This window comes from Salmo trutta, chromosome 31 (assembly GCF_901001165.1).
Source record: "Salmo trutta chromosome 31, fSalTru1.1, whole genome shotgun sequence".
NCBI lineage: Eukaryota > Metazoa > Chordata > Actinopteri > Salmoniformes > Salmonidae > Salmo > Salmo trutta.
In genome coordinates, this window is record NC_042987.1 from 5,924,256 (window position 1) to 5,996,344 (window position 72,089).

Here is a 72,089-nt window from a genome sequence, read left to right on the forward strand (position 1 = left end):
GAGACAATACACACCAAAATAAGTCATGGCTTATTGGAGCTATTTTCAACTAAATGTTGATTCAAACTGTATACTGGTAGCGGGGGGTAAATCATAGTTCTACACACTGCCTCTTATTGTACAACAGAGCGTGTTCTCAATCACCTACCTGGCTTATGAAATTATAGATAAATAAATAAAAGCAAATGCAGAGAGTCTGACCTCAGCGGTACCATAGCGTCATCTACCTGCGTCATCTACCTGCCTCCTGGAATAAGCTAAGAAGGTTTTAATGTGGGCCAGATACAGTGCATTCCCTGTGCGTTGTGAACACAGTATGTTTTCTCTGTGGCCAACCTGAAGGTTTGTGAACATAACCATCAGTCACAGCTCCAGGCCCAGTGCAGGAGGAGGATTGCATCAGTGGTGGAATGTGGAACAGGACCAGTCCTGGCCAGTAAACTGCTCTTTAATTGCTGTACAACTGAGAACACATTGGTCTGGAAAACAAGGGGCCCATTGTAAGAGCAAGTTCATCTCAACACACTTCATATTTTCATCACACCACTTCTCCCCGGCCCCGCTCTACGCACGCACCCACGCACGCGCGCACACACGCAGGCAGGCAGGCAGGCAGGCACGCACACACACACACACACACAGACACACACACACGCACACACACACCAGCAAGAGTCCAGTACATTCCCAAGCAAACACAAACAGAACAATTAGGATACAGGAACTCAGCAGTTAACCCTAAAAGCAGCAACATAAAAAATATCATCAGTTTGAAATCCTTTTTTTTATCCTACTGAAATTTTAGGACTTTGTCAAGCAAGTAAACCTGTCTTTCTAGGCCATGGTAAAGTCAAATGCTCTCAAAACTGATTTGCACTCATCTGTCAGAGACCTCACAGACTCACATGCTGCTTCTTATCATTCGACCACCACCTTGCTTCTGTATATCGCAAATCAGTTAAGGGAAACAGATAGCTAAAGGGACTCATTGGGACTCACCTGGATAAATAAACAGTAACTAGATGGTCACCTGTTCCTGGTTTAGGGCACTAAGCTTCACTTCCCTCCTCTCTGACTGATTGTTGACTGTGAGAAGAGAGGAGCCATCCTCAAATATACACACGCACTCATACACACACACAGCAAGAGTCCAGCAGGAGTCCAGTGCATTTCCAAGCTAACACAAACAGAACAATTAGGATACATGAACACAACAATTAACCCTAAAAGTGCCAACAACAAATTTGCATCAGTTTGAAACTCTTTTTTTATCCTGCTGAAATTTAAGACTTTGTCAAGCAAGTATTTCCCAGCATCACCCCCCAAAACACACATACACAATTTACGATAAATTCTGTGTTCATTTGGAGGAATTAAAAATAAACCATCTTTTGTTTAATAGTGGTTAGCGGTTTAGCTGAATATGTTGACTAAATAGTCCACTTTGTGATAAAAGCATCAAATGTAACATAGAGGTAACAGCCAGAATAAAAGAAACACCAACATAAAGTGTCTTATGACTTTGGGCCACCTCTAGGAATGTGGCGGTCATGACATTTTGTCATGCAAAAGACTGCTGGTCTCACGGTAATTCCGTTAGTTAACATAAACACGTTTAGAAACTCCAGTCCTCCACGCATACAAGCCGCATACAAGCCACATACAAGCCTCTTATGCGTGCCTTTGGAACATCTACATTTAAAAAAGTCTAATAAATCTAAACTCAGCAAAAAAAAGAAACATCCCTTTTTCAGGACCCTGTCTTTCAAAGATAATTCGTAAAAATCACAGATCTTCATTGTAAAGGGTTTAAACACTGTTTCCCATGGTTGTTCAATGAACCATAAACAATTAATGAACATTCACCTGTGAAACAGTCATTAAGACATTAACAGCTTACAGACGGTAGGCAATTAAGGCCACGGTTATGAAAACTTAGGACACTAAAGAGGCCTTTCTACTGACTTTAAAAAACACAAAATGAAAGATGCCCAGGTTCCCGGCTCATCTGCGTGAACGTGCCTTAGGCATGCTGGAAGGAGGCATGAGGACTGCAGATGTGGCCAGGGCAATAAATTGCAATGTCTGTGCTGTGAGACGCCTAAGACAGCGCTACAGGGAGACAGGAAGGACAGCAGATCGTCCTCGCAGTGGCAGACCATGTGTAACAACACCTGCACCGGATCAGTACATCCGAACATCACACCTGCGGGACAGGTACAGGATGGCAACAACAACAGCCCAAGTTACACCAGGAATGCACAATCCCTCCATCAGTGCTCAGACTGTCCGCAATAGGCTGAGAGAGGCTGGACTGAGGGCTTGTAGGCCTGTTGTAAGGCAGGTCCTCACCAGACATAACTGGCAACAATCTCGCCTATGGGCACAAACCCACCGTCGCTGAACCAGACAGAACTGGCAAAAACTGCTCTTTCATTGAGGGGTGATGGTCAGATTCGCATTTATCGTCAAAGGAATGAGCGTTACACCGAGGCCTGTACTCTGGAGCGGGATCAATTTGGAGATGGAGGGTCCGTCATGGTCTGGGGTGGTGTGTCACAGCATCATCGGACTGAGCTTGTTGTCATTGCAGGCAATCTCAACGCTGTGCATTACAGGGAAGACATCCTCCTCCCTCATGTGATACCCTTCCTGCAGGCTCATCCTGACATGACCCTCCAACATGGCAATGCCACCAGCCATACTGCTCGTTCTGTGCGTGATTTCCTGCAAGACAGGAATGTCAGTGTTCTGCCATGCCAGCGAAGAACCCGCATCTCAATCACATTGAGCACGTCTGGGACCTGTTGAATCGGAGGGTGAGTGCTAGGGCCATTCCCCCCAGTAATATCCGGGAACTTGCAGGTGCCTTGGTGGAAGAGTGGGGTAACATCTCACAGCAAGAACTGGCAAATCTGGTGCAGTCCATGAGGAGGAGATACACTGCAGTACTGAATGCAGCTGTTGGCCACACCAGATACTGACTGGAGCTGGTCCGATAACCTAGACACCGGACCAGCTCGGCGGCAGAGAGATAAGCTAGCTGCAATCAGGTCTGTGTGGGACAAGCGGGTGGACTTACTTCCCCTGTTTTACAACCCTGGGCCCAACGTTACTGTTGATGAGCAGCTTATGCCATTAAGGAGGCCGCTGCCCCTTCAGGTAGCATATACCGTCTAAACCCGCAAAATATGAAATCAAGATCTGGGCTGCCTGTGATGCTGTTTCATCATATGCGTTGAACTTGCAAGTGTATACAGAGAAGCCAGATGGAGGAGCCCCTGAGATGAACCAAGGGATGCGGGTTGTCCTGGATGTGACACAGGGACTCCGTGGCCACAACATCACATGCGATAACTTTTTTACTTCGCACAAGCTGGGACAGAAGCTCCTCAAGAGGAAGTTGACTATGGTAGGAACAGTAAGAAAAACAAGCCAGAGCTCCCACCTCAGCTGTTTAATACACGGAACAGGCATATAAATTCCTGAGTTTGTGTTCAGGGCCGACACCTACATTGTGTTCTACGAACCAAAGGAAGGCAAAAATGTGGTACTCATGAGTATGCTGCATAGGGATGGGAGAATCTGTGGCCAGGAACATGAAAAAACAGAAATCATCATGGATTAGAATGCCACAAAAGGAAGGGTGGACAATTTAGACAAGCTGGTGACTGGCTACAGTTGCAAAAGAAGGACCCTACTCTGGCCACTTGTGATATTCTTCAACATATTGTACATCTTGGAGTACAACACGTTTGTCATCTGGATGTCGTTGAACCCAGATTGGAACAGAGGGAAGCTCCAGACAAGACAGCTCATTCTAGAGGAGCTGGGCAAGGCATTGGTAAAATCTCAAATCCAGAGGAGGCAACATATCCCAAGGACCCCAGCTTCTGCAGCCATCGTGAGGAAGATTCAAGAGGAGGATGCTGGTGCCTCAACCGCCCGACCCACAGAACCAACAAAACCAATACCGGAAAGTAAGTCTGAGTGATGTTGTTGCGTGTGTGTGTCTGACTCTCCTACCTTGGCCTGTTTTAACTATATATGAGTGTTTTCGTCATTCTAGATTGCATCTGGGTAGCACAAGAAGAAGCGCTGCCATGTGTGTGGACCCAAAAAGGACAGGAAGACACAGTACACATGCATCAACTGCAAGAAATACATTTGCAACACACACACAGTAAAACTCTGTCACTCATGTGATGTGTAGACTGGCCTTAATTTGTGTCCAGTGGGGCTCATTTATCATTTCCATAAAATACTGTATGTAAAATGTGTCCTTCCAATTTGTTCAGTTCAAAGCAATAAACATCAATAGTGCTACATTTGTATTTGTTCAAGATGAACATAATTTACTCAACCCATGTCTTGATTAGAATTTTATTTTAAAAAAACCAATTTCCCTCGGCCTGGGGCTCCATGCCAGATCTCACCTCGTGGAGTTGCAATGATCATGAGAACGGTGAGGAATAGCCCAGAACTACACGGGAAGGTTTGAGGCTTTACTGCGAAAGCAAAACATTAGATTATGTCAGGAGAGTACACTGCCAAAAATAATCAGACACCCATTTTCAAAGCAAGCATATATGTCACAAAAACCAAAACCACAGCTAAATGCAGCACTAACCTTTGATGATTTTCATCAGATGACACTCCTAGGACATTATGTTATACAATAGATGCATGTTTTGTTCAATCAAGTTCATATTTATATAAAAAAACAACTTTTTAAATTAGCATGTGATGTTCAGAACTAGCATACCCTCCACAAACTTCCGGTGAATTTACTAAATTACTCATGATAAACGTTGACAAAATAGATAACAATTATTTTAAGTATTATAGATACAGAACTCCTTTATGCAAATGCTATGTCAGATTTTAAAATAGCTTTTTGGCAAAAGCACATTTTGCAATATTCTGAGTACATAGCTCGGCCATCACAGGCTAGCTAATTTGACACGCACCAAGTTTGGGGCTCACTAAACTCAGAATTACTATTAGAAAAATTGGATTACCTTTGCTGTTCTTCATCAGAATTCACTCCCAGGGCTTCTACTTCAACAACAAATGTTGTTTTGGTTCCAAATAATCCATAGTTATATCCAAATACCTTTGTTTTGTTCGTGTGTTCAGGTCACCATCCGAAGGGTAACGCGCGAGCTCATTTCGTGACAAAAAAATTCTAAATATTCCATTACCGTACTTAGAAGCATGTCAAACGCTGTTTAAAATAAATTTTTATGCAATTTTTCTTATAAAATAGCGATAATATTCCAACCGGGCAACGTTGTATTCATTCAAAGGCTGAAAGAAAAAAAATTGAGAAGTCTCATGAATGCGCCTCTCAGTCTCACTGTCCCCAGGCTGACCACTTACAAACTCTGCTGCTGTACTTTGCCCAGAGACAGCAGACACCCCATTCCACTTTCTGGCGGCTTTAGAGAGCCAATGGAAGCCATAGAAAGTGTCACGTTACAGCACAGATGCTGTATTTTCGATAGAGATGCAACAGAAGGACAACAAATTGTCAGACAGGGCACTTCCTGTATGGAATCTTCTCAGGTTTTGGCTTGCCATATGAGTTCTGTTATCATCACAGACACCATTCAAACAGTTTTAGAAACTTTAGAGTGTTTTCTATCCAAATCTACTAATTATATGCATATTCTCGTTTCTGGGCAAGAGTAGTAACCAGTTTAAATCGGGTACGTTTTTATCCGGCCGTGAAAATACTGCCCCTTAGCCCCAACAGGTTAATGGGATTAAGAAGATTCCCAGTCTGGCTCACCAGAGTACTTGTGCCTACTATAGAGATAGGTCTGTTAACTGGGCATATGGCTATAATGTCCTGCAGCCCCACAGAACATACAGCTGTTCGAACTCAGCCTATGTGAACGTTCCTTAGGCGATAATCTAGCTCTGCCCAGTTGCATAGGTTCCGGAGTATCTGACTCACCTGTCACTGATGATTCTCGAGGGAGCTCGGGTGGCTTCGGATTCTCTCGGAAAAATTGCCTTCGGGGACTTCCGGATTCGTTTGAAGAAGAGCGAGCCACTGCGGATGAACAAGTGTGACCCAGGCCAGACCTCCTCTCACTCCTGCGTTCCCTTAGCCGCCCATCAATTTTAATGGTGAGGGCAATGAGGGAATCGAGGTCCACCAGCAATTCCCGAGCGGCTAGCTCATCCTTTATCTCCTCAGATAGTCGTGAAGGAAGGTATCAAAAAGGGACTCCAGATTCCAGGCACTCTCGGCGGCCAGCGTGTGAAACTCAACAGTGTAGTCTGCCACGCTACGAGAATTTTGAAGTAAATCCAGCAGTTTATGGGTCTCATCTTTTAGATGCACTTGGAACTGAGTTGATTTCAAAGTTATAGCTAAAAGTGTGACGGCACCGGCTCCCATGTTGCCTTTAATGCCCTTATCGGTGGCTATCTTAGGTTGTACCAGTACGTCAGATTAGCTCAATCGCCAATTTCTCAACCTCTGAGTATCACAGCAACACAACACTTTGATTGAATAACAAAAACATTTTCATGACAAGTTTCTATGGATGAAATGTATCTAAATAACTGTTAAAAACATTTAAAAAAAGCTCAAAACTTCTATTTCTAATAATAAAATGTGGCTATAAATGTGTGAAAATGTTCTAATATATGTTTATTTGGGGAAAATAAAACCAATAACTTGTTTTACAAAAACGGAATTAAAGGAAAGGTCTTACAAATCACTACCAATTTGGGGTAAAAAATAATCCCTGTGGCGCTTTTAAGACAAAGTACAGTAGGTTGGCACTTTTAGGGTTAAAATACAGGCTCCCAATCCTACACACTCACACACAAACACGCACACTTCCTTACACACACACACACACACACACACACACACACACACACAGTCGTTTTGGTCCGATAGCTTACAGCCAGCTCTTTGCCCAGCATGGCGAGGGGATAGAGGTACATAGCTTGGCTCTGTCCTTGGATAATAGGAGACATTGCTTGGGTGTTTCAGCACACTGGGGAGCTGTATAATGAGGTATGGAATATGGATGAGATGATGGCTGTGTGTGAATGTTTTGCGGTTGGGGAGGGTGGTGGTGGTCTGGTAATCAAAGCCAGATGCTGAGTAGACTATCGTACCCCCGGAGAGAGAAGGGCTGTACGTGTCTCTGTGTCTCTGTGTGAGTGTGGAAGTGTGTGTGTGTCTAAAATCTAATCTAATCTCATATTTTTCCAAACCACAATGGCAGACCAGGGATGTCATGCAAGCTGGAATGAGCTCATGCCTCGTATGGTTTGATCCATAAATCATATGGATTACATAGAATAACTCTCCCGACAAGTACAGCTTCGCAAAACAACATACATCTATTGATCAATTCCTTGTTATTCAGACCTCATATATGCATTCAATCTATTTAGACATGTTAAATTAAAAAGTGACCGGGACTTATTTCATCTATTGGCCCATTTAGATGTAATTTAATTTAGAGCCGTCCATTTAGATTTTTGGAAAGGGCTTTTATTTTTGTACAAATGGTTATGTGTACCTTTCTTTGTTTACAATGCCACCAGTGTTGCATAGACTGACCTGGAAATCCCCATATCCTTTTGTTCGGTATTTAAACTACACTTTAAACCCCAAGGCATTTTTAACTCAAATATTTCAAGTAAGTTCAACTCAAAGTCAGTGAAACTGAACTGAAAATAAAAATAAAACTACATGGAAAAGTCATCAACATTTTTTTTTAAGTTGATTTTAAAAAAAATATGTTTTTAATATCAGTGTTTTTGCATTTACATTGAGTGATTGACTCATCGTTTTATGCTACACAATTATATTTATCATATACATAGATAGATAGATGTTTTTGCACCCATTACTGAAACAGACTTCTCATTTAGTTCTGAATAAATACTAGTTGTATTTGAGTTAAAAATGCCTGGGGTTTACAGTGTATAATGAATCTGAAAGTTCTGACAAAAAAAGTGAATACATTACTAAATGTAATCTAATAATAAATCTAATAAAATCTAATCAACCTATAAGTTCTCTCCGAAGAGGACATTGTGTTGATTTACAAAATGTAACAAAGTCCCTCCTGTGTGTGTGTGTGTGTGTGTGTGTGTGTGTGTGTGTGTGTGTGTGTGTGTGTGTGTGTGTGTGTGTGTGTGTGTGTGTGTGTGTGTGTGTGTGTGTGCCTGCCATGAGGCCGTCTGACATGGAACAACCTGGACAGTATCCCAAATCCAAGCAAAGTGATGTCAGTTCTACTAACACAATCACATGCACAGGTGGGAAAGATTAAATGTGAAGTAATCTAAGGATGGAAAGCTACTGCATGGTGCTACCAAGATCTCTTCAGCTATTAACAGAGACTCTTCACAACAGTTCTTTAAAACCAGATGCCTCTGGTGTAGCATACATACACACTTCAGAGAGAGATAGTGAGAGAGAGGGAGGAAGGGAGTGACAGACTGGAATCTGGGGATATCTCTGACATTCTGGAGCTCACACTAGAACTCTTGTCATTCTTTGCTTCTTCCCCCTTGGTTACAACTGGGTGCCTCTGTCTCACCTCACCCCTCTGTAACAATGTCCTCACCCTTCTCCTGTGCCCCCTCACCACTATTCCCTCCTCACCTTCTACCCCAAACCTGAGAGGGTGAGTAGTCATACATACCTGACAGAGGGACTCTAGAACCACACGAGGGAATGTGTAGGTTGAACTAACAAAAGAGGAGAAGAAAACGTGAGTATTGGGTATTGGGACTATATACTGTATAGTGAAATGTTCTTCCATTCCCACACCTATTTCTTTATGAGTTCATACTTCTGGTCTTAATGTGAGACAAGATACAGTAGCTGATTTAATCACGGGGAGCCAACCTGTGACCCGAATTAAGCGTCTTTGTCCCTATATCTCAGGGTGGTTATAGGGGTAGTCTATAGGGGTGATAGGTCCTCTGTGAGTTTGCATACTGTATGACACACACTCACACATGCACTTGTGTATGGGGGAAAATACTTAATGCCATTTTTTTAAATGGATCTGTAACAATGTGCTCTACTCATGGGGGACAATGGAAGTTTAGACTTGACTTTAGACTCAAGGTGCTTCTTCTCCACTCCATGTGAAAGCCCACTAACCCACCGCTCACCAACCAGCCATTACCATGTATTTCCCCTCTCTCTGTGGAGATCACCAGTGAGCCTCTACTACCAGTCGTGTGTATATCGGGGGTTAATTTATCGCTGTCCATTGTGTGAGTGTGTGTCAGATGTTAACGGCCAGGGTTTATAGTATAAGTGAGTGAGGGACCCTTCTTTTCAATTCCCGCCTAAAATGACATACCCAAATCTAAATGCCTGTAGCTCAGGACCTGAAGCAAGGATATGACTATTCTTGATACGATTTGAAAGAAAACACTTTGAAGTTTGTGGAAATGTGAAATTAATGTAGAATATAACACATTAGATCTGGTAAAAGATAAAACAAACAAAAAAACATGCCTTTTCTAATTTCATCTTTGAAATGCAAGAGAAAGGCTATACAGTGACCTAGGATTCTAGGTATAATTTAGATGTTGTCCACAAGATGGAAGCAGTGTGTGTGCAAAGTTTCAGACTGATCCATTGAAGAATGACATGCCTACATAATATTGTGTGTCAAGTCTCCCAGGTGTCCTTCACGAGTATGCCCACATGTACCCAAGTGGCTGAATTGTTCCATTGATACATTTTCAAGTACAGACATGCTCAAATTTGTTGGTACCCCTTCATAAAAAACAAAGAATGCACAATTTTCTCTGAAATATCTTGAAACTGACAAAAGTAATTGGCATCCACCATTGTTTATTCCATATTTAATAGAAATCATACTTTGCTTTAGATTTTTTATTCAACATAACCCATAACATAAATAATAAAACAAATAAATGGCATGGACAAAAATTATGGGACCCTTAACCTAATATTTTGTTGCACAACCTTTAGAGGCAATCACTGCAATCAACCATTTTCTGCAGCTCTCAATGAGACTTCTGCACCTGTTAACAGGTAGTTTGGCCCACTCTTCCTGAGCAAACTGCTCCAGCTGTCTCAGGGTACCTTCTGCACCTGTTAACAGGTAGTTTGGCCCACTCTTCCTGAGCTAACTGCTCCAGCTGTCTCAGGGTACCTTCTGCACCTGTTAATAGGTAGTTTGGCCCACTCTTCCTGAGCAAACTGCTCCAGCTGTCTCAGGTTTGATGGGCGCCTTCTCCAGACTGCAAGTTTCAGCTCTTTCCATAGATGTTCGATAGGATTCAGATCGGGACTCATAGAAGGCCACTTCAGAATAGTCCAATGTTTTGTTCTAATCCATTCTTGGGTGCTTTTAGCTGTGTGTTTTGGGTCATTATCCTGTTGGAGGACACATGACCTGAGACTGAGACAGAGCTTTCTGACACTGGACAGTACGTTTTGCTCCAGAATGCCTTGATAGTCTTGAGATTTCATTGTGCCCTGCACAGATTCAAGGCACCCTGTGCCAGGCGCAGCAAAGCAGCCCCAAAACATAACCGAGCCTCCTCCATATTTCACTGTAGGTATTTTTTCGTCTGTGAACATAGAGCTGATGTGACTTGCCAGAAAGCTCCACTTTTGACTCATCTGTCCAAAGGACATTCTCCCAGAAGGATTGTCAATATGCATTTTTGCAAATTCCAGTCTGGCTTTTTATGTTTTTCTTTCGAAAGTGGAGTCCTCCTGGGTCTTCTTCCATGGAGCCCACGTTCGCTCAAAAAGCGACCAATGATGCGATCAGAAACTGACATACCTTCACCTTGGAGTTCAGCTTGTATCTCTTTGGCAGTTATCCTGGGTTCTTTTTCTACCATTTGCACTATCCTTCTGTTCAATGTGGGGTCGATGTTCCTCTTGTGGCCGCGCCAAGGAAGGTTAGCTACAGTTCCATGGGCCTTAAACTTCTTAATAATTCTTGCAACTTTTGTCACAGGAACATCAAGCTGCTTGGAGTTGGTCTTGTAGCCTTTACCTTTACCATGCTTGTCTATTATTTTCTTCCTGATCTCCTCAGACAAATCTCTCCTTTGCTTTCTCTGGTCCATGTTCAGTGTTGTGCACACAATGATACCAAACAGCACAGTGACTACTTTACTCCATTTAAATAGGCTGAATGACTGATTACAAGATTGAAGACGTGTGATACTAATTAAATAAACTAATTAGTTTGAAATATCACTATAATCCAAGTATTTATTATATTTTCTAAGGGGTACCAACATGTGTGCATGCCATTTTAGAATCTCTTTGTAGAATAAGCAATAATTCATCTCTTTTCACAGCTTCTTTACTTTATTCTATGACCAAAGGCATGCAAGTATACATTATAAAATAGCTTTTAATTTCATCACTTTTCAGGAGGAATGAAGCATTATTTCAATGAGCTGTAAGGGTACCAACAAATTTGAGCATGTCTGTACATAACTACAGTATAGAGAACAAAATGCTATGGTAATAAAAATATAAGTTTACACACTCCCAGGAATCTCATATATGATGTATAATTAGCTTCCCTACAGAAAAGACATTAACCTTCACACATCTAGATGGCTGGGCGGGGTGGTTGTGGAGCCAGAGACTGCGGTGGGGTCAAACTGTAGAACCCAGTTCCTACATAAGAATGAGTGGGGGATGGAGGACTTAAATGTGGTGTTTTTGAAGTTGTCTCCCACAGCCACTATTGAGAATAAAAAAATATATATTACTATTACTTATTTTTATTGAACCTTTATTTTAGCAGGGGGTGAGCACTGCATCAATACATCAAATCCACAACACTTAAATATTATATATATAGAGTATGGGGAACACAATCACTATAATGAAATATGTGGATCAATAGGGAATAAGCCGAATAGACTATACTAATATATTGTATGCCTCAGGTCTATATATTATATATACATATATAGAAATGAAAGACAAATATCTTAAATTAATATGCAATCATGTAAACAACTGGATTAGCAAGAGAAGCAAAAACATATTTTACTTACTGATCTGAAAAAGTCACGTTACAATCTTCTCCTTCCTTGTGAGCAGAACTCCTCATGTCACTCTCAATTTCTGCATTAATCTCATTCAAATGTACTTGAAGTTCGATTTAGCGTTTATACTCTTAGTAGACATGTTATACTTCTTACATTTGCAGAAAACGTTGTATTACTGATCAAGCTGTGCGTAATGCAAGCTCTTCGTCTTTCTCTCGATTTTCAATAGACAATTAATCTTGTTGTGTGCGGGCTTAGTACAATGGCTTTTACTTATACAAAGGACCATCACATACTCATGCAAAGCTCTTTTGGCTATCTAGCTAGCTATGTTTCAAAATGATAGGTAGTCATTGGACCAAGATACAGTCAATAAAGTGAACGCCTCCCGTCTCATTGGTGCGTAATGATTTCTGTCCTTCGTGGGCTAAAAGAGGTGTTGTGTAGCCAGTACATAATGTAGAATGATGCAGCAAATTTTGGTTGCCTTCTAGTGTCTAAGGATTGCACAGAAACCAAACTTGACTGGGGGGAACAAGGTTTAGTGTTTATATTACATCGATTGTTTTGTTGCAAGTTGAATGTGATGGAATTCATGAGAAATACAACATGGATCATGTTAGGATATAAAAATTGATTTTATTAAACAACTCTATGCTACATTTTATCTCTGGGACCCTCAGGATGACATATCAGAGCAAGATTACTGAATATAAGTAAATTATTTACCTTCAGAGGTGAATGTATCATACCAGTTGCCATGATAAAAATGTTTTGTTGTTGTGCACTATCCTCAAACAATAGCATGGCATTTTTTTGCTGTAATACCTACTGTAAATTGGAATCTGCAATTAGATTAACAATAATTTAAGCTTTCTGCCCATATAAGACATGTCCATGTCCCGGAAAGTTGGCTTTTGTTTACAACGTCATTCTATTCACATTATCGCATATTGAGCAACAACCGTCCTGATTTCGGGACACCGATCCTTAATGCATTTATTGTGGTCGTTGATACAAGATGAATGAAAAATAACTTTAGGCTACCTGAAAACTAACAATCACATGTGCACACACACATACAGTATGAACGCAAGAACAAACACCCTCCTTCTCTTCCCTCACACACCATGAGGCATCAATGGCCCATGTCCATTGGCAAAGCATGGCGAAGGTAACTCAACATACTGTGTGTCCATCTAATAGAGCTGATTGTGTACACACGTGACCCAGGCCAATTGCTTTCCTCTGGCAGCAGCTGCTAAACGAGAGAAATCCACATGCATATGAAATCCACAATAACTGAAATAAATGCTTCCTTTTTCATTTCCCTCTATAGAGAGCGGGTAATTTCCTGGGTCACTACAGTGAGAATGGATCAGGTGTCTTAACTCTGGGATAAGTGGCTGATGTCACAACCCAGGAATCTAAACTAACTCTCTCTCTCTCTCTCTCTCTCTCTCTCTCTCTCTCTCTCTCTCTCTCTCTCTCTCTCTCTCTCTCTCTCTCTCTCTCTCTCTCTCTCTCGCTCTCTCGCTCTCTCTCTCTCTCTCTCTCTCGCTCTCTCGCTCTCTCTCTCTCTCTCTCTCTCTCTCTCTAGTAGCTTTATGGCTGCATCTAATAAGATAATGTCCAGTAAAAGTGACTTAGAAAGAGCCAGTGATGGGTCACAGCAGGGTTAAAGTAATGAAACTAACTGAGTGGGATGCTGTTTCGTTAAAGTGCTTTCATTAAGTCAGTCTCTGGTGGTTCTATCAGCAAAGGACTACAGTGTGGGTCACATAGCTTACTGTATTGTGGGACCATAGCTGACAGTTGGGCTCAGGGAGTTCTCTCGGCTGAGAAGTCTTAAGTCTGGAAAGCATTTCACATCTTCACATTAACAAAACAGTAGAAGGCAATACATGGATATAATCATTTTGTTTTTTTCTCTCCTCAGTTCTCTTGGATGTACAGTATGAAAACTCTTTGGCGAGATAGGGTGCTTTTCAGGAATCTAAGCACCATATTTAACAAAGAGAAGACACAACAAAGCAAGACAAAACGGATGCCTTGTTTATTACTATGGTGATTCATGTCACAGGTTATTTGTTTCTCTTTATGTCATTTTTTATAACAATTTACCAATTAGATGACTCAACATAGCTGAAGGAAATATTATAAAAATGTCCATCAAATACCTGAGAGTCCAAATCACCCCATATGCACAACTGCAATGATTAAAGAATAGAGCCCCCATTTAGTAGAAAGCTCTGATACAGAACACATTCACAAATATATTACTCTATTATTTTATCTACAATACCCCATAATGACAAAGCAAAAACACGTTTTTATAATTTTTTTGCAAGTGTATAAAAAAAACCTGAACTATCACTTATACATAAGTATTCAGACCCTTTACTCAGTACTTTGTTGAAGCACCTTTGGCAGTGATTACAGACTCAAGTCTTCTTGGGAATTATGCTACAAGCTTTGCACACATGTATTTGGGAAATTTCTCACATTCTTCTCTGCAAATTCTCTCAAACTCTGGCAGGGTGGATGGGGAGTGTCACTGCAGAGCTATTTTCAGGTCTCTCTAGAGATTGCATCTTGCCTATATATTCATATTCCATTCATTTACTTAGATTTGTGTGTATTAGGTAGTTGTTGTGGAATTTTTAGATTACATGTTAGATATTGCTGCACTGTCAGAAATAGAAGCACAAGCATTTCGCTACACTCGCAATAACTTCTGCTAACCATGTGCATGTGACCAATCAAATTTGATTTAAGTTGAAATGTTCGATAGGGTTCAAGTCCGGGCTCTGGCTGGGCCACTCAAGGACATTCAGAGACATGTCCCGAAGCTACTATTGCGTTGTCTTGGCTGTGTGCTTAGGGTCGTTGTCCTGGTGGAAGGGGAAACTTCGCCCCAGTCTGAGGTCCTAAGCGCTCTGGAGCAGGTTTTCATCAAGGATCTCTCTGTACTTTGCTCCTTTCATCTTTCCCTTGATCCTGACTAGTCTCCCAGTCCCTGCCGCTGAAAAACATCCCCACAGCATGATGCTGCCACCACCATGCTTCACTGTAGGGATGGTGCCAAGTTACCTCCAGACATGACAACTGGCTAAAGAGTTCAATCTTTGTTTCATCAGACCAGAGAATCTTGTTTCTCATGGTCTGAGAGTCTTTAGGTGCCGTTTGGCAAAATCCAAGCGGGCTGTCATGTGCCTTTTACTGAGGAGTGGCTTCAGTCTGGCCATTCTACCATAAAGGCCAGATTGGTGGAGTGCTGCAGAGATAGTTGTCCTTCTGGAAGGTTCTCCCATCTCCACAGAGGAACTCTAGATCTCTGTCAGAGTGATCATCGGGTTCTTGGTCAAGTCCCTGGCCAAGGCACTTCTCCCCCGCTTGCTCAGTGTGGCCGGGTGGCCAGTTCTAGCACGAGTCTTGGTGGTCCCAAACTCTTACCATTTAAGAATGATGGAGGCCACTGTGCTCTTGGGGACCTTCAATGGTGCAGAAATGTTTTGGTACCCTTCCCCAGATCTGTGCCTCGAAACAATCCTGTCTCGGAGCTCTACGGACAATTCCTTTGACTTCATGGCTTGGTTTTTGCTGTAGGACCTTATATAGACAGGTGTGTGCCTTTCCAAATCATGTCCAATCAATTGAATTTTCCACAGGTGGACTCCAATCAAGTTGTAGAAACATCTCAAGGATGATCATGGGAAACAGGATGCAACTGAGCAAAATTTTGAGTCTCTTAGCAAAGGGTCTGAATACTTATGTAAATACGGAATTTCTGTTTTCTGTTTAATACATTTGCAAACATCTCTAAAAACCTGTTTTGCTTTGCCATTATGGGGTTTTGTGTGTAGCTTGATGAGGGAAAATGTATTTAATCAATTTTAGATAAGGCTGTAACGTAACAAAATGTGGAAAAATGAAAGGGTCTGAATACTTTCCGAATGCATTGTACTTTCGATCTACGATCTCAGAATCATCAGAGACGTGAAAAATTATTTAGTGAGTTACAGACAGCTAGTTGCTCCCAACTGTGGAGGCTACACACTGGGCACACCACGTCATAATTTCTTTAAATAAAAATACTATTAAAATTAAATTAAAATCTTGTCACATGCTTCATAAACAACAGGTGTAGATTAACAGTACCGAGTTGATATGCAGGGATACAAAGCAATTGAGGTAGATATGTGCATATAAGTAAGGGTAAAGTGACTAGGCAATAGGATATATAATAAACAGTAGCAGCAATGCAGATAGTCCGGGTAGCTATTTGATTAACTATTTAGCAGTAAAAGCTGTTCAGGATCCTGTTGGATCCAGACTTAGTGCATCGATACCGCATGTCGTGTGGTAGCAGAGAGAACAGTCTATGACTTGGGTGGCTGTAATCTTTGACAATTTTTAGGGCCTTCCTCTTACACCGCCTGGTATAGAGATCCTGGATGGCAGGGAGTTTGACCCCAGTGATGTATTCGGCCATACACACTACGCTCTGTAGCGCCATGCGGGCGGACGCCGAGCAGTTGCCATACCAGGCAGTGATGCAGCCAGTCAAGATGCTCTCAATGAAGCAGCTGTATAACTTTTTGAGGATCTGAAGGCCCATGCCAAATCTTTTCAGGCATCTGAGGGGAACAAGCGTTGTTTTGCCCTCTTCACAACTGTGTTAGTGTGTTTGGAACATGATCGTTCCTTAGCGATGTGGATACCTAGGAACTTGAAGTTCTCAAACCGTTGATGTGAATGGGGACGTTTTCTGTAGTCCACGATAAGCTCTTTTGTCTTGCTCACATTAAGGGAGAGGTTGTTGTCCTGCATCACACTGCTAGGTCTCTGACCTCCTCCCTATAGGCTGTTTAATCGTCATTGGTGATCAGGCCCACCACTGTTGTGTCATTGGTAAACTTGATTATGGTGATGGAGTCGTGTGCGGCCACACAGTCATGGGTCACCAGGGAGTACAGGAGGGGACTAAGCACCCACCCCTAATGAGCCCACGTGTTGAGGGTCAACGTAACGGATGTGTCTTCACCACCCGGGGACGGCCCCCAGGAAGTCCAGGATCCAGTTGCAGAGGGAAGTGGTCAGTCCCAGAGACCTATGGTGTTGAACGCTGAGCTATAGTCTATGAACAGCATTCTCACGTAGATGTTCCTTTTGTCCAAGTGGAACAGGGCAGTGTGGAGTGCAATATATATTGTGTCATCTGTGGATCTGTTTGGGCGGCATGCGAATTGTGAAGACACTTGCCGCGTTGTTCAGTGTTGCTTACCTCGAAGCGAGCATAGAATACATTTAGCTTGACTGTTAGGGTAGCGTCACTGGGCAGGTCTCGGATGGGTTTCCCTTTGTAATCCATGATAGTTTGCAAGCCCTGCCACATCCGACAAGCGTCAGAGCCAGTGTAGTAGGATTCGAGCTTAGTCCTGTATTGAAGCTCTGCCTGTTTGATGGTTTGTCGGAGGAACCATAGTAGGCCACCAAAAGCGTTGTCGCACAAAGGCCAGGGTCTGAAGGGAGCCCGGGTGGCAGGCCAGCCTGGACAAATGGGCCCACTCCAGGACTGTGGACAGCGTCAGGCACAAACATCCTGTTATCTGGGCCCCCAGGGTTAGGGTTAGAAGATAAATAACTGCCTTAGTGGAGCAGGTAATAACACCTTTGATTGGGATCCGTTTCCCTGTTTGGTGGTGTTTGAAGGATATTTTAACTGACGTTCTGTTAGCTAATGTTTCATCCCCTTTCGACTGAGGTGAATGAATAAGATACACTAGTGAGTAGGTACCACAGCCAGGTCAGCTCTAGCATCTAGTTATCTGTCAGATAACGATATGAGGTGGCTATTTCTACTATCTAACAGCAGTTGTTTGATGGACATGTTTTGTAGTCTTTGTTTTGTCACGTTTCAAAAGTAAATGAACTTGGCAAGATTTCAGCAGCTGATGTACTGTTAGAAAGAGAAAGTTGGCTTACATTAGCTATTACTTTTAACTCAATCAAACTAGGCCTGAATCAAATGATGAAACCATCGGCCAAATGATTGAAGATTGATATTCTGATGTTTTTCAGTGCAATGTGAGTTGTATTAGTCAGTACGTCAATGTAACGATATTGATCTGTCAGTTTCCCTAGCTAATTCCCTACTTTTCACACTGACACAGTAATAAACAGCTCTAAAGTTACAGGCTTCACTACATTAGTGCACAGTAGAGGTCTGCAAGTGACATATTTCTTCATCCCGCTCCCGCCTGCACCCTGCTGGCTTTCTAGCAGACTCCCACCCGCTACCGCAGGCCTGCAATGTTATTGTAGGCGTATGTGATGCAGCTTACTTGGCAGCCATGGTCCAAGCAATTTTGCGCCATATAGGCAATATCAAATGCGCAAAACTAACTTAAGAAATACATTCAGTTGCCACAGATTCTCACATGACCCTAACATTGTATTACTGGACTGTATAGCCAATATGCTAGATGTAGTTTGAAGAGAGCATAGTTGGAGAGGCTTGTACTTTCTCTGGTTAGATTCTTGTTAAAGTCAGTTTGCGCTGTTCTGTGAAGGGTGTAGTACACAGCGTTGTACGAGATCTTCCGTTTCTTGGCAATTTCTCGCATGTAATCGCCTTCATTTCTCAGAACAAGAATATACTGACGAGTTTCGGAAGAAAGTTCTTTGTTTCTGGCCATTTTGAGCCTGTAATCGAACTCACAAATGCTGATGCTCCAGGTATTCAACTAGTCCAAAGAAGGCCAGTTTTATTGCTTCTTTATCAGAACAACAGTTTTCAGCTGTGCTAACATAATTGCAAAAGGGTTTTCTAATGATCAATTAGCCTTTTAAAATGATAAACTTGGATTAGCTAACACAACTTGCCATTGGAACACAGGAGTGATGGTTGCTGATAATGGGCCTCTAGTAATTTAATTTACAAAATGAACAATGTCTACACTGTATTTCTGATCAATTTGATGTTATTTAAATGGACATGCAATCAAATAACAAGTAATAACATGTAATACACTCATACACTTATCCACACACATCCTTACGCACACGCTCACGCGCACACTCACACATACACACACTACTGACAAATGCAGGCACGGATACGTTCCACATATAATCTCGTTGTATCTCATTGAACCTATTTAATGTTGTTCGATGTATACAATGCTTGATCTCACTGTACCGATATACGTCTTTTTTTTAATGTTTTGTTTACTTATCAAAGCAAAATGCTTTTTAGATCATCACATTATTATTAATAATAGATCATTTAAATTATTTTATTTATAGTCATAAAAAAATATACAGTACCAGTTAAAAGTTTGGACACACCTAGTCATTCAAGGGTTTTTCTTTATGTTTACTGTTTTTACATTGTAGAATAATAGTGAAGACATCAAAACTATGAAATAACACATATGGAATCATGTAGTAACCAAAGAAAAGTGTTAAACAAATCAAAATATATTTCATAGTTGATATTCTTCAAAGTAGCCACCCTTTGCCTTGACGACAGCTTTGCACACTCTTGGCATTCTCTCAACCAGCTTCATGAGGTAGTCACCTGGAATGCATTTCAATTAACAGGTGTGGCATGTTAAAAGTGAATTTCTGGAAATTCTTTACTTCCTAATTTGCTTGAGCCAATCAGTTGTGTTGTGACAAGGTACAGGTAGTATACAGAAGATAGCCCTATTTAGTAAAAGATCAAGTCCATATTATGGCAAGAACAGCTAAAATAAGCAAAGAGAAATGACAGTCCATCATTACTTTAAGACAGAAATGTCAGTCAATGCGGAAAGTGCAGTCGCATAAACCATCAAGCGTTGTGATGAAACTGGCTCTCATGAGGACCGCCACATGAAAGGAAGATGCAGAGTTACCTCTGCTGCAGAGGATAAGTTCATTAGAGTTAACTGCACCTCAGATTGCGGCACAATCCATCACAGACTTTAAAAACATTTTTTTACCTTTATTTAACTAGGCAGTCACCCGACCTCAACCCAATTGAGATGGTTTGGGATCATTTGGACCGCAGAGTGGATGAAAAGCAGCCACAAGTACTCAGCAAATGTGGGAACTCCTACAAGACAGTTGGAAAAGCATTCCTCATGAAGCAGGTTGAAAGAATACCAAGAGTGTGCAAAGCTGTCATCAAGTGTCACACCCTGATCTGTTTCACCTGTCCTTGTGCTTGTCTCCACCCCCCTCCAGGTGTCGCCCATCTTCCCCATTATCCCCTGGGTATTTATACCTGTGTTTTCTGTTTGTCTGTGCCACTTCATCTTGTTTGTTCAAGTCTACCAGCGGTTTGTCTCAGCTACTGCTTTTCCCCAGTCTCTCTTTTTCTCGTCCTCTTGGTTTTGACCCTTGCCTGTCCTTACTCCGAGCCTGCCTGCAGTCCTGTACCTTGGCCCCACTACTCTGGATTATCAACCCCTGCCTGCCTTGACCTGTCGTTTGCCTGCCCCTGTTGTTGAAACCTGATACAAAGATTGGCTACTTTGAAGAATCTCAAATATAAAATATATTTTGATTTGTTTAAAACTTATTTGGTTATTACATGATTCCATATGTGTTATTTCATAGTTTCTATGTCTTCACTATTGTTCTACAATGTACAAAAATTGAAAAATAAAGAAAAACCCTTGAATGAGTAGGTGGGTCCAAAATTTGGACTGGTACTGTATATTGTATTATTTATACGTATATATATATATATATATATATATATATATATATATATATATATATATTCCCCTTTCTCTAATCACCAATTGTATTATTCATTTTTTACTGTTATTGTTGATGTCATATTGATTTAGCAACAGTGGCCTTGTCATTCATGCTAATAAAGCTTATCTGAATCTGAGAGAAAGTATGGGGTTGTTCCCCTGTGTCTGGGCTGGGTAGCATTTCAGGGCAGGGCTAAGGGTAGGGGTAGTGGCTGGGGCTGGGGTTGGGGAGTGATAGGGGATATATAAATGGCTACTGCCTGTCAGCATGCCCCCTCATAGTCAGTAGTAGAGCACGCTGCTCCACACACACACCCTCACACACACACAGAGCACAGAAGACGGAAGAAGCTGAATCAGAAACGTCCACCCTTTCACACACACACTCGCATGTGTATATGGATATGTGGCATTCCTAGACATCCTCTCTATCTCTATCTCTCTCTCTCTCCGTTACTTTACCTTTGGTTGTGCTCTCTCCCTCCCTCTTTCCCTCTTCCCTTCTCCTTCTCTAGTTTTCCTTCTGCTCTGCCTGTCGCTGGCAGTTGTCTGAGAGAGTGTGTGTTGAAGAAAGCAGAAGAGAAGAGGTGCAGGACGGGTCAGGATGCTGTGGACTCTGCAGATGTATGCGTCTACAGGTTTCCCTCAGGGCTGACTGAAGACAAGACAAAAACACTCGAGGCACCAGGATCCTAACACACAACTTGTCTATTATTTTTGCATCTCCTTTGGTTCTCAATCGGTCCATCAGTTGTTCATCTTTGTCCTCCTTTTTGGTGCTTTTCCACGGGTGCTATTTTGGAAGCCACCCAGAAGAGAAAATGAGGTCCAGGTTGCCTCAAGCCGCTTTGCAGCCCTTTGTTCTAGGACTGTTGCTGTCACTGGTGGACACCAAAGGAACCTTCTATGGAACAGGCCATGGGAACCCGTTCTATGGAGGAGGCCATGGCAACAGATACAACCTGTACAAGTCTGGAGTCAACTCACACTACACCCCGGGCAAACCCATGGGCCGCCACAAGTAAGTGCACCTCCTGAAACTGTCTCTAGCCTCACCTGTACAAGGCATACTTTGTAATGACTTGGATTCATACAGCACCTCTCCAAGTGCTCAAAGTGATTTACATGGCAATAGGGAATTCCATTGCAAATAGAAATATGGACTTATAGATCTTATCCAAAACAATTTACAATTCTACAGGGGAACCCACCTTCAGCTGTATTTTCACTTGAGCAACACATTATGAATGGGTAATAATAGTATGGTTAGCGTATCACTTCAATAACACTGTCTGAATTGACTCGTGGTTTCTCTCTCTAACATACACACACTGTCAGCCTTTCTCTACGGTTCACATTTAAAACCGTCTGACTGAGGATAAACATTATGGAGAAACAATGACATGCTGCATTATGGAGACAAAGAGCTCATTATAAGGTTTATTGTACAGTGGTGGGGAGAGCTGAGCTGATGACAGGGGTATTGATCTTCTGAGCCCTGTGTGTGCCCGTGTGTGCGTGTGCGTGTATGCCTTTTTGTGTGTGTATGTGTATATATAGGGGGGGCTCAATTAGAGGCAGAACTAGGAAGGCTAAACTAGTACCAGGGCTTGTTGCTTTCTGATCCTGTTTTAGTCGTGTAGTAATTATCAATTCAATCAAACCCTTATTTTTTGGTGATCAAATGTTTTTATTGTCTATGTTTAGACAAGTACACGTGGACAAAGAAACAACCCCCTCCCCCCACAGGACTTCCTAACCCATAGTTAGATTCCTGGGTCTTACAGAGTCATACGCTGATGAAAGAACCATTACGTTTCTTTCACTTGCTCCATGCGTATGTGCTACAGATATTTCCATGTTTATTATGTCCATGAATTACAGCAGCCACTGCTGTCTGTTTAATTTCTATGGGCTAGGTGGGACGTTAGCGTCCCACTCTATTCAACAGCCAGTGGAATCGCATGGAAAAACAAATACCTCAAAAATGCTATAACTTCAATTTCTCAAACATATGACTATTTTACACAATTTTAAAGATAAGACTCTCGTTAATCCAACCACGTTGTCCGATTTCAAAAAGGCTTTACACCGAAAGCAAAACATTAGATTATGTCAGGAGAGTACCCTGCCAAAAATAATCACACAGCAATTTTCAAAGCAAGCATATATGTCACAAAAACCAAAACCACAGCTAAATGCAGCACTAACCTTTGATGATCTTCATCAGATGACACTCCTAGGACATTATGTTATACAATACATGCATGTTTTGTTCAATCAAGTTCATATTTGTATCAAAAAACTGCTTTTTACATTAGTATGTGATGTTCAGAACTAGCATACCCACCGAAAACTTCCGGTGAATTTACTAAATTACTCATGATAAACGTTCATAAAAAAAAATATTAGAAGCATGTCAAACGCTGTTTAAAATAAATTTTTATGCTATTTTTCTCGTAAAATAGCGATAATATTCCAACCGGACAACGTTGTATTCATTCAAAGAGTGAAAGAAAAAAATGGCGAAGCCTCGTGACCGCGCATCTCCAGACTCACTGTCCCCAGGCAGGCCACTTACAAACTCTGCTGCTGTACTTTGCCCAGAGACAGGAGACGCGTCATTCCGCTTTCTGAACGCTTTAGAGAGCCAATGGAAGCCTTAGAAAGTGTCACGTAACAGCACAGATGCTGTAATTTCGATAGAGATGCAACAGGACTACAAATTGTCAAACAGGCCACTTCCTGCAGGTTTTTGCCTGCCATATGAGTTCTGTTATACTCACAGACACCATTCAAACAGTTTTAGAAACGTTAGAGTGTTTTCTATCCAAATCTACTCATTATATGCATATTCTCGTTTCTGGGCAAGAGTAGTAACCAGTTTAAATCAGGTACGTTTTTTATCCGGTCGTGAAAATACTGCCCCTTAGCCCCAACAGGTTATAGAATGAGGAGCCTGCCAACACGAGGCTATCATTTTTCTGGCCCTTGAATGTTTTGGTACCTACTGGAGAGCTCTTCTTTGTCTACACCCATTCAGCATCGTTCACACCCTTTTAAGCCTTAGCCCCACCCAGCTCTTTAAGGGTTCACATGTCAAGACTAAGAGTGGTAAAAGTAGTAGCCTACAATAAGGAATAACTCCAGGTAAAACTACACTTTATCCAGTCATTGGCCTATATCCTAATCTGACAATGGTGCAGGTCATGTTGTTTTTCACATTACTGTCTGTTAAACACACACTATCAAAAAAAAGCTACATTGATTTGACTCATGCACAGGATACAGAAGGTGTACACGGTACAATGAAATGGTTACTTGCGTAGTACAAATTTCAAGGATATAAAGTGTCCAAATAAAAATATTGTATAAATATTTTATAATTATTAGATGGCACTTGTCTAAATTGATGTGAAGGAAACTCTATAACCACCCCTCACCCATTTCTAGCGTGAAGGAAATGCTATCTAGGGAAGTGGATGGGTCACTATTCTCTAGACATGTACACACTTTCATGAAATACAATCGTTTTTTCCCCTCATCAATCTACACACAATACCCCATAATGACAAAGCAAAACCAGGTTTTTAGACATTTTTGCCAATGTATTTATTTATTTATTTATTTTATTTAACCTTTATTTAACCAGGTAGGCAAGTTGAGAACAAGTTCTCATTTACAATTGCGACCTGGCCAAGATAAAGCAAAGCAGTTCGACAACATACAAAAACACAGAGTTACACATGGAGTAAAACAAATATACAGTCAATAATACAGTAGAAAAATAAGTCTATGTACAATGTGAGCAAATGAGGTGAGATAAGGGAGGTAAAGGAAAAAAAAAGTCCATGGTGGCAAAGTAAATACAATATAGCAAGTAAAACACTGGAATGGTAGATTTGTAGTAGAAGAAAGTGCAAAGTAGAAATAGAGATAATGGGGTGCAAAGGAGCAAAATAAAATAAATAAATACAGTAGGGGAAGAGGTAGTTGTTTGGGCTAAATTATAGATGGACTATGTACAGGTGCAGTGATCTGTGAGCTGCTCTGACAGCTGGTGCTTAAAACTAGTGAGGGAGATAAGTGTTTCCAGTTTCAGAGATTTTTGTAGTTCGTTCCAGTCATTGGCAGCAGAGAACTGGAAAGAGAGATGGCCAAAGGAGGAATTGGCTTTGGGGGTGACCAGAGAGATATACCTGCTGGAGCGCGTGCTACAGGTGGGTGCTGCTATGGTGACCAGTGAGCAGAGATAAGGGGGGACTTTACCTAGCAGGGTCTTGTAGTGGTGGGTAGTATATGGGGCTTTGGTGACAAATAAACAAATAAACAACTGAAATATCACATTTACATAAGTATTCAGACCCTTTACTCAGTACTTTGTTGAAGCACCTTTGGCAGCTATTACAGCCTTGAGTCTTCTTGGGTATGATGCTGCAAGCTTGGCACACCTATATTTGGGGAGTTTCTCCCATTCTTCTCTGCATATCCTCTCAAGCTCTGTCAGGTTGGATGGGGAGAGTCACTGCACAGCTATTTTCGAATGGGTTGAGGTCTGTCTCTGGCTGGGCCACTCAAGGACATTCAGAGACCTCTCCTGAAGCCACTCCTGTGTTGTCTTGGCTGTGTGCTTAGGGTCATTGTCCTGTTGGAAGGTGAACCTTAGTCCCAGTCTGAGGTCCTAAGTGCTCTGGAGCAGGTTTTCAGAATCTCTCTGTACTTTGCTCCTTTCATCTTTCCTTCGATCCTAACTGGTCTCCCAGTCCCTGCCACTGAAAAACATCCCCACAGCATGATGCTGCCATCACCATGCTTCATCGTAGGGATGGTGCCAGGTTTCCTCCAGATGTGACGAATGGCATTCAGACCAAAGAGTTCAATATTGGTTTCATCAGACCAGAGAATCATGTTTTGCATGGTCTGAGAGTCTTTAGGTGCCTTTTGGCAAACTCCAAGTGTGCTGTCATGTGCTTTTTACTGAGGAGTGGCTTCCGTCTACCATAATGGACAGATTGGTGGACTGCTGCAGAGATGGTTGTCCTTCTGGAAGGTTCTCCCATCTCCACAGTGAAACTCTGGTGCTCTGTCAGAGTGACCATCGTCTTCGCGGTCAACTTCCTGCCCAAAGCCCTTCTCTCCCGATTGCTCAGTGTGGCCGGGCGGCCAGCTCTAGGAAGACACTCTGTGGTTCAAAACTTCTTCCACTTAAGAATGATGGAGGCCACTGTGTTCTTGGGGACCTTCAATGCTTTTGGTAGTCTTCTCCAGATCTGTGCCTTGACAGAATCCTGTCTCGGCACTCTACGGACAATTCCTTCGACCTCATGGCTTGGTTTTTGCTCTGACATGCATTGTCAACTGTGGGATCTTATATAGACAGGTGTGTGCCTTTCCAAATCATGTCCAATCATCTGAATTTACCACAGGTGGACTCCAATCAAGTTGTAGAAACATCTCAAGGATGATCAATGGAAACAGGATGCACCTGAGCTCAATTTCGTGTCTCATAGCAAAGGGAATATTTACTGAATACTTCTGTAAATAAGGTATTTCTGTTGTTATTTTTATTTAATTTGCAAAAATGTCTAAAAAAACTGTTTTCACTTTGTCACTATGGAGTATTGTGTGTAGATTGATGAGGAATTTTAGAAAAAGGCTGTAACGTAACAAAAAGTCAAGTGGTCTGAAAACTTTCTGAATGCACTGTAAAGCAGGCAGACAGGCATCGAGGGATTCAGTTACTGTTCGAATGAACATTAGAATGGGCAAAATGAGTGACCTAAGCAACTTTGAGCGTGGTATGATCGTCGGTGCCAGGTGCGCCGGTTCCAGTATCTCAGAAACGGACGGACTCTTGGGCTTTTCAAGCCGAACAGTGTATAGGGTTTACAGAGAATGCTGCGACAAACAAAAAAACATCCATTCAGCGGCAGTCCTGTGGGTCGAAAACACCTCATTGATGTTCCACTCCTATCAGCTAAATACAAGAAGTAGCGGCCCCTTGTCTTCAGAACAGCCTTAATTTGTCAGGGCATGGACTCTACAAGGTGTCGAAAGCGTTCCACAGGGATGCTGGCCCATGTTGACTCCAATGCTTCCTACAGTTGTGTCAAGTTGGCTGGATGTCCTTTGGGTGGTGGACCAAAGGACACACATGGGAAACTGCTGAGTGTTAAATACCCAGCAGCATTGCAGTTCTTTACACAAACCGGTGCGCCTGGCACCAACTACCATACCCCGTTAAAAGGCATTTAAATCGTATTTTCTTGCCTATTGACACTCAGAATGGCAAAGATACACAATCCATGTCTCAATTGTCTCAAGGCTTAAAAAATCCTTCTTTAACCTGTCTCCTCCCCTTCATCTACACTGATTGAAGTGGATTTAATAGGTGACATCAATAACGGATCAAAGCTTTCACCTGGATTCACCTGGTCAGTCTATGTCATGGAAAGAGCAGGTGTCCTTAATGTTTTGTATATTCAGTGTATTTTATAGGTTTGTCTATGTTGAAATTTGGTTACCATGATGACATAATCTTGTGGTTGAAATGTCACCCTCAAAACAGCACATTATGTTCAGGACTTTTTTCAACTCCAATGTATTTTCCACGTAGATTCCACGTCACAATACGTTGAACATTACGTTGAAACGACATTGATTCAACTAGTTTGTGCTCAGTGGGAAGTGTGTGTGTGACTTAAGTTTGTCAATGAAGACATGACTGTGGTAAATTTGACTGACTTCCAGCCTCAGAGTAATTAAACAGTACGGTAGATCTACAGTAAGGGGCCAGAATGTGCTCTAATGTGCTCATTCTTTGTGCTCTAATGCTAGTAAAGCTTTTAATATTTTCTTGTCACCACCAAATACTTACTCAAGTGATAACATCCAGTAGCTGGATCTGGGGGGTTTCCTCCGTTTTCCTCATTTGATCATACAACTTAAAAGGATTGTCATTGCAATTCAATTATTACATGGAAGAAGAACATAGGAATTGTTACCCATGCTTAAAGATGAAAGGTCTGTGAAGAACATTGCGATGTTCTGCATTGTAGAGAAAGAGAGTTCCACATGGCAGGTTGTTGTTTGGCCCTGGGGGTTTTCAGTTCTGTCCTTTTCCCCTTTCTGTTGCTTGGCTTCCCCTGAGAGCTGTACCACTCTGGACAGCAGCCCAGCTACCTGCTGCTTTCCTCTACCAGCCCCAGCAGACAGACCTTGACCTGGCCCTACTTAGTCTTTACCCTCCCCCCTCCCTCCCCACCCCCATCACCCTAATTCACCAGGGAGACAAAACCTGACCCGGCCCAACGTAGACATTACCCCCTGTTTTACCCGCCTCACCCTTCCTTCTCCTCATCTTAATTCACTCAGAGAGAGGGTCCGACTTAACATATTTCATCCCGACCCTCACCTACACTATATACTATATACGTACCATACCATTGCTCACTATATCTCACACACCCTCTATCCCCTTCCTCAGTCTCTCCCCTTAACCTCCCCTTCACCCCATCGCTCGATCTAACCCTCAACCTCCCCCTTCCTCTCTATCCCTGCATCCCCCTTCATCTCACCCTTAAGCTCCCCCACCCCCTCCATCTCGCCCTTCCTCAATAGCCCTCCGTCTCAACCTCAACCTCCCCCTTCCTCCCTATCCCTCAATCTCACCCTCAACCTCCCCCTTCCTCCCTATCCCTCCATCTCATCCTCAATCTCCCCCTTCATCTCACCCTTAATCTCCCCCACTCCCTCCATCTCACCCTCAACCTCCCCCTTCATCTCACCCTTAATCTCCCCCACCCCCTCCATCTCGCCCTTCCTCCATATCCCTCCCCCTCAACCTCCCCCTTCCTCCCTATCTCTTGGATAGACAACATTTATTATTGGATAGACAGTATTGGATAGACAACACTCTAAAGTTTCTAAAACTGTTAAAATAATGTCTGTGAGTATTACAGAACTGATTTTGCAGGCGAAACCCTGAGCACAATCCATCCAGGGAAAAACATTTTGAGGTCATTGTGTTTTCCAATGCTTTTGGAAAACCTGATTTATGGGAAACCTGATTTATTAGGGCCCAGATTGCAGTTCCTATGGTTTCCACTAGATGTCAAGAGTCTTTAGAAATTGTTCGATGTTTTTCTTTTGAGAAATGAAGAAGTAGTCCTATTCTTTCCATGTGTCACTCAGATGGACTCAAGTCTTTTGGTGCGCGTGAACAGGAGCGCGCTCCTCGTCATTTTTCTCCGGTATTGGAAACCGTTTATTCCGTTTATTCCATCTTAAATTTGATCTATTATTTACATGTTAGGGTACCTGAGGTTGGATTAGAAACGTTGTTTGAAATGTTTGGACCAAGTTTACAGGCAACTTATTAGATACTTTGCAGTCATGTTGGGCGAGTTGGAACCAGTGTATTTCTGAATCAAACGCGCCAAATAAACAGACATTTTGGGGATATAAAGAAATAATTTATCGAACAAACGACCATTCATTGTGTCACTGAGACATTTGGGATTGCAAAAAGATGAAGATCTTTGAAGGTAAGGCATTTATTATATTGCTATTTCTGACTTTCGTGTCGCATTAGCCTGGTTGAAAAATGGTTTTCATGTTTTTGTATGCAGGGCGCTGTCCTCAGATAATCGCATGGTGTGCTTTCGCCGTAAAGCCTTTTTGAAATCTGACACAGCGGCTGGATTAACAAGAAGTTAAGCTTTATCTTGATGTATTACACTTGTATTTAAATGATTGTTAAATATTTATATTTCTGTAGTTTGAATTTGGCGCTCTGCAATTTCACCGGATGTTGTCAAATCTATCCCACTAACGGGAATCGAGCGTTAAGGGATCCCTAAGAGGTTTTAAAGCTCCCCCACCCCCTCCATCTCACCCTCATTCTCACCCTTCTTCCATATCCCTCGGTCTCACCCTTTTTACCGAGATTTAGCTTTCAGAAGTTGTAAAGGAACTCAAATCTATTGATATTAAGAAAGCGGCTGGCCCGGATGAATTAAACCCTTATTTTCAAAGAATTGGTGCAGAGATCATTGCTGCCTCTCACACTCATGTATTAAATCTTTCATTGACGAGTAATACCATTCCAAAAGACTGGAAAGCAGCCTATATCACGCCTTTACATAAGGGTGGCGATCTGTCCCAATTGGACAACTATCATCCCATATCTAAACTGTCTGCACTGGCAAAAGTTTTGGAAAACCTTGTGAACTCACAGTTGAAAGACTTTCTTTATAATAACTCTGTTTTATCTCAATTCCAGTCGGGTTTTAGAGCCAAGTATAGTACATTTTACTGCAGTAAGTAAGGTTGTAGGTGATATTCTAGATGCTCAGGACAAGAAAAATCACTGTGTTTCGCTTTTTTTGACTTATTGAAGACCTTCGACACTGTTGACCATGCCCTGCTGTTGTATAGACTAAAAAAGGTTGGTTTAAGTGTTGATGCATTGGATTGGTTCCAAAACTACCTTTCTGCCAAAACACAGTGTGTAGCACAGGAGGGTATGAAATCTGAGTTAAGGCTTACAAAAGGAGTTTCCCAGGACTCAATGTTAGGTCTGATCCTTTTTACACTGTATATTAATGATATAGGGAAGACTGTTGACTCTGCAAATCTACATCTGTATGCTGATGACACAATTATTTATTATAGAGTATCTAATATTGGGAAGGCTTTTCAGGACTTACAGTTTGCTTTTGATGTTTTTTAAAGGCAGCTTTTCCAATTGAAACTTGTGCTTAATGCAAGGAAAACAAAGTTTACGGTTCTCTTCCCTGAAAGTAAATAGGTGGAATCACTTGCAGATTTTAACTGTAAAAGGCCAGCAAATTGATAGGGTCACCTCCTATAATTATCTTGGGATTTGGTAAGATGAAAAGTCAAATTTTAAACAGCACATTGATAACCAAGAAACTGAAGTTGAAATAGGGTTTCTATTTCAGGAACAAATCTTGCTTTTCAATGTTATTCAGAAAGGATCTTGTTCAAAGTACTTTTTTTTTTAATCAGTGCTGGATTATGGTGATAGTGTCTATATGCAGGCCTCAGCAAGTACGTTGAAAACTCTGGACACAGTGTATCATGGTGCTTTAAGATCTATTACCAATGCTCGATCACTGACCCACCACTGTGATCTGTATGCTATGGTGCAATGGACTGCTCTCTCCACCAGGAGGCTAAAGCACTGGTACACTTTTGTGTACAAAGCGTTGATGGGACAGCTCAAATCAAATCAAATTCAAATCAAATGTTATTGGTCACATACACATGGTTAGCAGATGTTAATGTGAATGTAGCGAAATGCTTGTGCTTCTGGTTTCGACCATGCAGTAATATCTAACAAGTAATCTAACCTAACAATTTCACAACAACTACCCTATACACACAAGTGTAAAGGAATTAATAAGAAAATGTATATATAAATATATGGATGAGCGATGGCCGAACGGCATAGGCAAGATGCAGTAGATGGTATAGAGTACAGTATATACATATGAGATGAGTAATGTAGGTTATGTAAACATTATATAAAGTGACATTGTTTATTAAAGTGACTAGTGATACATTTATTATATCCCATTTTTAATTATTAAAGTGGCTAGAGATTTGAGTCAGTATGTTGGCAGTAGCCACTCAACATTAGTGATGGCTGTTTAACAGTCTGATGGCCTTGAGATAGAAGCTGTTTTTCAGTCTCTCGGTCCCTGCTTTGATGCACCTGTACTGACCTCACCTTCTGGATGATAGCGGGGTGAACAGGCAGTGGCTCGGTGGTTGTTGTCCTTGATGATCTTTTTGGCCTTCCTGTGACACCGGGTGGTGTAGGTGTCCTGGAGGGCAGGTAGTTTTTCCCTGGTGATGCGTTGTGCAGACCTCACTACCCTCTGGAGAGCCTTACAGTTGTGGGCGGAGCAGTTGCCGTACCAGGCAGTGATACAGCCCGACAGGATGCTCTCGATTGTGCATCTGTAAAAGTTTGTGAGTGTTTTCAGTGACAAGCCAAATTTCTTCAGCCTCCTGAGGTTGAAGAGGCGCTGGTGCGCCTTCTTCACCACGCTGTCTTTATGGGTGGACCATTTCAGTTTGTCCATGATGTGTACACCAAGGAACTGAAGTCCACGATCATCTCCTTTGTTTTGCTGACGTTGAGTGTGAGGTTATTTTCCTGACAACACAATCCAAGGGCCCTCACCTCCTACCTGTAGGCCGTCTCGTCGTTGTTTGGTAATCAAGCCTACCACTGTAGTGTCGTCTGCAAACATGATGATTGAGTTGGAGGCGTGCGTAGCCACGCAGTCATGGGTGAACAGGGAGTACAGGAGAGGGCTGAGCGCCCTGTGTTGAGGATCAGCGGGGTGGAGATGTTGTTTCCTACCCTCACCACCTGGGGGCGGCCCGTCTGGAAGTCCAGGACCTAGTTGCACAGGGAGGGGTCCCTTTGTATCTCTGTTCTTTAATGACCAGATCAGTCACTCAATACAGTCTTCGTTCACAGTCGCTGCTGTCCGTGTCTGTTCCTAAGGCAAGAACTGAGATGGGGAAACAATATTTTTCCCATAATGCCCCTTCATTCTGGAACATGCTTCAGAAGATTTTAAAGTTAGGGTAGTTAGTCTCCTTGCCTGTTTTTTAGACTCTGATCGACAACACTGTTTGTGATAACTGCAGTTGTTTCTAATCTTCAGTTGTATCTATAACTTGTGACACTTTGTCTTTTGTGTGTATTTTGTATTTTTAGGTAATATTTTATGGACACTCTGCTATTTCCCTGTTTGGCCTTCTTGCCAGGTTGCCCTCGCAAAATAGGTTTTTAACCTCAATGGGTTTAACCTGGTTTTATAAAGGTAAAAAAAAAGTTTTTTTAAATAACCTCCTCTACCTCCCTATCCCTCCATCTCACCCTCAACCTCCCCCTTCCTCCATATCCCTCCGTCTCAACCTCCCACTTCCTCCATATCCCTCCGTCTCACCTTCAACCTCCCACTTCCTCCATATCCCTCCATTTCAAACTCCCAGTTCCTCCATACCCCTCCGTCTCACCCTCAACCTCCCACTTCCTCCATATCCCTCCGTTTCAAACTCCCAGTTCCTCCATACCCCTCCGTCTCACCCTCAACCTCCCACTTCCTCCATATCCCTCCGTCTCACCCTCAACCTCCCACTTCCTCCATATACCTCCGACTCACCCGCAACCTCCCACTTCCTCCATATACCTCCATCTCAAACTCCCACTTCCTCCATATCCCTCCGTCTCACCCTCAACCTCCCTCTTCCTCCATATCCCTCCGTCTCACCCTCAACCTCCCTCTTCCTGCATATCCCTCCGTCTCACCCTCAACCTCCCACTTCCTCCATATACCTCCATCTCAAACTCCCACTTCCTCCATATCCCTCCGTCTCTCCCTCAACCTCCCTCTTCCTCCATATCCCTCCGTCTCTCCCTCAACCTCCCCCTTCCTCCATATCCCTCCGTCTCACCCTCAGCCTCAGCCTCAACCTCCCCCTTCCTCCCTATCCCTTCATTTCACCCTTAACCTACTTCACCTATAGACTCACCACACCCTTCCTCACTATATCTCACTCACTCTCTCTCCACTTCCTCAGTCACGCTCTACCCTCACCCTCAACCTTCCCCTTCCTCCCTATCCCTCCATTTCACCCTCAACCTCCCCCTTCCTCCCTATCCCTCCATTTCAACCTCAACCTCCCCCTTCATCTCAACCTTAATCTCCCCCTCCATCTCAACCTTCCCCTTCCCCCTCTCCCTCTGTCTCACCCTCAACCTCCCCCTTCCTCCCTATCCCTCCATTTCACCCTCAACCTCCCCCTTCCTCCATATCCCTCCATTTCAACCTCAACCTCCCCCTTCATCTCAACCTTCCCCTTCCTCCCTATCCCTCTGTCTCACCCTCAACCTCCCCCTTCCTCCCTATCCCTCCATTTCACCCTCAACCTCCCACTTCCTCCATATCCCTCCATTTCAACCTCAACCTCCCCCTTCATCTCACCCTTAATCTCCCCCCATCTCAACCTTCCCCTTCCCCCCTCTCCCTCTCTCACCCTCAACCACCCCCTTCCTTCCTATACCTCCATTTCTACCTCAACCTCCCTCTTCATCTCACCCTTAATCTCCACCTCCATCTTAACCTTCCCCTTCCTCCCTATCCCTCCATTTCACCCTCAACCTCCCCCTTCCTTTCTAGCCCTTGCTCTCACCCTTGCCTTACATCTCCATAGAGATAATAGCTTTTTTATTGTGAATGGCTTACTACACTGTCATGAGACTGGGCTTACCAACATACTGCCTAGTGCCCATTTATAGTGCCAGATTGTTTGGTTTATTACAGTGGCACTGACGCCATTTTGTTTATATACACACACACAGTTCATGGTGGCACAGAAGTATAAAAGGCACATGAACCCCTGCATCCAGTGAGTCTATACAGAGTTGAGCAATCTTTAATTCTACTATGCCTTTAGCAGCAGTGGAGCCTGACAGAGTTCAAGGTACGCAGACAGAGACATCTATTCTCCAGGTAATAATAGGCCTACTAAATTACCCAGGTCACACAGGACCCTGGGGATATGTGACAGGCAGACCACCACAGCAGATATATGACTTGAGTTCGCTCCAGGGCAGTGGAAATTTAGGGGGGGATGTTCTTCTATCCTTGTGGGGACTTAAAATCCCCAAATGTCCCCACAAAGATAGTAAAACAAGGAAAACCATAACTCCTAAGCTTAGGGGACATGGGAAAGGTCCCCATGAGGACAAAGGCTATAAGCTAAGGGGTTAGGGTTAGGGTTACAATTAGTGTTAGGTTACAATTAGGGTTAGGGTAAAGGGTTAGTGGTTAGGTTTAGGGTTAGGAGTAAGGGATAGGGTTAGGGTTATGGTTAGGTATGTTTAGGATTTTGAATGGAAATCAATTTTAGGTCCACACAAGGATAGAACAAAACATGTGTGTATGTGTGTGATTATCTGGAATTTCTAACACATACATACACAACCAAGAACATAACACACATGTACATCGCTAGGTAACAAAATATATAGTCTAATAATCACTACATAGAATTAACACATCACAGCATTCTCTGTCAAGTCTTTAGCTGTGGGACTGTTGGTGTTTTTTTCTTGTTTGCTTTTTTTCAGTATTGTTGCAATGGAACATGTGATTCAACAGACGTTCAGCGCCATTCATGCTGACTATTTTGTGGTTGGAGGGAATGTGCCCGCTCCTCATTGTTAGTGACAAGGCAGACAATGATCTTAATGGGTACAACTCAACTGCATGTGACTTGCACAAACCACAGAGGGCTACAGGGTGAAGTATAGGTGAAAGGTTGTGTTTTTCACTCCAATCCTGCTCATTTGGATGTTGTCGGAGTCAAACAGACAGGCCTGGGTGAGATCTTTAAACATCTCACAAAATAATTTTAGAACCAAGCCACCCCCTGTACCCAGACTTTGAACTACTCCCCTCTGGGCGCAGATATAGGGCACCCCTCGGCAGGAAAAACAGAACTAGACAATAATTTGTGCCATGTGTGATATCCCTCCTAAATAGCTCAGGCTATTGTTCCTGTCGACACTGTAAGGCCAGCAGGCTAGTCTCTTTTTATTGGTATGTGCAGTTTAATTTTTATTTTAAGAATGTGAAATGTCAGAATAATAGTAGAGAGAATGATTTATTTCAGCTTTTATTTCTTTCATCACATTCCCAGTGGGTCAGAAGTTTGCATACACTCAATTAGTATTTGGTAGCATTGCCTTTAAATTGTTTAACTTGGGTCAAACGTTTCGGGTAGCCTTCCACAAGCTTCCCACAAAAAATTAGGTGAATTTTGTACTATTCCTCCTGACAGAGCTGGTGTAACTGAGGTAGGTTTGTAGGCCTCCTTGCTCGCCTACGCTTTTTCAGTTCTGCACACACATTTTCTATAGGGTCGAGGTCACGGCTTTGTGATGGCCACTCCTGGAAGACCATTTTGCGACCAAGCTTTAACTTCTAGACTGATGCCTTGAGATGTTGCTTCAATATATCCACATCATTTTCCTCCCTCATGATGCCATCTATTTTGTGAAGTGCACCAGTCCATCCTGCAGCAAAGCACCCCCACAACATGATGCTGCCACCCCCGTGCTTCACGATTGGGATGGTGTTCTTCGGGCTTGCAAGCCTCCCCCTTTTTCCTCCAAACATACCGATGGTCATAATGGCCAAAACAGTTCTATTTTTGTTTCTTCAGACCAGAGGATATTTCTCCAAAAAGTACGATTTTTGTCCCCATGTGCAGTTGCAAACCGTAGTCTGGCTTTAACATGGCGGTTTTGGAGCAGTGGCTTCTTCCTTGATGAGTGGCCTTTCAGGTTATGTCGGTATCAGACTGGTTTTACTGTGGATATAGATACTTTTGTACCTGTTTCCTCCAGCATCTTCAGCTGTGTAGCCAATTCTCCACGTGGTATGATTAGGAATTCAATAACTATTCACAATCACAGCTCATGCTGTGGGTTTTCTCAGTCTTGGTTCTCAAACCTGTGCCACCTCAGCTGACACCTAGGTATGCGTGGTCTGAAGAGGTTTCTTCAGGAGGGGGTTTTATTCGTAACAATAAAAAAGGCGGTTCTATGACGCCTGATCATGTCTGTGCTCATGGGGGCGGGCCAATGACTTAGTTAAACTTTCAAGGAAATACAATTCTCTCACATTAAAGGTTTAACATCACATTACATCATTTCACAAAGTTTCATCTTTACTCATTCATTTTATACAACAATTAGACGCAAACCCCATAATTGAGAAATGTACACATTGAGAGATATAGTTATGTGTGTTTTCTGTCCTCTCTGAGGTCACCAAATGAAACACACTCGTCATACCCGTCCCTTAAGTGTCCATGAATCATTCCCACAAGTGGACATTTTGTTTCATATTCCCATTTTGGGGATTTAGGTGTTTACCACATGAAATCCTTTGTTCTCTCTGTGTCTCTCTCTCTGCATGACCAGGGGGAGAGTGTCTCCGCCAGGAATTTATGGCCTGAGATAACAGAACCTGGGTGTAAGAGAGAGTGAGAGAGAGGAGGAAGCCACGATCTATACCCAGAAAGGGCCACATCATGAGAGGGACAATAAAGTCAGTCAACTTATAGTGTATTCTGCTGCTACCCTGTTTCTATTATCATAACTCCATAAATATAGCAGGTGTCAAGTCAGGTCAATGCCAGTTCAGTCTTTTTAGTTATTTGCACTTGAAAATATCTTGTAATCCTAGTTTAATATTGCTTGGTAGTGTTTTGTTTTGTTGGTGGGTCTACTTATTGATGGTTAATAAATATCACAGAGTGTTGCTTAAAATGGCAATCTGCGATTATTATATACATTTTGGGACATTTAAAATAATGTTATACAGTGGGGTCCGAAATTATTGGGGGAAATTATATTATTTTACACTAATACAATTGCTCAGAGATAGAGATTTTGTTTAACAAGTAATATTTTTTTTCTCAAAATGTAGGGGTAAAGGTTATTGACACCCCTGTTTGCAATGCCTTTCAATACCTCAGCTTGTGAGGAAAACGGCATTAAGCCTTTTTCTAAAATGTTTTGTGAGATGGAGAGCACATTGAGATGAATCATTCCTCCATACAGAATCCTTCCAGATCCTTGTCTGTGCTTATGGACTGCCCTCCAATTCAAACAACAGGTTTTCAATGGGTTTCGAGTCTGGAGACTGAGATGGCCATTTCAAACTGTTGATTTTGTGAATTGTGATGTGTGGTAGGGATTATTGTCTTGCTTAAAAATCCACTTGCGGCAAAGTAGGGCTGACCCCAATTAGTTGACTGGTCAATTATTTGGTTGATAGGCTGTTTTTTTATTCAAGCTGTAGCAAATATATTTCTATATATTTTACAGGCACACGAGACACCGGTCTTATTCGTGCCCATCTCAGTGAACAAATCCATTGAAGAGGCCCAGACTAATATATTGCAGAGGCTGCGGGAATGGCACAGTCCAAGAAGAAGGGGAGTGTGGCTAAAATGCACAATGCACATCTCTCGCCAGAATGTGCTCTCTCCCGTCAATTTGTGCACATTCATTGTTTCATAACTTTATTGCGTGAATTGTTTGTGTTTGATTGTTAGTGTCTATCAATTTCACATTACATACAATACCAGTTAAAAGATTGGACACATTTACTCATTCCAGGGTTTTTCTTTATTTTTACAATTTTTTTACAAGACATCAAAACTATGAAATAACACATATGGATTCATACAGCAAGCAAAAAAGTATTAAACAAATCAAAATATATTTTACATTTGAGATTCTCCAAAGTAGTCACCCTTTGCCTTGAAGACAGCTTTGCACAGTTCATTTGTGGAATTTCTTTCCTACTTAAAACTTCTTAATAAGGCTAGGGGGCAGTATTCGGAAGTTTGGATGACTGACATGCCCAAAGTAAACTGCCTGTTACTCAGGCCTAGAACCTAGGATATGCATATAGTATTGTATAGGAAACACTCTGAAGTTTCTAAAACTGTTAAAATAATGTCTGTGAGTATAACAGAACTGATCTGGCAGGCAAAAACCCGAGGAGAATCCATCCAGAAGTGGGTTTTTTTTTGAGGTCACCACCCATTGAAATGCTTGTCTATGGGAAATTCAAAGGAAATCCTCCCAGATTGCAGTTCCTATGGCTTCCGCTAGATGTCAACAGTCTTTAGAACGGGTTTCAGGCTTGTTTTTTGAAAAATGAATTAGAAGTTGTAGTTTTTCAAGGTGGCTCTCATTTTGACTGTAGTCTTGTGGTGCGCATGGATGAGGGCGCACACCTCGTTATTTATCTCCGTTATTGAACATACAACATTCCGTCTTAAATTGTATTGTTTATTTACATATTAGGGTACCTGAGGATTGATTAGAAACGTTGTTTGATTTGTTTGGACGAAGTTTATTGGTAACTTTTGGGATTCCTTTGTATGCATGTTGAACTAGTGGAACGGGTGGATTACTGAATCAAACGCACCAACTAAACTGACTTTTTTTTAGATATAAATAAGGGCTTTATTGAACAAAACAACCATTTGTTGTGTAGCTGGGACCCTTGGGATTGCAATCAGAGAAAGCTCTTCAAAGGTAAGTGATTTATTTTATTGCTATTTCTGACTTTTGTGACGCCTCTGCTGGTTTGGAAAATGTTTTTAATGCTTTTGTATGCGGGGCACTGTCCACAGATAATCGCATGGTCTGTTTTCGCCGTAAAGCCTTTTTTGAAATCTGACAAAACGGCTGGATTAACAAGAAGTTAAGCTTTTAACTTGTTATGGATAGGGGGCAGTATTTTCACGGCCGGATAAAAAACGTACCCGATTTAATCTGATTATTACTCCTGCCCAGAAACTAGAATATGCATATAATTGTTAGCTTTGGATAGAAAACACTCCAAAGTTTCTAAAACTGTTTGAATGGTGTCTGTGAGTATAACAGAACTCAAATGGCAGGCCAAAACCTGAGAAGATTCTGTACAGGAAGTACCCTGTCTGACCATTTCTTGGCCTTCTTTGCCATCTCTATCCAAAACAAAGGATCTCTGCTGTAACGTGACACTTTCTAATGCTCCCATAGGCTCTCAGAAGGCGCCAGAACGTTGAATGATGACTCTGCTGTCTGGCTGAAAAACAGTAGCGCATTTGGTAAGTGGTCGATCTGAGAACAATGAGACGGGGGTGCGCGTGCACGAGACGACTCCATGTTTACATTTTCAGTCTTTCAACGAAAACAACGACTCCCGGTCGGAATATTATCGCTATTTTACGAGAAAAATCGCATAAAAATTGATTTTAAACAGCGTTTGACATGCTTCGAAGTACGGTAATGGAATATTTTGAATTTTTTTGTCACGATACGCGCCGGGCGCGTCACCCTTCGGATAGTGTCTTGAACTCAGAATATTGCAAAATGTGCTTTCACCGAAAAGCTATTTTTCAAGACACTATCCAAGGGTGACGAAGGGTTACGCGCCCGACGCGTTTCGTGACAAAAAAATTCTAAATATTCCATTACCGTACTTCGAAGCATGTCAACCGCTGTTTAAAATCAATTTTTATGCTATTTTTCTCGTAAAAAAAGCGAAAATATAAACATGGGGTTGCCTCGTGCACGCGCCTCCAGTCTCTGTTCTCTGATCGACCACTATCAAAATGCGCTAGTGTTTTTCAGCCAGGGCCTGCAAAGCCACCATTCAGCTTTTTGCCGCCTTCTGAGAGCCTATGGGAGCCGTAGGAAGTGTCACGTTACAGCAGAGATCCCCTGTTTTGGTTAGAGATGATCAAGAAGGCCAAGAAATGGTCAGAGAGGGCGCTTCCTGTTTGGAATCTTCTCAGGTTTTGGCCTGCCAAATGAGTTCTGTTATACTCACAGACACCATTCAAACAGTTTTAGAAACTTTGGAGTGTTTTCTATCCAAAGCTAATAATTATATGCACATTCTAGTTTCTGGGCAGGAATAATAATCAGATTAAATCGGGTACATTTTTTATCCGGCCATGAAAATACTGCCCCCTATCCATAACAGGTTAACCTGTTGGGGCAGTATTTGCACGGCCGGATAAAAAACGTACCCGTTGGTTACTACTCCTGCCCAGAAACTAGAATATGCATATAATTTGTACATTTGGATAGAAAACACTCTGAAGTTTCTAAAACTGTTTGAATGGTGTCTGTGAGTATAACAGAACTTATATGGCAGGCCAAAACCTGAGAAGATTCCATACAGGAAGTGCCCTGTCTGACAATTTGTTGTCCTTCGTCTACTGTCTCTGGGCGAAGAACAGCAGGAGAATTTGTGAGTGGTCAGCCTGGGGACAGTGACACTGGAGATGCGCGTTCATGAGAATTCACCATTTGTTTCTTTCAGCCTTCGAATTAATACAACGTCACCCGGTTGGAATATTATCGCTATTTTACGAGAAAAATAGCATAAAAATTGATTTTAAACAGCGTTTGACATGCTTCGAAGTACGTAATGGAATATTTTTTTTAAAATGTCACGGAGTGCGCTCGCGAGTCACCCTTCGGATAGTGACCTGAACGCACGAACAAAACGGCGGTATTTGAATATAACTATGGATTATTTGGAACCAAAACAACATTTGTTGTTGAAGTAGAAGTCCTTGGAGTGCATTCTGACGAAGAACAGCAAAGGTAATACAATTTTTCTAATAGTAATTCTGAGTTTGGTGAGCCCCAAACTTGGTGGGTGTCAAAATAGCTAGCCGTGATGGCCGGGCTATGTACTCAGAATATTGCAAAATGTGCTTTCGCCGAAAAGCTATTTTAAAATCTGACACCGCGATTGCATAAAGGAGTTCTGTATCTATAATTCTTAAAATAATTGTTATGTATTTTGTGAACGTTAATCATGAGTAGCCCCAACAGGTTAAACAGATCAAAATATTTTTTATATGTGAGATTCTTCAAATAGCCACCCTTTGCCTTGAAGACAGCTTTGCACACTCTTGCCGTTTTCTCAACAAGCTTCATGAGGTAGTCACCTGGAATGCATTTTAATTAACAGGTATGCCTTCCTAAAAGTTAATTTGTCACACACTGATCTGTTTCACCTGTCTTTGTGCTTGTCTCCACCCCCCTCCAAGTGTTGCCCATCTTCCCATTATCCCCTGTGTATTGATTCCTGTGTTCTCTATTTGTCTCTTGCCAGTTCGTCTTGTCTTGTCAGGTCTTACCAGCATGCTTTGCCGTCTTCCTTTTTCTAAAGTCTGTTTTCCTAGTTTTCCCGGGTTCTGACTGTTCTGCCTGCCTTGACCCCGAGCCTGTCTGCCGTCCTGTACCTGCCTGATTCTGACCTGATCACAAACCCCTGACTGTCCTTGACCTGCCCTTTGCCTGCCCCGTGTTTTAAATAAATCATCTGAGAACTGTACTATCCGCCTACTTTGTCTGCATCTGGGTCATATCCTTGAGTTTTGTTAAATTTGTGGAATTTCTATCCTTCAAAATGCATTTGAGCCAATCAGTTGCATTGTGACAAGGTGGGGAGGTATACAGAAGATAGCCCTGTTAGGTCAGATACCAAGTCCATAAGAAGGCAAGAACCGCTCAAATAATCAAAGAGAAATGACAGTCCACCATTACTTTAAGACATGAAGATCAGTCAATACGGAAAATGCCAAGAACTTTCAAAGTTTCTTCAAGTGCAGTCGCAAATATCATCAAGCACTGTGATGAAACTGGCTCTCATGAAGAATGCCACAGGAATGGAAGACCCAGAGTTACCTCTGCTGCAGAGGATTAGTTCATAGGAGTTACCAGCCTCAGAAATTGCAGCCCAAATAAATGCTTCACAGAGTTCAAATAATAGACACATCTCAAAATCAACTGTTCAGAGGAGACTGTTTGAATCAGGCCTTCATGGTCAATTTGCTGCAAAGAAATGGACAGTTGTCCTTTGGTCTCGAGTCCAAATTGGGGATTTTTGGTTCCAACCGCTGTGTCTTTGTGATATGCGGTGTGGGTGAACGGATGATCTCCACATGTGTATTTTCCACCGTGAATCATGGAGGAGGACATGTTACGGTGTGGGGGTGCATTGCTGGTGACACTGTCTGTGATCTATTTAACCTCTCTAGCGTAGGTGGCACCAAATCGTCCCACCTACGTAACAGCCAGTGGAATCCTGTGGCGCGTTATTCAAATACCTTAGAAATGCTATTACTTCAATTTCTCAAACATATGACTATTTTACAGCATTTTAAAGACAAGACTCTCATTAATCTAACCACACTGTCCGATTTCAAAAAGGCTTTACAACGAAAGCAAAACATTAGATTATGTCAGCAGAGTACCCAGCCAGAAATAATCAGACACCCATTTTTCAAGCTAGCATATAATGTCACAAAAACCCAGAAGACAGCTAAATGCAGCACTAACCTTTGATGATCCTCATCAGATGACACACCTAGGACATTATGTTATACAATACATGCATGTTTTTTTTCAATCAAGTTCATATTTATATCAAAAACCAGCTTTTTACATTAGCATGTGACGTTCAGAACTAGCATACCCCCCGCAAACTTCCGGCGAATTTACTAACAATTTACTAAATTACTCACGATAAACGTTCACAAAAAGCATAACAATTATTTTAAGAATTATAGATACAGAACTCCTCTATGCACTCGATATGTCCGATTTTAAAATAGCTTTTTGCTGAAAGCACATTTTGCAATATTCTAAGTAGATAGCCCGGCATCACAGGGCTAGCTATTTAGACACCCAGCAAGTTTAGCCTTCACCAAACTCCGATTTACTATTAGAAAAGTTTGATTACCTTTGGTGTTCTTTGTCAGAATGCACTCCCAGGACTTCTACTTCAATAACAAATGTTGGTTTGGTCCCAAATAATCCATTGTTATATCCAAACAGCGGCATTTTGTTTGTGCGTTCAAGACACTATCCGAAAGGGTAAATAAGGGTTACGAGCACGGCGCATTTCGTGACAAATTTTTTAAAAATATTCCATTACCGTACTTTGAAGCATGTCAACCGCTGTTTAAAATCAATTTTTATGCCATTTTTCTCGTAAAAAAGCGATAATATTCCGACCGGGAATCTGCGTTTAGGTAAATAGACGAAAGAAAATAAAGCACGGGATCGATTCGTGCACGCGCCTAAGCCCATTATCCTCTTATCGGCCACTTGCCAAAAGCGCAAATGTGTTTCAGCCTGGGGCTGGAATGACATCATTCAGCTTTTTCCCGGGCTCTGAGAGCCTATGGGAGCCGTAGGAAGTGTCATGTTACAGCAAAGATCCTCAGTCTTCAATAAACAGAGACAAGAAGAACAAGATCTTGTCAGAGAGGGCACTTCCTTTAAGGAATCTTCTCAGGTTTTTGCCTGCCATATGAGTTCTGTTATACTCACAGACACCATTCAAACAGTTTTAGAAACTTTAGGGGGTTTTCTATCCAAAGCCAATAATTATATGCATATTCTAGTTACTGGGTAGGAGTAGTAACCAGATTAAATCGGGTCCGTTTTTTATCCGGCCGTGTAAATACTGCCCCCTAGCCCTAACAGGTTAACCACACTTAACCAGCATGGCTACCACAGCATTCTGCAGCGATTTTCCATCCCATCTGGTTGGGCTTAGTGGGACTAGCATTTGTTTTTCAACAGGACAATGACCCAAAACACCTCCAGGCTGTGTAAGGGCTATTTTACCAAGGAGAGTGATGGAGTGCTGCATCAGATGACCTGTCCTCCATAATCCCCCAACCTCAACCAAATTGAGATGGTTTGTAATGAGTCGGACCGCAGAGTGAAGGAAAAGCAGCTAACAAGTGCTCATCGTATGTGGGAACTCCTTCAAAAGCATTCCAGGTGAAGCTGGTTGAGAGAATGCCAAGAGTGTGCAAAGCTGTCATCAAGGCAAAAGGTGGCTATTTGAAGAATCTCACATATAAAATATATTTTGATCTATTTAACACTTTTTTGTTACTACATGATTCCATATGTGTTATTTGTTGTTGTTTATTGTTTCTCCTAGACGTTTCCACTTCAGAATTAAAGCACTTACAGTTGACCAAGGCAGCTCTAGCAGGGCAGAAATTTGATGACCTGACTTGTTGGACGGTGCCATGTTGAAAGTCACTGAGGTCATCAATAAGGCCATTCTAGTGCCCATGGTTGTATGCGTAATTTTATACACCTTTCAGCAACAGGTGTGGTTGAAATAGCCGAATCCACAAATTTGAAGGGGTGTCCAAATACTTTTGTATGTATAGTGTATGTACATATAGGTAGGTGTAAAGTGGCAAGGCAAGAGGATAGATAATAAACAGTATTAGCATGTATATGATGACTCAAAAGAGTTAGTGCAAAAAGTGTCAATGCCGAGGTCTAGATGCTGCCTAGAAGACCAGCACCCCAGAGTTGCCTCTTCACTGTTGACGTTGAGACTGGTGTTTTGCGGGTACTATTTAATGAAGCTGCCAGTTGAGGACTTGTAAGGAGTCTGTTTCTCATACTAGACACTCTAATATACTTGTCCTCTTGCTCAGTTGTGCACCGGGGCCTCTTACTCCTCTTTCTATTCTGGTTAGAGCCAGTTTGCGCTGTTCTGTGAAGGGAGTAGTACTCAGCGTTGTACGAGATCTTCAGTTTCTTGGCAATTTCTCGCATGGAATAGCCTTCATTTCTCAGAACAAGAATAGACTGACAAGTTTCAGAAGAAAGGTCTTTGTTTCTGGCCATTTTGAGCCTGTAATCAAACCGACAAATGCTGATGCTTAAAAAAACTCAACATGTCTAGAGAAGGCCAGTTTTATTGCTTCTTTAATCAGTACAACAGTTTTCAGTTGTGCTAACATAATTGCAGAAGGGTTTTCTAATGATCAATTAGCCTTTTAAAATGATAAACTTGGATTAGCTAACACAACGTTGCTGATAATGGGCCTCTGTATGCCTATGTAGATATTCCATAAAAAAAATCTGCTATTTCCAGCTACACTAGTCATTTACAACATCAACAATGTCTACACCGTATTTCTGATCAATTTGATCTTATTTTAATGGACAAAATAATAACTTCTCTTTCAAAAACAAGGACATTTCTATGTGGCCCCAAACTTTTGAACGGTAGTGTACTTTGCAATTCTTTTGAATGAGTGTCCGTTCATGTGCAAAGTACTAGCATTTCCACGAGCATAGTTATCAACTGTATGTAGTGGGTCCATTCTGTCTTTCCCGCTCTTTATCTGTCCCCACCCCTTTCCATTGTGTTCCAAGCCGTCATATCGGGTTTAGTCCACTAGGGACTTGTCATTGCATTATGTAGTAATTAAGGTGTAAGCTATTCTGTTTGTGTGTTTATGTAATTCTATGTGATTATTTAGTTAGTTAATTATTTATTTACTAAGTCAATTTGTGTATTGCTGATTCATCATTTATGCTAGGGTTCGTGCAGACATCCAAGGATTTTGTGACATTCATAATGAGACTGAAGGTAAATAAGAATTAATGAATTGACTGTGACTGATGTAAGAGATATTTATGTCTTTATAGTTTAGTTGGGAGATAGTAACTCGTTAAATAACTTTTTTCCATGGTGCCCCAGATTACTACTTAATTAATTGTTACATGAGTAATTTAATCGCATAATAACTTTACATGGTATGTAATTATTTTATAAAATAAGTCAATCACATTAATGATAGTCAAGACACGACAATGGCTACCAACGTGAGTGCTACGGGGTGGTAGTCATTTAGGCAGGTTACCTTCGCTTCCTTTGGCACAGGGACTAAGGTGGTCTGCTTGAAACATGTTGGTATTACAGACTCGGTCAGGGAGAGGTTGAAAATGTCAGTGAAGACACTTGCCAGTTGGTCTGCACATGCTGTGAGTACACATCCGGGTACTCAAAATATACAACAACGAACTGTATTCAGGAAGTACACAGAAATTCCAATTCTAATTCCCGTAAAATGTCAAAGTGGATTTTGGTTTACTTTCTGAATTGACTGGAATGTAAATGGAACTGACCTCAACATTGGTTAGCACACTTGGACGCAACCACACCTGGGATTTGAACTCATAACCTCTAGGATGCCTTTAAGAGGAATTTCCTGCTTTGCCAGCAGGTATGTGGCCATGACAGAGATCAACCACAGATTTATTGGCAAGAATACATTTCTGCATTTTGCAAGTTGCCCGGAATCTTCACATTTTATTTTGGCCTAAAGTATAGTGCACTGAATGCGGGAATCAAGTGTCATTGGAAATTTCATCACTGTACTTTCAGAAAGTGTGGTACAAAATGATTGAATTCCGACCTTGGTCGTTATGAAAAGCAGCTGTGTGTGTTGGATTAGCAATTGTCTCTAATGTTGTTATAGAAAGCTTAATTACACAAAGTCCTACAGGAGACACAACGTCGGATTGAGGACTTGATGATGTTGTATTTTGTTGTTGTTCTCTTCTCCTCTCTTTCCATCTCTAACAGAAACCACTGTGCGTATGTGATCCAGAAGAACATCACGTGTACGATGGAGGACGGCATGGCCACCTATGTGAAGGCAGAGTACACCACCAAGTGCATCTGGGGGCAGAAGTGTCCTGTCGTCATGTAAGTCTACACTCTTAGAAAAAATATTCAATTCCAATTTAATTCAATTCGAAAGATGTTTTGTTTTTACAATTACAATTCAATTCCCATTCAAAAGGTCCAAACAGTTTAATTCCAATTCAATTCCATGAGTTGAAGGATTGTTTTAATTAGAATGTAATGCTATGTAAATTCTTCACTTCATGAGCGAATTCAATAATTTAATTGGAATTTTAAATTCAATTGGAATTGACCCCAACCCTGATAGTTACTACACTCAGTTCAGACCCACCTCTGACACTACCATATGTATCATAACATGAGAGAGGATACATACATAATAGATACTGACAGTAGCTAGCTTTCCATCCAATTGGCAACATATTTTCATGTGAATATTGTAGAATCTGAAACCCACCAGTGGTGTTTCCAACCAACTGGCTTGTTGCAGATAAAAACATGTGATTACGTAGCGCATAAGAAATGCACGTTTTCATGTACTCAATAAGAATCTAATGTTCAAATAGTTTCCATCACATTTACAACTCTACTGGGTTTTGTCATAAAAACTGTTTTAAATTGCAAATGTGTTTACTCTGATCTTGGTACTTTTGTAGGTAGACTAGTCTAGATGATGATATTATGGATAAGAGCCAGAATGTTTTCATTTGTAAAAACAGCAGCCAAGCATCGATCATTATGTCACTAGAATAACACCCTCAATATTTATTGGAAAGGAGCATCAGGCTCATCACCTTGCACATTCACCATGCTGTAAAGTTCATCATAACTTATTTCATCTGTAGCCTAATAAACTGCATGGTAGGCCAATCCCTAGACGTAGTAGGAGGACCACACACCATGACTCCAAATTTACTTCGATATGATAGTTATTATATCAATATTTATGCATAAATGTTTTCTTGTAAAAAATCCTTTCAAAGACACAAAAAGATCCAACAATGTCGAACGAACAAATTATCTGTTGGCATTTATAAAATTGTACAGAAACTTCATGTTTCCATCACAGCTGTCATGATTTTTTTTTTTATATGGTATGACTTGACTCGCATAAAACTGTGGATGGGAACGTGGTTTATGAGACTCACCCCACTGCTGTACACTTTCCATACAGTTTTGACGGGCACAGCAAAGTAGGTAGTGTACTATGCATTGGGACTCAGGTATATGTGCTGCCCTCTGGTGGTGTCAGTTTGTATTACTAGTTATCGCCACATTGTCTCTCCAGCTGCACTTTCAGCTGTTTGTGGTCAGTGGCTCTGTGACTCTGCTCAGGCCTCAAAGGATGGAAAGTGTTAATGGTCTGCTAGTTTTCATAATAATTGGATTCTTATCAAATCTGACAATTTATTTCCATCTCAGTGGATTATAAACAAACTCATATTATGGTTATTACAGAGGCCACCTTTTCAGTACAAGTTTACAGTAATCTGTCAGTGAAATTGTGCTGTGTCTGTTTGTGTGCATGCATGAGTTTGTATGTGTGCGTGTGTGTGTCTATAGCTCATCTCTGTAATGAGTGTGTGAGCTGGGATGTCGGATTTTCTCTGATGTGACTGAAGCCTCTCAAAGGTCCTCTGTAGTGACATCACAGAGAAAAAGGATTTCTACTTCAAAAGAAATGTAGAGAATGACATAGAAGACAGAGAGGAAAGAGAGAGTAGAGATCACTATTCTTCAGTGGAAGAGTAGAGTAGACACCTCAAGACATAAAAGTCTCAGTGAGGTCAATGACCCTTGTAACAATCCTTCAACTGAGAATGCATCATCATCACAGTAAAGCGTCTCTTTATCTCCTAATCTACTGTTCATACCCTCCCCAATCTCATTATACAAACCTTGATCCTTTGATGTAACCTCTTCTCTCCTCCCATCTCACTTTCTAAGATAGTCACTGACCTCTTGTTATCTTCTCTCCTCTCCATCCACTCCAGGTACCGGACCTTCTACAAGCCTAAGTATAAGGTGGGCTATAAGAGAATTACTGAGCTGGAATGGAGGTGTTGTCCTGGCTACTCTGGGGAGAACTGCTACGATGGACCCACCTCTCTGCCCCCCTTCAAAGGGGGTGCCCCACACCGAGCAGGGATCAAGGGGTACCCCCATGGGCACCCCCAACCTCCCCTGAACCACAAACCTGTCCCTGGTGGGGCTAATCTGGAGCCAGGGAGCCCCTTCCCAAGTCAGCCTGATAGCAGACCCATCCCCACTGGACAACTGCCCACCGGGAATGGCAAACCCAACTATGGTGAGTCCAGACAGCGGGTGAAATATTTGCCAATTTATATTTTCAAACTGTGATTCACTCTTCCCCTCTCCCTCCCTTGCCCTATGTAATAACTTTTTCTCTTTCTCTCTAGGTAATAAAGTTGGTGGAGACCGTCTAGATCGTATGGAGGAGGACCTGCTTCGTCTGACCCAGGATCTGGACATTCTGAACGGGGTGATGGCCGGCCTAGAAGACCGCCTGCGCCTCTCTCTCCGGGAGGACACAAAAAATATGCTGGACTCCCTGCTCTCCACCGTCCCCCGTCTTTCAGACTCCTCTGTTGGCTTTGGGGTGATCCCAGACGGGACCCCAGATGGCCTGGAGGGGGGAGAGGGATTCCCTGGGTTTGGAGACCTGGCTGGGAGGGTGACAGAGGTGAAGGATGAGCTCAAAGCTAAAGGACATGTGCTTGAGGAGATACAGGTGGGTGCTACGGTATTGTTAATGTTAATTGACTGGTTTATGCTAGCTTATGGAAATGTAGATAAACAAGCAGATGTCTAAATCAATAATATCACTTTTGCTGATTGGTATCATTCTGAATCTCACACTGAGATTCTGTGTATCTATGGCTCTGGACTGGGCTATTTCCACACAATGTCATTCACTTACAGTGTCAAAGAATTTGAGGTATTCCTAAAGCCAAACCATTGTCTTTCCTCAGGGCATGGTTCTGGGCCATGAAGGGCAGCTGAAAAAGCTGTTGGAAGCTGCGACTGGCAGGCCCATCACTGGGTCAGTCTCTCCCTCCATCCTGGAGGAGCTGCTGGATGCTAAACTAGCAGGTGTCCGCGCTGACATCCTGGACGGCTTCGAGAGGCGTCTGTCTGGCGTGGAGAACCACTGTGAGGAGAGGATAGGAGAGGTCCAGAGACAGTGCCATAATGAACACATGAACGGCCAGGAGCACATACAGCAGACTCTGGACGGCAAAGAAACTGGACTGAGAGAGGAGCTGGGTACTCTGCAGGCACAGATACAGGGACTCACCCTCACTGAGAGCTGCTGTGGACAGGTACCAAAAACTTTGGTGTTTCTCAATGCTACTGGACATGGCATGTTATTATTGAGGCAACAGAAATTCATCAATACTTCAAACACTAGCTACCACATCAAATGTTATGGGCATTACACACCTTGAAAAATGCAGTGTGAAAATTGGGTTACAGATATTCAATGTAAATATGAAATATTCAGGTAAATATTATCTGCTAAATGGCAAAAACTTGTATATTACTAAAATATTTGCAAAACATCTTATTGCTACACTATATGCCTGACATTTGACTGTCCCAGCAGGTGAACAGCCTGTCGCAGAGGATGTTGATGCTGGAGGAGTCAGTGAAGGGGTTAACAGAGTCCCAGCGGGAGCTTCAGGCTGCTCTCACTGACCAGACCATCCACATTGAGACCCTGATAGAGGCCCGTCTGGAAGACATAGATGTCAGGCTCAATGTCACCGAGTCTGGGCATGTAGGGGTTGGCAAGGTGCCTGGGGGTCTGGACGGCTTCAAGACCTTGTTGAAGGACAAGCTGAAGTCCCTGGAGGAGAGGGTGTTTGTGGCTTTGGAGGAGCTGAGTAACGCCACCGCCCCAGCTCTGCTGGAGGGTCAGGTGATGCCCGCCCTGGAGACAGAGATTGAGTCGGTCAGGAGGAGGGTGGAAGGAAACCTGGACTGCATCCAGAGGAAACTCACAGACCTGGAGCTCCTCTGCACCTCCTCCTGCTCCCACGCCACTCCCCCTGGAGGAGGCGCACGGACAGGCCTAGTGGAGGAGTGTGAGGCGGTGGAGAAGAAGGTGTCAGGCCGTCTGGACTCCCATGCTGACCAGCTGGACCGACTCAATACCACCCTGCAGACCCTACTGAACCGCATTGCCCAGGAGGACGAGGAAGGCTCTGTCCAGGGAGAGATCACCCTCCTCAAGATCAACGTCAACTCAGTCAACCGCACCCTGAAGGGCCTGAGGGACTCTGTTAGCCTGTTCACTAAGGAAGTGGGCCATGCTAACGCCACGTGGACACACAATGAGAATCAGCTAGCCACCCAGGTCCAGGGTATCACCCAGCTGGTGGGGCACCAGGCCTACCTCCTGGGGGCCGGGGAGCACCGGCTAGCCCAGCTGAAGGGGGAGCTGGTGAGCCTGAGGAGGAGACTGGCTGGAGAGCTGCAGGGCTGCCGGAGTACGGCCCTGGGGGTGCAGAGGGAGGTAAAGGAGGTGGATAGTCGAGTGGCCCAGGTGGAGGGACAGTGGGGTAGCCTGGGGGAGCTGGCGGACAACCTGGAGAGGATCAGGACAGAGCTGGAGAGACACTCAGACTCACACCTGTCACAGGTCAAAGGAACGATGGCCAGTCACTCTACACAGCTGGCCGAACTGAAGGGAGAAATGAAAGACTGTGTCGGAAAGGGCTCAGCCAATCAGAGGGGAGACCAGTAACACTTGAGCTACGGAGAAAGACGTGTGTATGTCCTCTCATCTTCTGCTCTCCTTCATCTGCTCAAATGGGAAACTTGAGAACAGATTTATTTCACCTATACTGCATTTTCAGATCAGTGAAGGAGAGGAGATGAGTAGAATAGGCCATTTGAAGCTATTGAAATGCATCCTTGGTTGTATAGTTGGGCAATATTTTCCCTCAAGTTTTTCTTCGAAAGGGGCATTTAGTTTTTTTGTTATAGTTTTGTTTTCACATTTTATATTGATATTAACTGACTTTTTAACTTATATGAAGAAAAGATGACTGCATTGTGATACTGTATTAGAAATATTTGTAAAAAATTAATAACAAAAACAAAGCAAATGATATCCCACGTCAATTCAATGTCTATTCCACATTTGTTCAACGTAATTTGATTGAAATGACGTGGAAACAACGTTGATTCAACCAGTTCCCAGTGGGTTGGGACTATGTGTTTATACCCTGCAAGCACACTCTACTCTCTGTGTGGACTCTTCCTTTAAAAATACTGTATGTCAATATGAAAGGTGCTATACATTTTGTTAACATTCATTTTTTTGTATTTCTCCATAAAGGTCACGAACATCATCAAAATTACTGTAGCTTATACATTGATAAAGTTTGATCATAAAGTTACTGGTCCCTTCCACCAGTGTCAAACACTTGGATTCAGGAGGCAGGCCAGATACTCCTTTCTCTGTCTCTGGACAGGCATAACCAAGGGTTTACTTCCGGCTTTATGCAACGTCACATAAAGCAAGAAGTGTAAAACACTAACGGTAGCGTCTTATCGTATTAACATATTATGTTCTGCCTTAACCACCATCGCCTTGATTTGGTTTTGTTAACAAACCATAAGCTAGTATCTAGCTCAAACAGAACGTACGACCACAGATACTGTTAACCTTTCATCTGTTGTGTGACTGTTAGCTAGCAAGCTACTTACTAGCACGTCGGAAAAAGCACACTATGTTGTGACTGGATGCAATCGTGTAATATTAACCTTACGCTATTTTCCGAAGAATGAAGCCATCAGATATCAGTGGCTGCTTTTCATTTCGGGTGGACAGGCTGCAGCAAAAATGATGATAATGGCACGCGCGTACACATTTAGAGTGAAGTCGCTTCACCAATTGAGGAGAACATTCGATGAGTCTAGTCCTGTAAACGGATGCTGTACCATCATTGACAGTGGATCTTGCAAGCGCTGACCGTAATGTAAGTATCAGAGTTTGATGTGTCTGACACGGTAGCCAACATTTTTGGGGGATCATAGGGCTAACGTCAAATAATGCAACTGTGGCTGTTTTGACTTGTAAACAGTATATTTCCATAACACAGCTGAGTCACTACAGTATATGGTTTTTATCTTTCATCCCTAAGCCCCCTACATTTAGTCTTAGAACACACAGCTGGCCCGAAGGAATGTTGTCCACAAAAGGAATTTAATATTTAGCCATTTCATTGTGCGGTTGTTGTCTTACAGTTGATGTATCTTGTGTCATTGGGTCTAGTCATGATGATTTGAGGGGGAGAATTATAGTTATTCATTTCAAATCTGCATCAATTTAGCAATTCACACACACTAAAATTCAAAATACAAACATTGAAAAGTTTCACAAAAACTGCACAACCAAATATTGCATATTTAAAAAAAAAAACACCAGAAAACACATTGTAGAATGAGTAGATTGCTACATTAACGAATTGATAGAATCATAAAATACAATTAAATTCACTAACCATTTAACAAACATTTCCCCTTTGAAAAACATTACAGGCTACGTAGACGGGCTCCTGGATCTACTCTTCAATGAGATCCCCTTTGATCCAGCTCCATAGGTGAGGAAGCTGTGCGAGCAGGACACCTGTCTGCCCAGTGTGAGCTGTTGTCTCCCGCTTCAACCTTTAGGGTGACTGAAGACAAGTGGGTGACTGACGCCTGCTTGATTGAAGTGGGGTACATGAGTTCCTCTCCCCTCCCCATCAATCTCTGTAGTTGTATTTCCTGAATCATAAGTCATTAACTTTCACGTGATATGATATCAGATTACATTTTTTTTTTTTTTTTTAAGCATTCGGACAGGAGATGAGTGTTACAAATTACACAAATCAATGGGTCCTGCACACTGTAGGGTGGCCGGGTGCATATATCAGGCGTATGGCTCTAATTATGTATCTTATGTCAAATTATGTCTCACCTTTATTTCTCATGCATGTTCTTGTTGATCTTTTTGCTATGGTGGCCTATCATAAATGTCTGATCATTAATGTTTGATCATTGCATAGAATCCTGACCATATTGTCAAATCTAATGCTAATGCAGAGGCACCAATACATTGTCCAGTACACTTATTGTATGCTGTTTTCATGTACATTCCCTTATGTCTATGGCTTGAGGCATACTATTTAAGCTCGGAATGACATGTCCCATTGTTTAACTTGTTACCTGGCAGTGACCACAAGGGCATTTCAAAGAGCTGTCAGTCAAGGAGAGGTCATGAGTATATAGAATCTCTCTGCCCACTCAGACTGTTCTTTCAGGCTTCCTGATAGTTAGAGATGAGAGAAAATGTACAATTTCTTCAGTTCTGAGATTTTAATAGCGTAAAAATATTCTGGGTGACGTTTTGGTCATTCAAAGGCTATTTTTACTTTTAAAGTGTTGTGGTTTATTTTCTGGTCATTCTGATGTCTAAGACATAATATTAGTATGCTGAAGTGTTTTGGTAGTAGCCTGGTCCAGATCTGTTTGTGCTCTTACCATAATAGCAAAAACAGACTGGCACTTGTAAAAAAAAGAAAATCTAATTTCTCATGTTCTGATGCAGTTCTAAGAATAACCAGCAGGAGTCATCAATTCCTCTGATAAGAGATTTTATGGTTTGTTCTTTAGTATTTCAGTGGTATTTCCAACACAAAGGGACAGTCAGGGACTAATCTCCCCCACTTCACAGAAGAAGACCATTTTTCCATGTCAGGTGGACTAGAGAGTAAACAGAGGGATAGGATTTGACTAAGTGCACGAGAGCTGCACCGTCAGCAGGTTTACTGCATCAGCACGTATCACGGACCACTGGTTAGAAGTCGCCAAAGATGAACTGTCAATCCTTGTTTTAAAGAATGGTTGGAAGTTGCCAAGATATTACAATGAGAACCAAAGATTAACTGTGAGTCCTTATTTTGGTGGGGTGAGAGAATTTCTATTTTTTAATTTAACCTTTATTTAAGGATGCAGTCAGAGAAAGGACAGGCAGGCTACAGCTCTGACCACTCTCTCTTCCTCTTCTCCTTCCTCCTCCCCTCTTTCTTATCTTTGTAGCCCTTTTCTGAACCAATGCCCCCCACCAAAACTACACTCTTAGAAAAAAATGTGTATCATCTAGAACCTAAGAGTTCTTCAGCTGTTCCCATAGGAGAACCCTTTGAATAACCCTTTTGGGTTCCATGTAGAACCTTTCCACAGAGAGTTCTACCTGGAACCAAAATGATTATGCTATGGGAACAGCCTTGCAAACCTTTTTTTCTAAGTGTGTACAATAATTTCAGGGCAACATGGATTCATTTTATTAGCTTACTTTGACAATAACAACGACGGTAAAAATACATCTCCATTAGAAATGGACAATAATCAAAAGATACTAATGCAGATACAGATGGCTTCAATTCAAGGAGAAATAAACTCCTTACAATTATTTATTTTTTCTTCTTCTTATTTTTAAAACCTTTATTTAACTAGACAAGTTATCCCCAAACCCGGACCACGCTGATCCAATTGTCAGAGAAAGATATCTTTATGATATAGTTGTGTATTCATCTTTTAATTTGCTTTAATAGAAACATATTTTGGGGATGTAGGATCTGGAGTTGGTTGTGTTTTAAGCTGATGTAGTACCAACTTTAAGCTACACCTTAACCCTTTAGCCTACTGAGTTGATTCCATGCAATATTTTCTACTGCATGACAAGGGGAAAGCATTTGTAAAAGCAAACTATTCAAGAATTCTGATAGTCCATCAGCTTAAGAACATTATTCCTTAATTAAAATGAGTGAGGAACTAATAATGTGAAAGTGCTTATGAGCTGGATGAGGTTTAGTAGTTCCATGACACCAGATAATCCTCAGCGAAATCACTCTAAACTCTTGTTCGTTAAGGTAGAATCTTTAGTGATTTAACACCTTTTTGTTTATCTTTTCTAAAACACAAGACCCAATAATATTGGACAATATAATTGGCCATTTTATAATGGTATGCAAGTTTTATATTTAATATAAATAGATTTGCTTATGAAACATTTAAACTTGTTTGAAAACACTGAAATAAATTAAAACATGTTTTTAATGCTTGCCAGTTAGGCAGTGCTTACCTCTGCAACAGGTCACCTACCAGATTATCCAATATATTACATGTGTAATAACAGAGGTTAGCTATACCAAGGCTGAGCAGCACTGTTCCCTTCATTTGGACTGGCACAGAATGGGTCAGATGAGTCAGATCATGGCTCTGCTAGGACAGAGAGGAGCCTGACAAGACAGGGGCCTTGGAGCATAGCGACTCACCTGGCTAAGCTCTGGGTTTACAACATACTAACACAAGACCAGTAAGAACAACAACCTAAACCCAGGTGTCCCCAGTCCTAGTCCTCGAGGGCTGCAGCACTGTAAAGACCAACCAATGTCACTGACAGGCCAGAGAATACTGCATGTTCACTTTGTTTCCCAGGTCTAAGTCACTCTCTGGTTCAAGGCAAAGGAAGAGAACCAGTGGCTACAGGCCTCAAGAGCTGGGGTGGGGTTTACCTAGAGCTGACACCAGGGGGATTCAAACCCAGGCCTTCAGGTCAGTACCACTGTTGTGTTTTATTCCACCTCTTCCATCAGGCATGTAAACCTTTCGACTTGTATTGGAACATTCTGGCCTACAAACTCAGCCTAAGCCATTCTGAGCAGGTCTCATATCAGTGCTTGAAAACAAACCATCTTTTCATGCAAAAACAACAACAGTCTCTTGTGGATGGGCCCTGGCATTGACAGGCTCCGCCATTTGAATCAAACACACTCGGAAAGGAAGACTTTAGAAACTAGCAGCTAATGTCAACAACTCTCCACTAAGCACCTCCAAATTGGCTACAATAGGTAAACACGTGCTTCGGGTTGGGTGATGTTAAAAAGGGGAAGGTTTGATGAACCAATAAGAGGGGTACTTCCTGTAGCTATCTAAGTACAGATTGGTTTCCATGTAGCACGTAATTAGTGACTCCCCCAATCGGAGGTCTAGCAGATCAGCACCATTGATTACAGATCAGGAAATTGAAGTGAAGTGGGAGGAAGTGATATTAAGCACTTTCTGATTAGGCATCTCCTCCTTCCACACTGTCTGTTCAGCAGATTAATAAAAACATGTTAAATCCCAAATCAACCCCTAGACCCTAATCTCTATGGACTTTCGTAGATCTGACAGGATTGGAAAGGTTTAAGCAATATGGCAGACAATCCAACTAGCAAATTAAAAGGCATGGTGGAGCTGTTACCATGTTGGTTATACTTATACAATTCTTTCAGATCTAAGTGTATAGAGTTTAGGGGCTAGCAGTTGATTTGGGATTTGGAACATCCTTCCACACAGTCTGGACTCTCACAGTCTCACACTAAGTTTCAGTGCTTCTAACACAGCCTGTCTCACAGCATGTCTCCTCATCACAATATCAATCACAACAAAATCCATCACAGGAAGTAATCCATAAAATAGTAAATAAATAAAGGAGGTCCGGCCTCTGTCATATTATCATTGGAACTGAAAATTAACATTTTACATTTACATTTTAGTCATTTGGCAGACGCTCTTATCCAGAGCGACTTACAGTAGTGAATGCATACATTTCATACCATGCATTTTTTTCGTACAGTTATTTCAACTGTTTTCCCAAACGATACATCTGAAGTCAATGTTTCGACATGCTGATGTGTGTGAAATTAAGTAGCTGTATATGGAAGCTAAGGGAACACAGAGAGACAAGGGGGGATATAGGGCTTTTAAGAGACAACAATAGGACTACATCTGATATTACAACAGTACTGTGTTACAGAACAAATCACTTAAATAAACACTGCCAAACACACACAGGCACAAAAACAAATGTGCACGAGCACACACTCATCTGAGAAGACGACGAAGAGCTTGAATTGCTCAAGATATTTTGTGCGGTGAATGCACTTTCAGCTTATGTTGGTGTTTGAGGTATTATGTAGCAGCATACCACCCAAAAACAAAAGCCAGCCAGTTTTCATGCTAGTGAGGGCTGAGAATCCACTCTCACATAGGTACGTGGTTGCAAAGGGCATCAGTGTCTTAACGGGGGCGATTTGCCAAGGCAAGAAACTCTGCGTGCCGCCCTATTCAGAAATCTGGCAGTGGCTTCTGATTAAATTCCATTTTCACAGAACCGCTGATTTCAATGAGGCTCTCTGTTCAGATATCGGTAAGTGGACTGGAGGCAGGGTATGAAAGGGATAACGAATCCAGTTGTGTCGTCCGTTTCGTGAAAGTACCTGTGTAATTGAGCACCCAGCTCACTCAGCTGCTTCGCTATATCACATTTGACATTGTCCGTAAACTTGAGTTCATTTGCACACAAAAAAATCATACAATGATGGAAAGACCTGTGTGTTGTCCTTAATGCAGACGGAAAAGAGCTCCAACTTCCTAATCATAGCCTCAATTTTGTCCCGCACATTGAATATAGTTGCGGAGAGTCCATGTAATCCTAGATTCAGATCATTCAAGAGAGAAAAAACATCACCCAAATAGGCCAGTCGTGTGAGAAACTCGTCATCATGCAAGCGGTCAGACAAGTGAAAATTATGGTCAGTAAAGAAAACTATAAGCTCGTCTCTCAATTCAAATAAATGTGTCAATACTTTGCCCCTTGATAACCAGCACAGTATGTTGTAAAAGCGTTACATGATCGCTGCCCATATCATTGCATAATGCAAAAAAATACACAAGAGTTCAGGGGCCTTGCTTTAACAAAGTTAACCATTTTCACTGTAGTGTCCAAAACGTCAGGCATTCCCTTGGCAGCAAGAGCCGCTGGTGGATGCTGCAGTGTACCCAAGTGGCATTGGGAGCAACTGCTTGCACGCGCGTTACCACTCCACTATGTCTCCGTGTCATGGCTTTTGCGCCATCAGTACAGAGACCAACACATCTTGATCACCAAAGTCCATTTGATGTCACAAAGCTGTCCAGTACTTTAAAAATATCCTCTCATGTCCTGGATTCCAGTGGTTTGCAGAAGAGGATGTCTTCCTTAATTGACCCCCCCATAAACGTAACGGACATATACCAGGAGCTGTGCCAGGCCCGCCACGTCTGTTGACTCATCCAGCTGTAATGCATATAATTCACTGGCTTGTATGCAAAGTAGTAATTGTTTCAAAACATCCCCTGCCATGTCACTGATGCGTTGTGAAACAGTGTTGTTTGATGAAGACATTGTCTGTAAAGTTTTTTGGGCTTTTCCCCCAGCGTTGTCCCAGCCATATCCGTGGCAGCAGGAAGAATAAAGTCCTCCACAATAGTGACCCTATGACTAGGGTGGCTGAAGTCTGACTTTCTCCCTATAGGCTGTCTCATCATTGTGGGTGATCATGCCTACCACTGTTGTGTCATTGGCAAACTTAATGATGGTGTTGGAGTCATGCCTGACCATGCAGTCATGAGTGAACAGGGAGTACAGGAGGGGACTAAGGGGCCCCGTGTTGATGATCAGTGTGGCGGATGTGTTGTTACCTACCCCTAATATCTGGGGGTGGCCCTTCAAGAAAGTCCAGGATACAGTTGCAGAGGAAGGTGTTTTGTCCCAGGGTCCTTAGCGATGAGCTTTGAGGGTACTGTGTTGTTGAACGCCCTCGCTGTAGCCAATGAATAGCATTCTAACATAGGTGTTCATTTTGTCCAGGTGGGAAAGGTCAGTGTGGAGCGCAATAGAGATTGCATCATCTATGGATCTGTTGGGGCGGGATGCAAATTGGAGTGGGTCTAGGGTTTCTGGGATAATGGTGTTGATGTGAGCCATGACCAGCCTTTCAAAGCACTTCATGGCTACAGATGTGAGTACTATGGGTCGGTAGTCATTTTGGCAGGTTACCTTAGTGTTCTTGGGCACAGGGACTGTTGTGGTCTGCTTGAAACATGTTGGTATTACAGACTCAGTCAGGGACAGGTTGAAAATGTCAGTGAAGACACTTTCCAGTTGGTCAGCGCATGCTCTGAGTACACATCCTGGTAATCCGTCTGGCCCTGCAGCCTTGTGAATGTTGGCCTGTTTAAAGGTCTTACATCGGCTGCGGAGATCGTTATAACGCAGTCGTCCGGAACAACTGATGCTCTCATTCATGTTTCTGTGTTACTTGCCTTGAAGTGAGCATAGAAGTAATTTAGCTCGTCTGGTAGACTATTGTCACTGGGAAGCTCGCGGTTGTGCTTCCCTTTGTAGTCTGTAATAGTTTGCAAGCCCTGCCACATCCGACGAGCATCAGAGCCGGTGTAGTACGATTCAATCTTAGTCCTGCATTGATGCTTTGCCTGTTTGATGGTTCGTCAGAGGGCATAGTGGGATTACTTTTAAGCTTCCGGGTTAGAGTCCCGCTCCTTGAAAGCGGCAGCTCTACCCCTTATCTCAGTGCGGATGTTGCCTGTAATCCATGGCTTCTGGTTGGGGTATCACTGTGGGGATGACATCATCGATGCACTTATTGATGAAGCCAGTGACTGATGTGGTGTACTCCTCAATGCCATCGGAAGAATCCTGGAACATATTCCAGTCTGTGCTAGCAAAACAGTCCTGTAGTTTAGCATCTGCTTCAGCCGACCACTTTTTTATTGACCAAGTCACTGGTGCTTCCTGCTTTAGTTTTGCTTGTAAGCAGGAATCAGGAGGATAGAATTATGGTCAGATTTGCCAAATGGAGGGCGAGGGAGAGCTTTGTACGCATCTCTGTGTGTGGAGTAAAGGTGGTCTAGAGTTTTTTTCCCTCTGGTTGCACATTTAACATGGTGATAGAAATAAGGTAAAACTGTTTTAAGTTTCCTTGCATTAACCTCTCATGCTAGCGTCCCACTTCGCCAACAGCCAGTGAAATTGCAGGGCGCCAAATTCAAACAACAGAAATCTCAAACAAACATCCGGTGAAACTGCATAGAGCCACATCAAATTACAGAAATACTCATCATAAACATTGATGAAAGATACAAGTGTTTAATATACAATTAAAGATAAACTTCTCCTTAATGCAACCGCTGTGTCAGATTTCAAAAAGGCTTTACAGCAAAAGCACACCATGTGATTATGTTAGGCCAGCGCCTAGCCACAGAAAACCATACAGCCATTTTCCAACCAAGGAGAGGTGTCACAAAAGTCAGAAATAGCATTAAAATTAATCACTTACCTTTGATGATCTTCATCTGATGGCACTCCCAGGTCTCCATGTTAGACAAAATGTTTGTTTTGTTCGATAAAGTTAATCTTTATGTCCAAATACCTCTTTTTTGTTCGCACATTTAGTCCAGTAATCCAAATGCACAAGGCGCGCTCACAAAGTCCAGACGAAAAGTAAAAAAGTTCCATTATAGTTCGTATAAACATGTCAGACAATGTATATAATCAATCTTTAGGATGTTTTTATCATAAATCTTCAATAATATTCCAACCGGACAATTCGTTTGTCTTTAGAAAGGAAAGGGAACGGAGCTCGTGCTCACGGCCGCGCTCGATCAACAACTCAAGGCTTTCAACCAGACCCCTGGTTCAAACAGCTCTTATTCGCTCCCCTTTCACAGTAGAAGCCTGAAACAATGTTCTAAACACTGTTGAAATCTAGTGGAAGCCTTAGGAAGTGCAATCTGACCCCATAGACACAGTATATTGGATAGGCAGATTTCCCACTTCCTGGTTGGATTTCTCTCAGGTTTTTGCCTGCCATATGAGATCTGTTATACCCACAGACATTATTTTAACAGTTTTTGGAAACTTTAGAGTGGTTTCTATCCAAATCTACCAATTATATGCACATTCTAGCTTCTGGGCAGTTTACTCTGGTTTACTCTGTAGCAGGCAGTTTACTCTGGGCACCTTATTCATCCAAGCTACTCAATACTGCCCCCCGTTCCCAAAGAAGTTAAAGTCCCCGGCCACTAGGAGCGCCGCCTCTAGATGAGCTGTAGCTAAGAAGATATGGATGTCAGGCCAGGTAGCTTTATAGGCTAGAGATGGCAATGTATATTTACTGTTACACAGACCGCCACCCCTTGTCTTTCCAGAGGCAGCCGTTCTATCCTGCCAAAAAAGCATAAAACCCGCCAGCTGTTATTCATGTCATTGTTCAGACTTGGTGAAACAGTTTTTAAAGAGATGGGTGGGGCTAAAGCTTAAGAGGGTGTGAACAATGCTGAATGGGTTTAGACAAGGAAGAGCTCTCCAGTAGGTGTACCAAAATATTCACAGGCCGTTTCCTGAAAAGTGGGGTTTAAAAGTTTATCAACTTTCAAAGCAAAATTACTTTGACATTGTTCCTCAATTGCAGTGTATTGTATACCATTTCTAGCTCTGAGTCTTTACTTTTATCCAATGTAAAAAAAGACAATTTCAAATTTTGCTACATAAGACCGAATCGAGGCGGTCGGTCACATACGGTGTTTAATTTAGGCTGCTATGGTGTTAACTTTGAACCAGGTCCAAATTTAGCATGCCATTGGTCTAGCTGTTATCCCAGTCTAAATATAGCCCAGAATGTCCTGGTGATGCTGGGTGATGAGGGGTGCTGTGAGTCCCCTGCACATGACACAGAGGAGCCCACCGTCTCTGAGGGAAACCAACGGCACGAGGTGCAGCACCGGCACACACACATACTGCACGGACACACACAAACACCTAAAGGTTACATCAATTTATACGCAACTGCTGTATTGTATGCCTGTGTATTGTTATGGCAACTCGGTACCAAATCCGATCATATTATGACAAATTATTTGATTAATCAAATATATTGTTGCCATGCTGACAATACTGTATGTATATTATGTATTGGTCACTCATACGCTACTATAATTTAAAATGTGATATTATTTAAAGACAAATAGGATGCCTTATATTTAGTACTTATTTTGTCAGAGGTTAAGTCCAACAAACTGTGGTCTGTAGGTACCTACCACCCTCTGCTGGTCACAAGGACAGATTGCAGTTCCATTCAAGGTGAGCGTAGATATCACAGGTAGGCTACATAGTCGTAGCACTATGGCCTACTCGTCTGAAATTAGAAAAACTAAAAAGTAAATGTATTCCTACTTGCCATAAATTATGGAAAAACTACATGTGATGATTACGTTTTGCGCCAGCACAGAATTGTGAAAACATTTCATTAACTTCATTCACAATCCCCCTTTTTCTTCCACCAAAGCATTAATTTGATGGGGTAACTAGCCTACCCCCATGGTAAACTTTACACCACTCCAGCCGACGCTTGGCATTGCGCACTCGGCCATGGAAACACATTTCATGAAACTCCCGATGAACAGTTCTTGTGCTGATTTTTACGCGCTTCAGCACTCCACGGTCCCATTCTGGGAGCTTGTGTGGCCTACCACTTCACAGCTGAGCCATTGTTGCTCTTAGACGTTTCCGCTTCACAATAACAGCACTTACAGTTGACCGGGGCAGCACTAGCAGGGCAGACATTTGACGAACTGTTAGAAAGGTGGAATCCTATGACGGTGCCACGTTAAAAGTCACTGAGCTCTTCAGTAAGGCCATTGCACTGCCAATGTTACTTGTGGAGATTGCATGGCTGTGTGCTCAATTTTATACACCTGTCAGCAACGGGTGTGGCTGAAATATCCACACATTTTGTGTTTATATATACACACACACATATATACAGTGAGGGAAAAAAGTATTTGATCCCCTGCTGATTTTGTACATTTGCCCACTGACAAAGAAATGATCAGTCTATAATTTTAATGGTAGGTTTATTTGAACAGTGAGAGACAGAATAACAAAAAAATCCAGAAAAACTCATGTCAAAAATGTTATAAAATGATTTGCATTTTAATGAGGGAAATAAGTATTTGACCCCTCTGCAAAACATGACTTAGTACTTGGTGGCAAAACCCTTGTTGGCAATCACAGAGGTCAGACATTTCTTGTAGTTGGCCACCAGGTTTGCACACATCTCAGGAGGGATTTTGTCCCACTCCTCTTTGCAGATCTTCTCCAAGTCATTAAGGTTTCGAGGCTGACGTTTGGCAACTCGAATCTTCAGCTCCCTCCACAGATTTTTTATGGGATTAAGGACTGGAGACTGGCTAGGCCACTCCAGGACCTTAATGTGCATCTTCTTGAGCCACTCCTTTGTTGCCTTTGCTGTGTGTTTTGGGTCATTGTCATGCTGGAATACCCATTCACGACCCATTTTCAATGCCCTGGCTGAGGGAAGTAGATTCTCACCCAAGATTTGACGGTACATGGCCCCGTCCATCATCCCTTTGATGCGGTGAAGTTGTCCTGTCCCCTTAGCAGAAAAACATCGCCAAAGCATAATGTTTCCACCTCCATGTTTGACGGTGGGGATGGTGTTATTCGGGGCATAGGCAGCATTCCTCCTCCTCCAAACACGGCGAGTTGAGTTGATGCCAAAGAGCTCCATTTTGGTCTCATCTGACCACAACACTTTCACCCAGTTGTCCTCTGAATAATTCAGATGTTCTTTGGCAAACTTCAGATGGGCATGTAAATGTGCTTTCTTGAGCAGGGGGACCTTGCGGGCGCTGCAGGATTTCAGTCCTTCACGGCGTAGTGTGTTACCAATTGTTTTCTTGGTGACTATGGTCCCAGCTGCCTTGAGATCATTGACAAGATCCTCCTGTGTAGTTCTGGGCTGATTCCTCACCGTTCTTATGATCATTGTAACTCCACGAGGTGAGATCTTGCATGAAGCCCCAGTCCGAGGGAGATTGACAGTTCTTTTGTGTTTCTTCCATTTGAGAATAATCGCACCAACTGTTGTCACCTTCTCACCAAGCTGCTTGGCGATGGTCTTGTAGCCCATTCAAGCCTTGTGTAGGTCTACAATCTTGTCCCTGACATCCTTGGAGAGCTCTTTGGTCTTGGCCATGGGGGAGAGTTTGGAATCTGATTGATTGATTGCTTCTGTGGACAGGTGTCTTTTATACAGGTAACAAGCTGAGATTAGGAGCATTCCCTTTAAGAGGGTGCTCCTAATCTCAGCTCGTTACCTGTATAAAAAGACACCTGGGAGCCAGAAACCTTTCTGATTGAGAGGGGGTCAAATATTTATTTCCCTCATTAAAATGCAAATCAATTTCTAACATTTTTTACATGCGTTTTTCTGGAGTTTTTTGTTGTTATTCTGTCTCTCACTGTTCAAATAAACCTACCATTAAAATTATAGACTGATCATTTCTTTGTCAGTGGGCAAATGTACAAAATCAGCAGGGGATCAAATACTTTTTTCCCATAAAAACTCACAGCTGTAATCATTGCCAAATGTCATTCTAACATGTATTGACTCAGTGGGTTGAATACTTCAAGATATATTAGTGTTGTATTTTTCATTATTCTTACAAATTTACCATCTCAATTGGGTTGAGTTCGGGGGATTGTGGAGGCCAGGTCATCTGATGCAGCACTCCATCACTCTCCTTCTTGGTTAAATAGCCCTAACACAGCCTGGAGGTGTGTTTTGGGTAATTGTCCTGTTGAAAAACAAATGATAGATGGGTTTGCGTATCGCTGCAGAATGCTGTGGTAGCCATGCTGGTTAAGTGTGCCTTCAATTCTAAATAAATCAGACAGTGTCACCAGAAAAGCACCCCACACCATGCTTCACGGTGGGAACCACACATGCAGAGATCATCCGTTCACCTATTTTGCGTCTCACAAAGACACAGCGGTTGGAACCAAAAATCAAAAGAATTTACCCCATCAGACAAACGGACAGATTTCCACCGGTCTAATGTCCATTGCTCATGTTTCTTAGCTGAAGCAAGTCTCTTCTTCTAATTGGTGTCCTTTAGTAATGGTTTCTTTGCAGCAATTCGACCATGAAGGCCAGATTCAGTCTCCTCTGAACAGTTGATGTTGAGATGTGTCAGTTACTTGAACTCTGTGAGCATTTATTTGGGCTGCAATTTCTGAGGCTGGTAACTCTTATGAACTTATCCTCTGCAGCAAAGGTAACTCTGGGTCTTCCTTTCCTGTGGCGGTCCTCATGAGAGCCAGTTTCATCATATCGCTTGATGGTATTTGCGACTGCACTTGAAGAAACTTTGAAAGTTCTTGACATTTTCCGTATTGACTGACCTTCATGTGTTAAAGTAATGATGGACTGTCGTTTCTTTTTGCTTATTTGAGCGGTTCTTGACATAATATGAACTTGGTATATTACCAAATAAGGCTATCTTATGTATACCAACCCTACCTTGTCACAACACAACTGATTGCCTCAAACGCATTAAGAAGGAAAGAAATTCCACAAAATTAACTTTTAACAAGGCACACCTGTTCATTGAAATGCATTCCGGGTGACTACCTCATGAAGCTGGTTGAGAGAATGCCAAGTGTGCAAAGCTGTCATCAAGGCAAAGGGTGGCTACTTTGAAGAATCTGAAATATATTTTGATTCGTTTAAAACGTCTTTGGTTACTACATGATTCTGTGTGTAATTTAATAGTTTTGTTGTCTTCACTATTATTCTACAATGTAGAAAATAGTAAAGATAAAGAAAAACCCTTGAATGAGTAGGTGTGTCCACATTTTTTACTGGTACTGTGTGTGCATGTGCATATACACACACACACACACACACACACACACACACACTACCGTTCAAAAGTTTGGAGCTACTTAGAAATGTACTTGTTTTCCATGAAAACATACAGTTGAAGTCGGAAGTTTACATACACTTAGGTTGGAGTCATTAAAACTCGTTTTTCAACCACTCCACAAATTTCTTGTTAATAAACTATAGTTTTGGAAAGTCAGTTAGGACATCTACTTTGTGCATGACAAGAATTTTTTCCAACAATTATTTGCAGACAGATTTTTTCACTTATTTTTCACTGTATCACAATTCCAGTGGGTCAGAAGTTTACATACACTAAGTTGACTGTGCCTTTGAACAGTTTGGAAAATTCCAGAAAATTATGTCATGGCTTTAGAAGCTTCTGATAGGCTAATTGACATCATTTGAGTCAGTTGGAGGTGTACCTGTGGATGTATTTCAAGGCCTACCTTCAATTTCAGTGACACTTTGCTTGACATCATGGAAAAATCAAAAGAAATCAGCCAAGACCTCAGAAAAAGTCTGGTTCATCCTTGGGAGCAATTTCCAAACACCTGAAGGTACCACGTTCATCTGTACAAACAATAGTACGCAAGTATAAACACCATGGGACCACGCAGCCATCATACCGCTCAGAAAGGAGATACGTTCTCCTAGAGATGAACATACTTTGGTGCGAAAAGTGCAAATCAATCCAAGAACAACAGCAAAGGACCTTGTGAAGATGCTGGAGGAAACAGGTACAAAAGTATCAATATCCACAGTAAAACGAGTCCTATATCGACATAACCTGAAAGGCCGCTCAGCAAGGAAGAAGCCGCCATCAAAAAGCCAGACTACGGTTTGCAACTGCACATGGGGAAAAAGATTGTACTTTTTGGAGAAATGTCCTCTGGTCTGATGAAACAAAAATAGAACTGTGTGGCCATAATGACCATCATTATGTTTGGAGGAAGAAGGGGGATGCTTGCAAGCCAAAGAACACCATCCCAACCATGAAGCAGGGGCGTGGCAGCCTCATGTTGTGGGGGTGCTTTGCTGCAGGAGGGACTGGTGCACTTCACAAAATACATGGCATCATGAGAAAGGAAAATGTGGATAGATTGAAGCAACATCAAGACATCAGTAAGTTAAAGCTTGGTCGCAAATGGGTCTTCCAAATGGACAATGACCCCAAGCATACTTCCAAAGTTGTGGCAAAATGGCTTAAGGACCACAAATTCAAGGTATTGGAGTGGCCATCACAAAGCCCTGACCTCAAGCCTATAGAAAATATGTGGAGAGAACTGAAAAAGCATGTGCGAGCAAGGAGGCCTACAAACCTGACTCAGTTACACCAGCTCAGTCAGGAGGAATGGGCCAAAATTCCCCCAACTTATTGTGGGAAGCTTGTGGAAGGCTACCCGAAACGTTTGACCCAAGTTAAACAATTTAAAGGCAATGCTACCAAATACTAATTGAGTGTATGCAAACTTCTGACCCACTGAGAATGTGATGAAAGAAATAAAAGCTGAAATAAATCATTCTCTCTACTATTATTCTGACATTTCACATTCTTAAAATAAAGTAGTGATCCTAACTGATCTAAGACGGAATTTTTACGAGGATTAAATGTCAGGAATTGTCAAAAACTGAGTTTAAATGTATTTGGCTAAGGTGTATGTAAACTTCTGACTTCAACTGTACATACTTTTCACCAATTTACAATGTTGGCTATTTTCCCCCTCCTCTCCCCCTGTATGGCCGTGTCGTGATAGTGGGGGTTGAACCCCTCTACAGAGACATTCTGCGATGCTCCTCCGTGTCAAGATTCTGCAGAGATTTTAATTGTGTCCTGTTGGTTCCTGAGATGTTAACATGTTTCTAGCCAGACATTGTAAAGAGATGATACTCTACACAGAAGCTGTGTCTGTGACAGAAACACACTCAGCGGGAGGTGAGAGCCAAAGAGAGATCACCTGGTGAAAGTGCTCCTGGAAAGAAGAACATTTATAAGTATTGGACCATATCCATTAGGCGATCTCTTTGGCCCTTTCGGAAACATCACTAGATGAACAAGGAGAAGAGGTCAAAAGTGAATTGCACTGCTCCTTAAGGCCACTCTGGAAAGACATTTCAACCAAGTTAAAAAAAAATGCAGTAGCACCCTTCCTTGAGGTAATGACTAATGTAATACATTCCACTACATAGCTTTCACCAAGTAATAGACCAAGCAATTACAGTACAGAGGATTTCAGTAGGCCTTTTTAAAACCGACTCCATTGGGGATCCGTAGAGCTGAAATTTAGTATAGTTTAAATTCCAGGATATCATACTCATTTCTTCTTTTTACCTAGTAGAATTCGCTGCACACTACTGAGGAAGAGAGTCGTCTTTTGAGATCCACGTGTGTCTTACAGAAGCTGATAATCATCTGAGGGGGACGCACTTTACCAAAATGAACGTATGGTGGGAAGTAACACAATTGCACATTAGATGACGCATTCACAGTAGGATGAGCCTAGTATCCTGATATGTTGCTTACTGCATTTGTTTTTACAACACAGTACATTCTTATTATGTAGTACAATTAGTACACAGTATGTAGTAGACAAGCCAGATGTTGGAAACACAGCCAATGTCTTAAGTCCAACTTCTCTGACTTTCGTTATGCATATGGCCTGACAATGATATTCATTGGACATCCCTAAAGCAGAGAGCTGAGATAAGGCTAAGCACCTTGGGCTAGAGGTTGACTTGGAATTTAACCTTTATTTAACTAGGCAAATTCTTATTTACAATGACGGCCTAAGAACAGTGGGTTAACTGCCTTGTTCAGGGGCAGAACGACAGACTTTTACCTCGTCAGCTCTGGGATTCAATCTAGCAACCTTTCGGGTTACTGGCCCAACGCTCTAACCATTAGGCTACCTGCCGCCCCAATAGTGCATAGACGCTAGTGCATAGACGCTGACAAAATCACCCTTCTCTAGCTAGAGCTGTTGGTGAAAGAATAATGTAAGGCAGCAGTGGCCAATTGGGTTCATCAGTCAGAAACAAAACACTTCCCTTTTCGTGCTATGTTGTGTATTTTTCTAACCCATAACCTTATCCACAAGTCTCTTTATTAAACTGTGAATTTTACAGTCCTGTGTTCTTTGCGACTTCATCACTCACCACATAAGGATTTTAGCATGGCCAGAACGTTAAACTTTGTACGTGTGAAGTGTCATTGCCCACAGGTGTATTTAGCAGAGTTTAAAATCACCCCTGCAGCTCCTGCTTGCCCATATTTAGTAAATGGACTGAACTGTGGGTCAGGTTATACCATGGTGTAAAAAAATGTACACCCTTTATAAAGATTAGCAAAAATCCTTAGTCTGTGCTTATGGACTGCCCTCTTCAATTCAAACCACATGCTTTCAATGGGATTCAAGTTCTGAGACAGATTGCCATTGCAAACTGTTGATTTTGTCAATTAACAATTGCTTTGTGAATTTTGATGTGCATTTTGGGATTATTGTCTTGCTGAAAGATTCACTTGCAGAATTTTTTTTTGCCCCCTAGCAGAGGCAACCAAATTTTGGGCTAAAATGTCCTGAGTTCATGATGCTGTTGACCTTTTTATTTAACTTTCATTTAACTAGGCAAGTCAGTTAAGAACAAATTCTTATTTACAATGACGGCCTAGGAACTGCCCCTGCCTTGTTCTGCCCCTGCCTTGTTCAGGGGCAGAACGACAGATTTTTACCTTGTCAGCTCGGGGATTTGATCTTGCAACCTTCCGAATCAAATCTAATTTTATTGGTCACATACACATGGTTAGCAGATGTTAATGTGAGTGTAGCGAAATTCTTCCAGTTACTAGTCCCGCCCCCACCTTAAGGGCCCCAGGACCAGTGGAAGCAAAATAGCCCCATAACATCAAAGATCCACCACCATATTTTACAGTAGGTATGGGGTTCTTTTCTGCATTCTCATTTCACCGCCAAACCCACCAAGAGCTCTATTTTCACCTATGACCAAAGCAGCAGCTACAATCCAAATGCCATTTAGTAAACTCCAAGTGTTTACATTAGTTCACTGACATGAAAATAGGTATGCACATTTTTTTCAGCACACAATATAGCTCAGTATTTGATTTAATATTGTTTTGCTTATCTTTATCAAGCGTGTCAATAATTTCAAACTCGACTGTAAATGGGAGAAGGAACAAGTTGTCAAACACTAACCAAAGATCAGTTGGGAGAATTACCATCTGGGTAAGCTGTCACAGAACAGAAACTTCTACCTGTAGTGTCTAAATGCCAGTGTAGCAAAGAGTGAAGTTCTTATATAGTCTCAGGACTGTCACTGGCTTCAGACTTAAATTCTTAGGGTCCTCCAGTTTATTGGATTATTCAAAACAACAGCCACCTCCAAGAAGCTGGGTGACATATCAGCATGATAGCAATGAGATTGAGGATTGAGGTGTGTTGTGATATGATAGAGAAACTGATACAAGAAAACAGGTTATTTCCACAGCAGCATGTAAACCTCAGCCATACACTTTAAATATTTAAGGGTACATTTACAAGTGATTGTTCTTTAAATAGTGGTCAGTTGCCATAATAGTCTCTCAAAATATCCCTTTAAAGCATCAACCCCCACACCAAATGTTCACTCCAGCCTCTTTCACCACCCAACTAACAGTCTCACATTGATCTACGGAATGAACCATTGAAAATATATACTATTTAATTCCAGTGTAAGTTCAGTGTTCTTTCCTATTGGTTTTCAAGGTTAAAAAGTTAATCAGCGCACACAATCCAGTTTCAGAAGTCTTCTCTACGACACATCTAACGGAGTCTCCTTGGCTGAGAAGTTATGTCAGCGTTTGTGTTTTGTTTGGACGGCTTTCCTTCGAGCCGTCTGGCGCTCGCCTTTTCCCCGTTTCGTTTGAAGGAGGAATAGATTTAAGGGATTGGGAAGCCCTACGACGTCACATGACTAAGCTAGAGTGGGTGGAGCAGTAAGGAAGAAGAGGAACCAGTTAAAAAAGCATGATCTTTTACAAGGCAGAGAGAGATAGGACTCCCTATGAACATGTGTAATGTATGTATTCCAGAGCCATACATCTGATAGAGACAATATGAGGGAGGGGAGGAAAGAAAGCGCAGGGGAGAGTGCAAGGGTACAAGGGAAGGGTGAGAGGAAAGTGAGAGTTCACTCCCTGTTCCTGGCTCATCGGTATACCAGGTGTGATATGGTTCCAGACTTAAAGTTGAGCTGATGGTTGGGGACAAAGCTGTGCTGGGGGTTTTTACGTGTGCACAAGTCTTTGCCGTACAGGCTCATGCACGAGTCACACGATACCTTGGAGCAGTTCACACAGGTGTGAGACGCGCCCGGCTTGTTACAGAACCCGCACCGCGACCCCCCCAGACTTGCTCGGTCAGCATTGGCTACCATGGCTGACGCCACGGCAACCGACTTGCTGGGAAACAGCTTGGTGGCCATGAGGGGTTTCTCCA

The 72,089-nt window shown here is 42.2% G+C and overlaps 2 protein-coding genes and 1 long non-coding RNA gene across 6 annotated transcripts in view; 2 read left to right on the plus strand and 1 right to left on the minus strand.

Moving 5' to 3' along the window:
- Positions 1 to 6,931: 6,931 nt before the first annotated feature.
- LOC115169391 (EMILIN-3-like) lies at positions 6,932 to 52,332 on the plus strand. Of its 2 annotated transcripts, XM_029724961.1 has the most exons (7): positions 6,932 to 7,042; positions 21,335 to 21,840; positions 46,883 to 47,005; positions 48,940 to 49,253; positions 49,366 to 49,697; positions 49,939 to 50,289; positions 50,571 to 52,332. In XM_029724961.1, the coding sequence occupies exons 2-7, from the start codon at positions 21,641 to 21,643 to the stop codon at positions 51,714 to 51,716; spliced, it is 2,466 nt and encodes an 821-aa protein (XP_029580821.1). In that variant the 5' UTR covers positions 6,932 to 7,042; positions 21,335 to 21,640; the 3' UTR covers positions 51,717 to 52,332. The 2 variants fall into 2 exon arrangements, with proteins under 2 accessions (XP_029580821.1, XP_029580822.1); XM_029724962.1 differs by lacking the exon at positions 6,932 to 7,042 and having other exon boundaries at positions 21,329 to 21,840.
- A 130-nt stretch (positions 52,333 to 52,462) lies between these two features.
- Positions 52,463 to 53,810, plus strand: LOC115169392 (uncharacterized). The gene is made up of 2 exons (XR_003870859.1): positions 52,463 to 52,956; positions 53,519 to 53,810. It is a non-coding gene; the product is annotated as an uncharacterized LOC115169392 (long non-coding RNA).
- Positions 53,811 to 70,702: 16,892 nt separating this feature from the next.
- LOC115169393 (spermatogenesis-associated protein 2-like) overlaps positions 70,703 to 72,089 on the minus strand; it is a 6,085-nt gene continuing 4,698 nt past the window's right edge. For all 3 annotated transcript variants that reach the window (XM_029724966.1, XM_029724965.1, XM_029724963.1), the window contains one exon: positions 70,703 to 72,089. This exon is cut by the window's right edge and continues 1,066 nt beyond it. In XM_029724966.1, the coding sequence (XP_029580826.1) occupies positions 71,800 to 72,089 (290 nt within the window). In that variant the 3' untranslated portion in view covers positions 70,703 to 71,799.

Bases quoted from the DNA above. Each gene is read 5' to 3' on its own strand.
- LOC115169391 (XM_029724961.1), top strand. From the start codon at position 21,641: ATGAGGTCCAGGTTGCCTCAAGCCGCTTTGCAGCCCTTTGTTCTAGGA. The intron at 49,254-49,365 runs GTGAGTCCAGAC...CTTTCTCTCTAG, and splicing joins GAATGGCAAACCCAACTATG to GTAATAAAGTTGGTGGAGAC. The intron at 50,290-50,570 runs GTACCAAAAACT...TGACTGTCCCAG, and splicing joins CTGAGAGCTGCTGTGGACAG to CAGGTGAACAGCCTGTCGCA.